The 72,089-nt window shown below is 39.1% G+C and overlaps 1 protein-coding gene and 1 pseudogene across 3 annotated transcripts; one reads left to right on the forward strand and one right to left on the reverse strand.

Annotated features, from left to right (window-relative positions):
* Positions 1 to 544: 544 nt before the first annotated feature.
* Positions 545 to 989, reverse strand: LOC101551672 (39S ribosomal protein L42, mitochondrial-like; annotated as a pseudogene).
* Positions 990 to 28,429: 27,440 nt separating this feature from the next.
* LOC129405505 (uncharacterized) lies at positions 28,430 to 55,668 on the forward strand. 3 transcript variants are annotated; one of them, XR_008630619.1, is made up of 3 exons: positions 28,430 to 28,615; positions 37,993 to 39,340; positions 42,749 to 43,946. XR_008630619.1 is itself a non-coding variant. In XM_055141010.1 (3 exons), exons 2-3 carry the CDS (start codon positions 43,020 to 43,022, stop codon positions 55,556 to 55,558), a joined length of 366 nt encoding a protein of 121 aa, XP_054996985.1. In that variant the 5' UTR covers positions 41,717 to 41,811; positions 42,749 to 43,019; the 3' UTR covers positions 55,559 to 55,668. The 3 variants fall into 3 exon arrangements, 1 of the variants encoding a protein (XP_054996985.1); XM_055141010.1 differs by lacking the exons at positions 28,430 to 28,615; positions 37,993 to 39,340 and adding exons at positions 41,717 to 41,811; positions 55,535 to 55,668 and having other exon boundaries at positions 42,749 to 43,361; XR_008630620.1 differs by lacking the exons at positions 37,993 to 39,340; positions 42,749 to 43,946 and adding an exon at positions 29,482 to 29,878.
* Positions 55,669 to 72,089: the final 16,421 nt, after the last annotated feature.

The raw sequence follows: 72,089 nt of genomic DNA on the forward strand, positions 1-72,089 counted from the left end.
TGATTTGTCCTTTATGCTTTGCCACAGGGAGCTTAGGTTTATTGGGTTACTCCCATCACAGTACTCCCATTCCTCTGTTTTTATTTGTAAACTCTTTCTTTGTGCTCTGCTTCCCCAACCTCTCAACAACCTTTATCTCCTAATTAGATTGTTAATTTGTAAATACTGCTTTTCTCTTCTCCTTAAGTCCTTTGCACAGTTAATTCTGAGCAACATTTTTACTATATATATAACATAATAGTGAATATAAGCTAGTGGTGCAAGTTCATGTTATTAAAATTCCTAGTCATTTGATTCTTCCGGCCCTCTCGGAGAGCCCAGCAAGCTACTGAGAGTATCCCGCCTGCATGGCAGAGCCTGACTAGCTTCCTGTGGTGTGTTCAATACGCCAAAAACAGTAACAACAAGTCTCCCAATGGAGACATTACTGGTGCCTGCTCAAGCAAATGGATGAACAACAGGACGACAGTGCAACTGTGCAGTGCTACATTTTCTCAAATCACAAATGAGACAGAGAATAACATTTCTCTTCGATTCCTCAAATTCATCTGTCTTTGGGAGGATCCAGTTTCTTTCGACGTCTACACTACTTCCATGAGGGTACCAGCAGTGTGTTGTAGTAAAGAACATTTTGCTCAGTTGTACTATCATGGGTCATTGTTCAATATAAATTGAACCAAATTGCAACTTTTATCTTGCAATTTGGTTTTTAGGACTTGACCCTGGGTTTCTTCATTATTATGCACAGGATCTGATTGAGGAATAGATTTTATGTGTTCATAGGGAATGTCCACAGAAGGGTGGTAGCACACTATGGTCCTCCTATCAGATGTCAAAGCAAGCTCAACTTTGTAATTATAGTCATCTGAGAGAGAAGAAAATGTTGATTTATGATGACAAACATAATACAAAGCTCTCTTTTGGCTTGGAAGCAAATGTTTCATGATAGTTCTGCTCGATGGTGCCCATTTTACTCCTGCTAGTGCCATGGTGGGGCTGGAGCAATAGCACAGCGGGTAGGGCATTTGCCTTGCATGTGGCCGACCTGGGTTCTATTCCTTTGCCCCTCTCGGAGAGCCCAGCAAGCTACCAAGAGTATCCCGCCCACATGGCAGAGCCTGGCAAGCTCCCCGTGGCGTATTCGATATGCCAAAAACAGTAGCAACAAGTCTCACAATGGAGACATTACTGGTGCCTGCTCAAGCAAATCGATGAGTAACGGATGACAGTGATACAGTGATGACAGTACTTTTTGTATAAACACAGGAAGACAGTTAATGCTATGCTTTTGTAAGTTGGGAGTTAATTGACTCCAAATGATATTCACTCCTGGACATCTATTCTCTTGACTTAAGCCTCAGTTGCCCTTACTTTCTAGAACTCCAAAAGCAGGGTCCCAATGAGGAATTGGATGGACCCAGGGCAAGCTGTGAGCGACCCTGGAATCAAAATGAACCAGCCCAATTGCCATGATACTTAAATATAAGTTAGGAGTATGGTCATGGACAATTTCCGTCATGAACCAAAAAGTAACATCTAGATTAGGACCCTCCTAGGGTTAGGAAAAATTAATCTGGCCTGAGTACTGTAGTCTGAGATCTATAGTGAGATGTCCCCAGGAGAGCCACCCTACAAAGTTAATGTATCTCTTACTGTGTCCATACAAAATAACTAATATTAAGAAGTAGAATTAAGATGTTAATTAAGTTATTGAACTAAGGAGAGGAGAAACATCTTTAAGTGATATTTTGCCGTTGAGCAGAAGAAGAGCTTTCATATGTTGATTTTGCTACAGGGCATAGTGTGGTGGCTACCCCCAATGCAGGGAGTTGATGAGATATGAGGAGACGCCAGCTGAGAGATGGAGCATGGAGAGATGAGCAGGGAGACAGGGTGAGATGGCAATGCGCTTAGTGACATCGGAACAGGTGCATGGGAAGAATGATCACCAACCAGCCTGGCCCTCATCTCCTCCTTCGTCCGCCCATGGTACTGGCCATCCTAGGTGGGGAAGTGGCTCGAGTCCGCCAAATGCAATAGAGAGAGAGCCGCCGGCTTTCCCTAGCTGACCGGAGATAATATTAAGAAAAATGCAATGATGATTGAAATACATGTTTTAAGTAATATAAATTGCATACACTTCCCAAACAATGTTTGGTGATAATTAATGTAATTTATATTGAAATATGCATATATTATAAAAATGAAATATGTAGGAGTGTCAGACTTTTATTAGATGTAATAGTATTTTTTGGGCTGGAGCAATAGCATAGTGGGTAGGGTATTTGTCTTGCACATGCCACACCTCGGTTCAATTCCTCGGTCCCTCTCAGAGAGCTTGGCAAGCTACAGAGAGTATCCCACCCCCACGGCAGAGCCTGACAAGCTACCCGTGGCATATTCGATATGTCAAAAACAGTAACAACAAGTCTCACAATGGAGATGTTACTGGTGCCTACTCGAGCAAATTGATGAACAATGGGACAACAGTGCTACAGTGCTACATTCTTTTGTTTATAACAATATTTTTTCAAACTTCTTTCACAGAGCTTGGCTCTAACTAGATAAACTACTGTGGTAGTACTTTTAACTTTTATTTGTACTGACTTATAATGGATTTAAAAAATACATTTCAGGGATTTAGCTTCATATCTCTGTAATCCATACAGCCAGTCTCTGCCACCTGGTTAGTGAGTTCAGACCAGTCTCATTTTAGATGATTATTGATGTAGAGCAACACTGACTTCTTAAGAAAAAAAAACTTAGCACTTCTACTTTTTCTATTTTAGTTCTTTTTCTTTGTCTTGTAAAATAGTATATTATTACAGTAATATGGTTGACAATAATCATGTTTATGACTTTGGTGTACAAAGTTATCACAACTCCACCACCCCTGTCTCGTTGCTTCTAGCAATTTCTGTAGTTTTTCCATGGTGATTCTCTGAAGTGACTCACTTTTTGTCCCTTCCGAATGTCTCTGCTCCAAATTTTGATCTGTGGTTGCCTGGGGTATTGTATCACTTTTTAGATCTAATTAAGTCTTCTAAGGCCAAGAGAAAGAGCATGGGGATCATGGCACTTACATCACATGCAGAGGGCCCTGGTTGGATCCTTAGAACTGTATATGGTCTCCTTAGCAGTGCTGAGGAAGGTCCCTCCTTCCAAATAATAATAAAGTTTGTGTGTGTGTGTGTGCATGTTTGTGTGTGTGTAGTGTGTTGGATCTTCTACAATGGACTATATGTTTTCTGTATTCCTTTTCCCTTTAATTATTATCATTTATCTCTTCTTTCAATGTGGAATTGCTTTAACTATTATTTTGTAGAGCAGGCTTGGTGGTGGTAAACCAAAAATGCTTTTATTTGTTTATGATATTTGAATGATAAATATTGCCACCTCAAACTTTTGGCTTTAGCTCTTGTCCTTTAACGTTTTGGTGCCGTCCTACTCCCTGTCTGCCTGTATGGTTTTTTGCTGAGAAATCTGAGGAATTCTAGCTTGATAAAGGTGCCTTAGGATGCGATGTTGTCCCTGTTTCCACCTTGTGGCCTTTAATACTTCTTATGTATAACTGACTCCTGACAGTTTGGAGATTCCCAGGTGTCTGTACTCTTCAGCTTTCTGGACATCTCCCTTAGCAGCTCCTGTGTTTGGTTTGGGAAGTTCTGGCTACTTCTTTCTATGTGGTCTCTGTTCCCATCTTTCTCTTCACCTCTGATATTCTGACAATTCTGTGTACTCTTCAGATAGTCAGATATTTTTTGGAGGTTTTAATTTTTTCCCGCTAAATCTTCCTCCTCTTGCATTTGAGTCATTATTGTATTATCACCTTTACTATCTGATATGATCTCCTGGGAGATTGCTACTTGACATCCTTTCCACATAAATTATGCCTTTTTCCAGGTGTTCCTTCCTATCTACCATCTCTCTGTGGGTTTTTATGAAAAAAAATTTCTTTTTTTTTAAGTTTTTAAAATTTGATTGACTCACTGTGAGATAGTTACAAGCTTTCATATTTGGGTTACAATTACAGAATGATCAAACACCCATCCTTACACCAGTGCATATTCCCCACCACCAATATCCCCAGTATACACCCCCTTTTCCACCCTCCACCCTCCACCTGCCTCCATGGCAGACAATATCCCCCATACTCACTCTCTCTCTACTTTTGGGCATCATGGCTTGCAACACAGACACTGAGAGGTCATCATGTTTGGTCTGTTATCTACTTTCAGCACACATCTGCCATCCCAACTGATTCCTCCATTGACTTTCTGGAAGATGTGATAGATCCATCAGGACATTGGAGGGCAGTCATCTTGGTCTTGTAGTTGGCAAAGGACAGAAGAGCGTTGTGAATACATTTCCCAGCATCTGCCGCATCGGCCAACACTGCTGCTCTTCTCTCTTTGAGGACTTCCTTTATCGAATCTCTGCACTGCTTTACAAACTAGGGCATTAGTTTGAGGTTGCCTGAGCATGCGCCAAACCACATTGATGAATGAGCTCGAGAGTTTTCGAAGACAGGCGTCTGTTTGTGACTTTCTCACTCTCAGCAATCTTCACACAGTCATGGAGGTGCTGAACCATTTGATCGTATTCCTTGTCGATGTTGTCAAGGATGGATCTTCCCACATTGTTGCAATAGTGCCAAAGAGCTCCCAGTTTGTGGTCATTCTGGGAGTTGCCTTCATATACTTAAAGTTTGCAGACCTTTCTCCCCGCTTTGTTAAGTAGAATTTTGCATGAAGGAGACAGTGGTCCGATCCCGTTTTGAATTTTGGAACAACAGCAACATCAGTCAGGAAAATCTTTGATTGAATACGATGTGGTCAATTTCATTGTGGAACTGTCCACTGGGAGACTCCCATGTCCAGTGTTCAGATTTGGCCTTCTGGAACTGTGAGTTACCATGGATGGTCTTGGTAGACATGATGAACTCAGACAGTCTCTCACCCTGATCATTCCATTCTAGGCCATGGGTCCCAATGTGGAGTTATTCGGTGACCTTGGACCTATCTTGGCATTAAAATCCCCAACAGTGATCTTGTAGAAGGTGTGGTCTTCTTTATAGATCTTCTCCAATTCCATGAAGAACCTCTCAATTTCTTCTTCATCGTAGTTGGATGTTGGTGCATAGATGATGAAGATAGAAACTGCAGGCAGTGAGCCACATCTATTCAAGCGTAATCGTCCGATTCGGGTTGTTAGGCTTTTGAATGAATCAATGCTCATGGCCAAGTTCATGTTGACAAGGACACTGACACCACCGACGCCTCTGTTGTTGCATATTCCGAGGAACAATTCTTCTCCAGTGTCGAAAATGGCATGATGTTATTGATGTCTTCTCGTTTTAGTCAGACCAATGATGTTGTAGTTGATCTTCTGTGCTTGCACCATCAGATCCTTGATGGATGCTTCTGATGCCAGAATACGTGCGTTGAAAAAATACAGACAATCATTTTAGTCTTTCTTCATTTTGGCAGTCTAGTTTGTCCCTGGTATTTTTTCAGCCTGTCCTTGCTCATCTTTCTTTACACTGTCATATCGGGGGCTCTTTCATTGTCAGGTGAAGGAGGCCGATTGTTGTTACTGTTGTTGGCATATGGAATATGCCACGGTAGCTTGCTAGGCTCTGCCGTGTGGGCAGGATACTCTCGGTAGCTTGCCGGGCTCTCTGAGAGGTATGGAGGCTTTTAGGGTGGCCTCCAATTGCCCTTAGAGATGTAAACATGGTTCACACCATATTTGAACCCCATCAAATATGGTGCAGGATAATGGGCATTAGGTGTCTTATGGTGTGTCAGTCTGGAGAGTGACCTGGAGCTTGGCGGTGGCTGGGTAGTGGATGTAGTGGGAGTCGGCTGGTGAGGTATTTATCTGGTTTGGGTAGAGTGGGGCATCTGGGTTTGACCCCCTTCCTCAGATGCTGGAGATTGGAGGAGGCAGACAGAGGATCTTGTTTCTGGGTCTCCTTGAACTTAGAGTTCAAGGTCACAAAGTTCTGCTTAACTGGTTTTGTGGGGCTTCACTCATGCGTGAGGTTCGGCCTAAGTATCCGGAGAGTGGCCTGGAGTGTGGCGATGGCTGGGTAGTGGACGTAGCTACCATTCTTTGTTACCTCCTTCAATTCTGGTTTACCCTTTGGATAATTTTATTTGAGAGAATTCCACTTTAAATTTGCATGGATTGGCAGCAGAATTATTCTGCTAACACACCTGTGGTAGCTTCCTATGTTGTTCTGATGATGGGCAGAGGTATACCTCTAGGACTAATCCTGCATTTACAATGCTGTATCACTGAGCGGGAGGAGGATGGTAATGAGGAGACTGAAAACATCAATGACAGTGTTGCAGGTGGTGGGTGAGTAGGGAAGTGATTCCTACTTCCATTCCTGACCTCTCCCTGGTAGTCTCAGTCTCTGCCTCTGGGCCATGCCTTGGTATCAATTAATATTTGACAGAGCTGCGGAGGGACCCAGTGGGGTAAGGCTGCCCCTAAAGTATTACAGCTCATTTAGCTTGTTTAGCTTTCACCGGGAACTTTTCTGCTGGGAACATTATCTTTCACCTCAGATTGAGTGGAAGACTCTACTTTCTAAGTGTTAGCCCTCCCCCTGTTGGGTAGGGCCTCACCATACCATTTGAGGTCTCTTCTCCGCGTGCTTCCTTCCTTCTGTGATCACATACTGCCAGGTGCAGATGCATACCTGGATTGGGCAGACAAGCAATACCAAGGAGGCGAATCTTTTATTATTCGCTGCATTTGCTGATTGTATTTTAGCAGGGGAGATTTGCTTGACAACACCACATCTAGCCTGCTATTTCCTGACACTAAAGTTTCCATTTCTGTCCTTAGGTTTTAGAGTTTTCATCAACCAAAATATGATTTGTGTATTTTCCTTTCCTCAATGTATCACTTGTCATCCCATTGTTCATCGATTTGCTCGAGTGGGCAATGCCAGCGTACGTGTGTTAAAAGTGCAAACAGTCATTTTAGTCCTTCACTTTGGCAGCCTAGTTCAGGACCCTGATATTTTATCACCCTCTCTTTGTTCGTCCTTCTTATTGCTGCCATATTGGGTGCTCTTCAGGGTCAATGGGCTGAGGCCCATTGTTGCCATTGTTGTTACTGTTTTTGGCATATTGAATATGCCACGGGTAACTTGCCAGGCTCTGCCGTGTATGCAGGATACTCTCAGTAGCTTGCTGGGCTTGGTGAAAGGGATGGAGGCTTTTAGGGTGGCCTCTAATCACCATTATAGGTGTTCTGATGGTTCACACTAGATTTGAACCATCAAATATGGTGCGTAATTATGGGAAATGGGTAGGAAGTGTTTAAAATGTGTTGTGCGGCCACTTTGTGGCCACGCAGTCTGGAAAGCAGCCTGGAGCGTGGCGGCAGTTGGGTACTGGAGGTCAGCCAATGAGGAATTTACCTGGTGCTGGCAGGATGGGTCTTATGGGTGTGACCCCTGGGTTGCCAGAGATTGGTGGGCAGAGGTTTGCTGTTCCATTTCCTGTTGAGCCTAGAGTCCAAGGTCACAAAGTTCCTTATTATTACCTGGTTCTGTGGTACTCCACTGATGTGTGAGGCTCGGCCCAAGCATCTGGAAAGCGGCCCAGAGCATGGTGGTATACTCACTGCGTTTAGTATAAATCATTTTAGTATAAACCTTATCAACAAAATCCTAAACTTTGTCTTTTCGTTTTGGACACATACTAGTTTCCTTTTTGAAACCCCGACCCTATTTGTGCAGGACACTGCTTTCTCCCTTGGTTCATTGGCTTCATAAAACATTACTCTACTATTAATGTGATTAGGGCATTTGCCTTACACGCGGCCAACCAGGTTCGATTCCTCTGTCCCTCTCTGAGAGCCTGGCAAACCACCAAGAGTATCCTGCCCGCACAGTAGAGCCTGGCAAGCAACCCATGGCGTAATCAATATGCCAAAACTAGTAACAATAAGTCTCACAATGGAGACATCACTGGTGCCCACTCAAGTAAATCGATGAACAACAGGAGGACAGTGCTAAGACAGTGCTATTCTCCAGTATCTTTGATGGAGTCAGGATTAAAGATACTTGCACCTTCCCTTCAGTGTAACCAAGAATGCTTTCCTGATATCATTGTTACATGCATATAATGTTAAATGCATATGAAATAACATTGTCATCATCATCATCATCCCATTGATCATCAAATTTCTTGAGTGGTCTCAGTAACATCTCCATTCATCCTGGCCTTGAGATTTTAGAAGCCTCTCTTTACTTGTCCTTTCCAATGGTGCTGCATTGGAGGCTCTTTCATGGTCAGGGGAATGAGACCCATCATCGTTACTGGTTTGGACATATGAATATGCCATGGGGAGTTTGTGAGGCTCTCCCATATGTAATATTACATGTAATATAATATTACATGTTACATTATCTTCATTTGAATCCTATACTCTACTTTCAGAGTTGTATTTCAACTGAATTTTTTGAGGACATAACAGAATATGTCCTCATAAATCATTTCAGGTACAATGTATTAAAAACTGGTGGCCAGAAATATGAGTTAAGTGGTAGACCACATGTCTAGAATGTTCAAGGCCCTGGGTTTCAGCATTGACCTATCAAGCTTAATAAGGAATTGCCTTGATGGTCCCCAAAACATCAGTGTCAATCCCATTTTACTTCTAACTGTACAGCTTATATAATTTGGATTTAGGCATCTTTATGAGTAACTGCTTCATTTTTGGTCCTTGGAAGAACATTAAAACTTACATGCAAAAGTAAGTTGAAATATTCATAACATTTATGCATAAAAATGTATTTTAAAGTCTGCATTAAAATGTACTAAGTCCAAAGTTTGATATTAATGCCTTAATCAAAATTTTATTTTTATGGAAGTAATTCTATTTTAAAATAATTATTGTAAACAGAAGAAGGTACAGATCTTATCCTGTACAAAACATTCTCAGTTTCAATCTTTATATTTTTATTCCAACATCTCTCTGCTAAACCTTCTTTGTCCAAGTGACAAATCCACATTCTTAGCTTGTGAAAATTTGTAATGTTTTTTCAAATTACCTTATATCAGTCATTTCTTAGACACAGAATTATAAATTATACTTTTCAACTTGCATTCTCTTCAGAGTCTTTTAATAATCAAATTTCAAGATACAATTAAAAATGATAATTAAATTGTTTTTTTACACACAGACATCTAGGTTGAGATTGCTTTTAACCAAGAGAGAGGGTGGTTTGAAATATACAAGGATTGGTAAACCATTCTGGAAAAAATATCAAGAAAAAATCAAGTATACCTTAATGTGTCACAACAACCATATAACCTCCTCCTTATATTTTCTTCTCTTGTGTAACATAAAACACAGAACATATTTTAATAAATTGTCTTTAAATTTGACTTTCTGATGAATTCAGTAAAAATTTTTATGAAGAAATGTTCCAAATCCTCTGCATTTACTTTCCTACATTAAGCAATAGGTGTGTATGCAAAGAATTTTAAATAAAATATGTATTTTAATATGTTGATGTTTTTATTTATAAGTGCATAAATGTTTTAAGGATACAATATCACCATATAGTATCTACCATCAAAACAACAGTATTTGTCTACCACCTCCTATCTTGATAATTTATGTTATATTTAAATTAATAAAACATTTCATTTTCTCTCTATGGGGAAAAATGAGTACTCCTTTAAGGTACACTATGGATATATTTTTAGAGCATTGGTTGTACTAAGGTACAACTATGAATATGTTTTTAGAGTACTGCTTGTATTATACCAAATATAACGTCCGTAGATTATCGAGGGAATATTTTAAAGTATATTAGAATACAATAATTTTATCATCTATAGCAAATAAGCACATGAGAAGGATCCAAATATAACTTAAGATAAAGACTATATTTGTTCAAGCGTCACATCTTCTATCTGGCCTTGCTCAGCCACTGGTTTACTTTGAACAGCATCCAACTTCGATGCATCCTAAATCCTATCCACTCATTTACTTTCTTTAAAGTCCTCAACAAAATATAAATTACCACACAACACTTTGTTAACTTATTTATTATCTACTTCTGCTAGATTCTTTAAGCTTTAAAGTGTAATTTCCATTATTTATTTTCACCAAAACTATTTTTCCCCTTTGTTTCCTCCATGCTCAGGGATCACCCCACTTGGGGGAGCCATATGGGATGCTGGGGATTGAACCCTGGTCGGCCACAAAGACAACTGCTTTGACCACTGTATTATCTGTCTGGCCCAAGGTTCTCTTCTTAGCCAGACTTCAGTTAAGCATCTCTTAGCACTATTTTGGTCTTGATCTTTTCCCTGCCCTGTGTAGTTGTAACTTGGTTTAGTAAGAACCTCTTCTTTGAAGGTCTTATCATTCTGGTCTTCCACTAAAATTCTCCAGTCAGTTCAATGAAATTCCTCAACCTTTGCTTTCTTCCCTCAGTAACTGTATATCCAACGACCTCCCTACCCAGTTCATTAATTATAATTTCTTAACAGTCTTTGCTGTATTTGGAGTTGGACCTAATCTTTCACCGTTCCAATTCTTTACTTTTTGAAATAGTCTTGAATAAAGTTTGCTTACCCTTTAAATACATGTCATATTTTAAAGAATCTTAGCCATCATTTTTGTACATGCAGGCACCTTTATAGATGCTGAATAATAAAGTAGATGAAAGTTGTATGTAGATTCAAGTATAAATATACATATATAGTATTGTACAACATAAAGACCTGAGCATGGTGTGGGGAGATAGCTCAAAGCGCTCGAGTGTCTTCTTTGTGGGAACCCCGAGTCTGGTCCCTTGCAGCATCTGGTCCTCTGTATATCCTGGGTGTGATTCAAAAACAATGACTTCAGGATCTGGAAACTGAGTTGCGATAAAGTTACTGATTAGTCTTTCAGTTTTTTGTACATTTATGAAAGTCTCCTTTCTCAAATATAAGATATGGTTAATGAAATCAACTGAATTACAGGAGAGTAATGTGAGGATGGGGGGGGGGGTTATAATCATTAATGTTTGACACATTTCACCCTAAGAAAAGCAAAACAGTAAAATGTGAAGTCAATACACAGAAACTTGTATCACTTGTGTTGATCTTCGATTTGCTCGAGTGGGTGCCAGAAACGTCTCCATGTCCCTGTAGTGTGCTAGAGTAGCCAATGATATCTGCTCACTCCAGGAACAGGAAGAGTCTCAAACCATTCATTCAGGGTTTTGACGAAGAACTCTGACCATTTCATTGGTGGGTGGCCATGCTCTCTTTTGACGTCCCGTGGAATCCAGTCGGGAACAGCTCTAATCCAGTGGCCGTCTCTGAATTGCATTACATGTCCAGCCCATCGAATTTTTGATGCCTTGGCAAACGAGACAGTGCCCTTGATAATTGACCGCCGATGGAGGTTGGAACTCTGGATTCTTTCTCTGACTTGAGTGAGACATGGTACTCCTAGCAGAGCTCTTTCAATTCTTCTTTGGAATACCCGAATAGTGTTCTCATCCTGATTGCGTAGGGCCCAGGTCTCTGAGGCTTACGTTAGTGCAGGAAGAATGGTGGAATTGAAATGATGTGCCCGGAGTCGGAGGTTCTTCATCCTTTTAACCACTTCTTCGACACTCTTGAAGGCGTTCCATGCTGCATTCTTTCTCCTGTGCAGTTCTGGCGCCAAGTAGTTCCTCATGTTCAGTTCTTGACCCAGGTACACATAACTGCTGCATTCAGAGATGTTCATTCCGGGGCTGGAGCGATAGCACAGCGGGTAGGGCGTTTGCCTTGCACGCGGCCAACCCGGGTTCGATTCCCAGCATCCCATATGGTCCCCTGAGCACCGCCAGGGAGTGATTCCTGAGTGCAGATCCAGGAGTAACCCCTGTGCACCGCCAGGTGTGACCCAAAAAGCAAAAAAAAAAAAACAAAAAAAAAAACCAAAACAGAGATGTTCATTCCACTGAGTGGCAGGGGGACTAGTTCTTTTTTCATGAACATCGTCTTTTTGAGATTCAGCTGCAGTCTGACCTTTCCACACTCGTGGTCGAAGTCGGCCAGTATTTGTGCCACTTGGCTAATGTTTGGTGTTATGAGAACAATATCATCAGAGGTGGTGTACTTGCAGACTGTCTATCATCACTCCCATTCCTTCCCATTCCATTAGTTGCATGACATTCTCAAGGGTGGCACTGAAGAGTTTCGGTGAAATGGTATCACTTTGCCGCACCCCTCTTTACATTAATGATCACTTCCTTGTAGAATAGTGAGATCCTGGTGGTGAATCCACAATACAGCTCTCGGAAGATTTTGATATACTGAGTTTGAACGCCCTGTTTGACCAAGGCTTCGATGACTGTCTCAGTCTCAACAGAATCAAAGGCCTTCTTTAAGTTGATGAACGTTAGATAGAGCAGCATCTTGAACTCTCGTGAAACTTCAATGAGTTTGGTCACTGTGGATGTGGTCGATCGTGCTGAATCCCCTTTGGAACTGGCTTGCTCACATGGTTGTCCTTCGTCTAGTGTTCTGCCTATTCTATTCAGGATGACATGAGTGAACAACTTGTAGACAACAGACAGCAGGCAGATTGGACGATAGTTGCTGATGTCATGGATGTCTCCCTTCTTGTACAACAGAACGGTCCTGCTGGTTTTCCATTGAGATGGAAACTTGCATTCAGACAGGTAGCAGGTGAAGAGTCGAGTCAGTGTATTGATGAGTACTGGTGGCAGATTCTTCAGGTGTTTGGGTCTGACCTTGTCTGGACTGGGTGCTGTGCGCATCTTTACCAATGAAATGGATGTCGGATTTCGGAAGGGAGGGCGTTGGGAACGACATATCCATCCTGCGGAATTTGGCAAGTGGACATGACTATCAAAGAGATCCAAGTAGAAGTCATGAATAATCCTCTCCATTGACCTTCTGAAAGATGTGATAGATCCATCAGCACGTTGGAGGGCAGTCATCTTGGTCTTGTAGTTGGCAAAGGACAGGAGAGCGTTGTGAATACTTTTTCTGACTTCTGCCCCATCGGCCAACACTACTGCTCTTCTCTCTTTGAGGTCTTCCTTTATCGCTTGTCTGCACAACTTTGTGAGCTCGGATGTTCGCTGGTGGTTGCCTGAGGCTGACGCCAAACCACCTTGATGTATGAGCTCGAGAGTTTCCAAAGGCAGTCATCTGTTTCTGGCTTTCTGACTCAGCATTCTTTTGCGCAGTGATAGAGGTGCTGAACCAGTCGATCATATTCCTTGTGGATGTTGTCAATGACAGCATCTTCCCACGTTGCCACAGTAGTGCCAAAGAGCTCCCAGTCGGTTGTCATTCTGGATACTCCTTCTAATAGATTTATTAGCCGTAGTTTCTGTGTACGGCTAATAAATCTATTAGAAGGAGTATCCATTAGTGCACTGAGATAAAGCTACTAACATGTACTGTACCCAAGAAGATAACCCTCAGATTAACTTGTGAGTGGCCGGGCACACAAGGGTGGGGGGGGCAGCCTACAAGGTGGGGAGAGAAGCCAGGGCTGCTTTTTTTTGTAAAAAATATATTTTTTAATGAATTGCTGTGAGATACAGTTACAGACTTACTGGAGCAGTAGCATAGTGGGTAGGGTGTTTGCCTTGCATGTGGCCAAGCCGGGTTCGATTCCTTCGTCCCTCTTGGAGAGCCCAGCAAGCTACTGAGAGTCTCCCGACTGCACAGCAGAGCCCGGCAAGCTCCCCGTGGCATATTTGATATACTAAAAACAGTAACAACAAGTCTCACAATGAAGAATTACTGGTGCCCACTCAAGCAAATCGATGAGCAATGGGATGACAGTGCTACAGTGCAATGCTACTGAAAATATGTTTGTCAAATTACTTCTCCTTAGATACTTTAAGTAAAACATTTCTTCCTGTTTTACTTAAGGTATACTTTTAGACAATGCTTTAAAGAGCTTATGGAAAAATGCAGTGTAAATATGTATTGCTATTTGACTAACACATGATATATTAAATTTTACTTATAGTTGTGGTAAGGGACTTGAGCAGATGGATGTTATGGTTCCTCATTTATGCATCATATTAATGTTAATATCAGTTTAATTCTGAAGGCAGAGCAAAAGCAAGGGAATTTAATATATATAATTTAATTATTAAATTCTACTAAGGTACTGAATTAGTAATCTTAACTACTTTTAATCTTTGCAGGTTCTAGCATTTGTCTCTCCTAACGTCTACGTATTTTTCTTGGAAAATGTTTCAGTGTTTCAAAAAGTACTCCCCGGAGTAAGAATATAGATCCAAGCACTAAAAAGTGATGATAAAATGTTTATGAATGAAAGCTAACAAAGAGAATAGACATTGCAGTTTTAAAAATTATGGACCATTAGTGAAAGCAGAAATACCCATAGAGTATTCTATGGATCAGAGTCTCTGAAAACACAAAGGACTGATCCACCTTTGAATATCAATAAATAGTTTTGCATGTAAACTCTTATAGATATATAGCAACAGGCTTGATTGATAACAGCTGTCTTTTTTCATTAGTGAATCACAATGAGATATAGTTACAAAGCTTTTATGATTGAGTTTTAGTCATACAGTATTGCAACATCCATCTCTTCACCAGTGTACATTCCCTACCACCAATACCCAATACCCCCATATTTCCCAACCACTCTCTCCTTTCTCTCTCTCTGTCTCTCTCTCTCTTTCTCTCTCTCTTCCTCCCCTCCCATTTGGATATTATGGCTTGCAATATTGCAATACAGGTACTGAGAGGCCATCATGTTTGGTCAACAGCTGTCTTATTCTGAGGTAAAACAAAAGGTCAAACAACAATGAGACATCATTTCATACCACAGAGACTGGCACACACTATAAAGAACAAGAGCAACCAGTGCTCGTGTGGACGTGACGGAAAAGAGACTCTTTCACTATTGGTGGAAATGCCGACTAGTCCAGCCTTTTTTGAAAACAATATGGAAAGTCCTTCAAAAACTAGAAATTGAGCTATCATATGACCCCACAATATCACTTCTAGTAATATATCCAGAGGGTGAAAAAAAAAAGCACAGTAGAAAAGACATCTGTACCTATATGTTCATTGTGGCACTGTTCACAATAGCCAAAATATGGAAACAACCCAAGTGCCCGAGAACAGATGACTAGTTAAAAAAACCTTTGGTACATCTTCACAATGGAATACTATACAGCTGTTAGAAGAGATGAAGTCATGTATTTTGCTTATAAGTGGAGAGACATGGAGAGTATCATGCTAAGTGAAATGAGTTAGAAAGAGAGAGACAGACATAGAAGGACTGCACTCATTTGTGGAGTATAAAGTGACATAAGACTGAGATCCAAGGACAGTAGATATAAGCCAGGAAGATTGTTCCATAGCTGGAAGCCTGCCTCATGAGAGGGAGGTGAAGAGCGGAGAAGGCAGCTGGAATAGAGAAGGGATCACCAAGAAAATGATGGTTGGAGGAATCGTTCGGGATGGGAGATGTTGCTGAAAACAGATAAAGGATCAAGCATGATAAGCCTTCAGTATCTGCATTAAAAACCATAATGCCCAAAAGTAGAGAGAGAGTATGGGGGATGTTGTTTGCCATGCAGGCAGCAGGAGGGTGTGAAAGTGGAAGTATGTGGATATTGGTGGTGGGGAATGTGCACTGGTGGAGGGATGGGTGTTTGATCAGTGTGTGATTGTAACTCAGACATGAAAGCTTGTAACTATATCTCACAGTGATTCAATAAAATTTTTTAAAAATTTAAAAGGTCAAACTTCCTTTTGAGTTGCCTTTTAGTATCAAATTTGCCACAGAAACCATGCAGTCTAAGAGAATACTATTACCAGCAGTGCAGTAGAAATTTTATTCACATTTAAAAGGAGGGTATAGAATGTTTCTGATACATATTAACTTAAGAATAATCATTACTAACTATAATGATCCAAAACACCAATTGTAATAGTATTCTCCTAGACTGCCTCAGACTTCAAAAAAACTGAAACTCTAGCCAAATTAGCAAGGCTCTGTGGGTAATGAACTTCATTTTCCTGCTGGTTCTCTCTTTAGCAATTCAAATACATTTTAAATAATGCTTTTTAGTTTCACATTAATTTTATGGCTTTTGTTTTCATTTGCGGGGACAAACCTGGGCAGTGCTTGGGGCTAACTCCTGACTTTGCACTTAAGAATGACTCCTGGTGGCATTCCATATGGGGTGACAGAGATGGAACTCTGCCCATCTGCATGCAAGGCAAGTGCCCTACCCACTGTATTATCCCTTCAGCTCCTTTCATGCTTTGAAGTTTTAAATTAGTTTTGCAAGTTTCCAAACCTTGCAAAATATATACAAGTCAATATATATCTGGGGCCAGAATGCTAAGTACAGTGGATAGGGCATTTGCCATGCATGTGGTCATTCTGGATTTGATGGCATTCCATCCCTCTGGTGGTCCCCGGAGAACCATCAGGAGTGATTCCTGAGCAAAGACCCGGGAGTAAGTCCTAAGCATTGTAGGGTGTGCACCCCCCGCAACCCAAAGATCAATAAATATCTGGGAGAATGCTTCTACAGCATCAGTTAATCAATAAAGTGCCTGAAAAACATGTTCCAGGAAAGGTTTAACCCAATGTACCTCATTGTCATTGTTTAGGGATGAATTTCAAGACAGGACATTATCACAACTACATCTGTGTTTCTGTGTCTTTTCCCCATGATATAATGTCCAAGCAACAAATTTCTTCTTTGTTAGCACAGCAGGTAGCTACATTCCTTGCATGTGGCTGACCTGGGATTGATTTTTTCTTCCCTCTCGGAGAGCCTGGCAAGCTACTGAGAATATCCTGCCTGCACAGCAGAGCCTGGCAAGCTGCCTGTGGTGTATCCAATATGTCAAAAACAGTAATAACAAGTCTCAAAATGGAGACGTTACTGATGCCCGCTCGAGCAAATCAATGAACAATACGGGACGACAGTGCTACAGTGCATTAAAACTCTCACTGATTTCTTGTGACATCCCTGAATGTTCCCTCCTTTCAGAAAACTTCACTGGACTAAAGAAGAGCTGTATCTGCTGCTTTTCAGTCACTCAGTTGTTGAGGCTCACTGTTTAATTCCCACCTAAAAGACTCAACACTGTTTATAGAGGCAAGAGTTTTTTTAACTTATTTTTAAATTTTTGTCCTAGAACAGGTTCAACAGTGCTCAAGAGAAATACAAAGAGTGGGAAACTTCCCATTGCTTGGTTTTGTTTTTAAAATTTTTAATTTTTTTATTGAATATCTGTGAGGTAGACCTTTACAAATCTGTTGATGATTGGGATTTGATCATACAATGATCCAACACCCATTCCCCCACCAGTGTACATTTCCCACACCAATGTCCCCCGTTTCCCTCCTGCCATCTCCTCACCCCAGTCTGCCTCTATAACTGGCACTTTTTTTCTTTCTCTCGCTCCTTTTCCTTTATGCATTATGGTTTTCAATACAGATACTAAGAAATCACTGTGTTTGTTCAGGGTGTTCATTATTTTTATTGGGAAGGTACAACTGGAGTAGTTCTTTAACTAGGTGGCAGCTTTGGGGTCTGGGTATGACTTGCGAGGCTTCCCTAAGTACAGGGAGGTGGGGGGCAGGTAGCCTTTTCAGACTCCAAGAAAGCCTGGAGGTTTCAATCACAAAACCTGCATATCTGAATTTTTTAACAGGTAGATATTTGGTGAGATTGGTGCTGAGATGGTGGAGTTCAGCGGGGGGCATGGCAGTTGTTTGGGATTGTGGGAGCAAGCTGCTGCCTGGGGCTCTGCTTGGGTGGGCACCAGGCTAATCCGCCCTTCATCACCCCAATTAACCCTGGTCTATTCAGCCTTGCATGGTCCAGAGATTAATTGCAGCTTTAGATCTCTTTTGAGATTTATTTATGGGTTTCTGAAGCAAGTAAAAATATATGAGTTTGCCTGGCTGAACCAGAGGTGGTATGTGGGCGTGGCTCCCACATACCTAACTTCTGGATGTTTAATTTCTCTGGAAACTGGTCCTAAGTTGCTGGGGGGTGCGGCCAGAACCACACCGGCTATTTGGGGGTATCAGGAAGCCTGAAGGCACCGTCAGCCTGCTGATGCACTTGCCCTGTGAGTACAGGTTGACCTGCTGGCCGCACTACACTCCCATTATATGCTCTTTTTTTTTTTTAAATAGTATTAGCTTATAACTTTATGTAACTTTTTAATTTGGAGTAATTATCCTAATGAACAACCAAGTTTGGAAATAAAATGTGTTGCTCACTGGAAGCAGACGTATCAATATATTAAATACTCAAATGTAGTTCAGTGATACCAAATACCTACTGACCTATGAAATTCGGTTATACAGAAAGAGTCCAGTGAAAAGGATATGTGGCAGAGTAAGAAGTCTTTAATATCTTCAAAAAATTAAATGAATATCATGAAAATTTTTGTAGTGCTATAAAACAATGGATAGCTGCTTATCATTTTAAACTTGAAAAATATCAACGATGCTGCAGTCTTTTAAAAAGTATACAACAAAAAAGCTAATTTATAGCCAGAGTCGAGTTTTGCATAGTGATGTAGCCAATACCTGACAAGATTATTAAGCCTCTAATTCAAATTCTGATTTTTCTCTTACCCTGAAATTGTCTTAACAACTTTTTTATGACTGAAGATATTACTTTGAATTAAGTGCAAATATATTAGAAAATATCAAAGTACACATTAAATGGCAATATTTTTTAGTGGATCACATATAAGATGGTGCAGTATTCCATAAGCAGTAAAGTCAGATACGTGCTATGTATATAATGACTTCTTTGATAATCTCTCCATTTCCATTAAATTATTTTCAGACTGAAGTAATTTCACACTTAACATTTATAATAATGTAATTTAATGATTTTCTTAGTTGAAACTATTTTATTAAATTGCTGTTTCATCATCATTTGATAAAGTTTTAACTGCAGACTAAAATGAATTGATAGCATAGAGCAAAGAGAAAATCAATGAAGTATTAAAAAATAGGGAGAATTTTAATCATGGGCAAACACAATTTCATTAAAGGAAGTCATTATAAGGAATCCATTTAATTTTTTTCTGAGCTTTTCAAATAACATTGAAGGTCATATAAAAAATGGAGGCATGTTACATTTTTAAGTATACAGTAATTTCAAATCTTTTCCAAGGGTACTTCTGATACTTTCTCTCTTTTTTTTTTTTTTGCTGATTATTCATGTGCTAGCACTGAAGAAATTTAGAATTTTCCTGCAAAAACTTTGAATTTTCTAAAACTAGAGTTTTGTTTTCACAGATAACTGGGAAACAATGAATTGCATGTATGTAAAGGAAACATTTGGGTTTTGATAACTTTTCATGTGTGATGGTCAAGATATTTACATTTTCATAAAATAGTTTTAGCTGTAAATTATATATAAATACCTTTTTCTCATATATATCTGTAGGTATATATGTGAGCACTTTGTTTTCTTGAAGCACTGTGAGACAGACATTTTTTAACACTCTTTCTGACACGTAATATTCTACTAGACATGAATATATATGTAATATGAATATGTAAGTATGTAAAAGCATATTTTACCACATCCATGTTATAACACAGATATGTATTATTGAAGTGATATCAAAATATTATAGGAAATTCGATTCAAAAGGCTAACAAATATTGGTATATTGTCAATCCAGATAAAATTGGGAAAACAGATAAGCAAAAAATGGAAGAAAATATTTTTATAAATATGTAAACATCATATTTACAAACATGGGACAGCCTAGCAAGCTACCCATGGTGCATTTGTATGCTAAAGCCAGTAACAAGCTTGGATTTTATTCCCCTGACCCCGAAAGAACCTCCAATGCGGCATCGTTGGGAAGGCCGAGTGGAGAGAGGCTTCTAAAATCTCAGGGATAGAACGAATGGAGAGGTTACTCAGCCTGCTCGAGAAATCAACGACCAACAGGATTTTGTGATTCATGACATATTTACAAAAATTATCCATGCAGTTTATGAAAGAGGTAGAGGACTTGACACTCTTGTGGTGAGAATGTAAAATACTACTTACTCATAATTAAATATTTTATGCCCGATGGAACTACAGTTCTGTTGTTGAAAATACAGCCCATAAAAATAATCAGGCTTTATAAACTCAAACGTCTTGTGTTTGTATGGTTGCTCTGTTGAAAAAAAAGACTGGGCCTTATTTCCTGCAATAGCAAATGAGAGGGAATAAAGAAGTGCGACTTCACAACACATAGTAAAAGGAAACTGCTATTGACAGCAAAGTTTAGATATTGTTCAACTGCCACCTCAGTCACCATTGGACCCAGTAGCCAGGGTAACTATCTGGGGCTGTTGCTCTTTCAAAAGAAAATGAAACAATGGAAAATCTTGTCTTCAGCAGGATAGACTTTGGGACAGTTTATAATACTGATGCATCTATGGTACAGTCCCTTGTTTAAGGTTCCATGAGCGGTTCCTGTGTAACTGATACAAGAAAACATTATTAGCTGTACTATAGCTAATTATATATTATATATATTATATATTATTATGTCACTGTCATCCCATTGCTCATTGATTCGTTCAAGCGGGCACCAGTAACGTCTCTCATCGACAGACTTATTGTTACTGCTCTTGGCATATCCAATATGCATGGGTAGCTTGCCAGGCTCTGCCGTGCGGGCTCGATACTTTTGGTAGCTTGATGGGCTCTCCGAGAGGGGCGGAGGAATCGAACTTAGGTAGGCCGTGTGAAAGGTAAAAGCCCAACGGCTGTGCTATTGCTCCAGCCCATATGCTATTATATATATATTATTATATATTATGTATATTAATATTATTTATATTATTATACAGAAATAAACCCAATTCTTTAAAGGCTGTGTTTTAAATTTTACATGCGAAAACTCATAATGGAAACGCAAAGCATTCAATTTTTGTTCCTAGAGGAGTTCTCAGGAATGCCTCATTCTCTTTTCTTATTAAATTTTATACCCTTTACTTTTCTAAATGGGCTGAAGCAATAGTAGGGCATTTGCCTTCCACGCGGCTGACCCGGGTTCAATTCCTCTGCCCCTCTCGGAGAGCCTGACAAGCTATCAAAAGTATCTCATCCACATGACAGAGAGAGCCTGGCAAGCTACCGGTGGCGTATTCTATATGCCAAAAATAGTAACAAGTCTCACAAGAGACATTACTGGTGACCGCTCAAGCAAATCAATGAACAATATGACTACAGTGACAGTGACAGTGACTTTTCTAAATAGATTTCAAGATACTTCAAAAAATAAAATTTGTAATAAATGATTTTGCTAATAGTTTACATATGCAAGAAAATATGCATTTTCCCTGTAAGTATAGCAAACACTATTGAGTGTGAATTTTTTCCTAAACTCTGGATGGTGAGCTTTAAGTTCGTTTTAAAACACCCTTCAAAGTTTAAATATGACGAATCACAAATCCTATTACTGCAATCTTGTAACTTTGATGCAAATACATAAATTTTGAATATTCTGCTTATGATTTATCATTGTACATATTTTATAATTTTTGCCTCATTTTTTTCACACATTGATAGTCAGATGCATAAATGTTTTTTTTCTGAAATTAAAAGCCAAGAGGAAATAAATATGTTTAACAGACAGCAATTCAACATAAATACAAAATACAAAATAGCAGACATAGTATTAATGGAATGCCAATTGTCTATACTCAGCCAGTTTGGTTATATTAACATGGCTGAGCATACACTGCTAAGAAAATTCTCACTTCAGAATTCAAACCACAGTATTCTGAGGATAGTATTCTGGGAATACTATCTGGCGCCCTGAACTCTCCAGGAGTGGCCCACAAAAAAAATCCATAAAAGATGTAGCACTTGAATGAATCACAGAAGAAATCCCTTGCAAACAATAGTTTCTTAAAAGCTTGAATGACAGCGAGTACAAATGCCACATAATCTCACTCATCTGGTCAATCAAGAAAGCAAGAGAACGACGGGATCTAAGGCAGTCCTGAGACATGGAAATAGAATTGAGGTAGGGAGAGAGACACAGACAGGAGAAGTGACGCTAGGTAGGATGGATGGTGGAGAACCTGGAAGTACTATCACATAGGTGTAAACACTGAGTTAACCTTGGTACCTGGCTACAATGAAAGCTTGACTGAGATCTATGATAAAAGATTTTAGTCAGAATAATGAATTACATTTTAGAAGAGAGAGGTTCAAGGGCCAGGGAAAGAGTATGTGTGCTGGAACCTGGTTTGATCCCTAGTACAGCATCCTTAGGGCCCCTTGTATCCAGATCCACTAACCAACACAGGGCAATGGCCTGAGTTCACCTGAGAACCACTTGGGAGTTCTGTCCCACCAAAAGAGGGACATTCTATAATGACATACAGATGCATCTGTCAAACAGACCTGAAATGATAGATAGCTAGTTTTAAAATTATCATTTGGGGTCCTAATAACCTCCCCCTCATCATCAACATCATTATCCCGTTGATCATCGAATTACTCGAGCGGTCTCAGTAATGTCTCCCTTCGTCCAAGCCCTGAGATTTTAGAAGCCTCTCTCTACTCGTCCTTCCAATGATGTCATACTGAAGGCTCTTTCAGGGTCAGGGAAATGACACCCAGCTTGTTACTGGTTCTGGTATATTAATACACCATGGAAACCTTGCGAGGCTCTTCCATGTGGGCAGGAAACTCCCAGTAGTTTGCCAGGTTGTCCCAGAGGAAGAAGAACGCTATAAGATATTGCGTGGCTGCTTTGTGGCCACATGCTTCCAGGAGCTTGCTTTTACGTCTCCGGATGCTGGCTAATAACCTCATCAACTAATATTTCAAACTGTAAATGGAAATATAGGAATCAAATTAAACTAAAATGAATTAAAAGTGTATTATTCAAAACTATATATATATATATACACACACACACAAAATACATATGTAAAACTGCATATGCACAAACAAAGTATATTTGGCAAAACATATAGTAGGCTAAAGCTATTTGTAAGTCAGCAGTATTCGATAAAAAAAAGAAACAACTTATGAGATAGTTTGAATCGAGCTAAGGAAGCACTTAGATGAAATTTCTAGTACATGATCCCAGTGGAAAATAAAATAAGTCAAGTGCAAATTGAGCTCTCTGACCAAGAACCTAGGGAAAGGAAGTAAAATGACAAGGACTGTTGAGCGAACAGAGCAATTAAAAAATCACTTCAGAGCACAGTACAGTGACACAGACATTTCCATAGGAAGAAAATACAGAAAAGGCAACAAAACAAAGTTCTTCAAAAAGCCAGGATGATAGACCTTTCACAACTCGACCACAAATAGATATGACACTATTCTCTAATTTGAGGAGTAAAATAGTGAGAATTACTGCATATTTTGCAGCTATTAAATACATAAAGGATGGCATCAAAAGACACTTTTTATTTTCAATTTGAGACTTCTAATAGTTTGACTTGAAACTGCATTTCTGCCTTTACAAAGCACATCTTTAGTCATAAATCTCCTGAATCAAATTCATCCCCCCTTTGGCATAGAGCTGGCGTTGCCTAGGAGATGGGTGTTAACATGAAAACAAAGAGAACAGGTTCTGCCGAAGGGCAGAGACTCACCACATGTTAGAATGGCTTCCCGACAACGTTTATAATCAAGAAAACAAGTCTTTTACTTTAATAAGAAGTTAATATGTGTTTAAATATTATGGTTCTATTGAAATGTTAAATTGCAGGAAATTTGGATTTTAATGTACAGAGACAAATTGTATGTTGGCATTATTAACCCTAGAACCAGAAAAAAAATAAGTGAATGATTTAAGCTCCAAGAGAAAAGAAACAGATTTAATTTAATTTTTATTTTTTTTTGGTCATATCTGGAGGGGCTGAGGGACAATATGGGGTGCCAGGGTTCAAATGCAAGCCAAGTGCCCTACCCACTCTACCATCTCTCTGGCATGTAGAAAGAGATTTTAAATACACAGTCTACAAATATGCAAAGTATTTTTATAATTTGAGCTATTATCTACTTATGAAAAATATAGACTATTTTAAGTTCACATTATATTTTAATAGAATACTTAAATTTCTTTTGTGAGTGAAGGTGCATGTAGCAGAAAATCCACCTTACATAATAAAGAGAGTAAACTGGCATATTTAACTGAAAAGTACAGTCCTGGTGTCAATGACTTTTACTACTTATGTCCTAACTCTGTCTCCCATTCCACACCTTCCTTTATAGTTTTTGTCTTAGACTGACTGTAGGTTTTGTCTTAAATTGGCAGTAACAAAGTTGAAGCTGTTGCATAAATAGGTGATTAGGTAGAGAAAATGTGGCAAGTCTTGTAGTATTCAGTACCTTATTCATCACTGTATCACTGTATCATTGTCATCCTGTTGCTCATCGATTTGCTTGAGCTGGCACCAGTGATGTCTCCATTGTGAGACTTGTTGTTACTGTTTTGGGCATATTAAACATGTGCCAACCTGGGTTCGATTCCTCCGTCCCTCTTGGAGAGCTCGGCAAGCTACTAAGAGTGTCTTAGTCATAGAAATTTAAGTGATCTGATTGGCCATGAAATAACACAATATTTCAATCTCGTAGAGAATTATTGGCAAAATAAGTATGGATATGGGAAAGAAGTTCACTCGTTAGATGGACAAATGGGTAATATTTTTAAGTAGTGACTTCAACTTTTTGGATAAGTTTTCAGAAATGAAATGTTAGATAATATCAGATTCGCATTCTTAGCAATACGATAACATGAAATCCCTTTTCTTCCATGATTGTCATTACTATCAGCTGTCAGAATTCCTATTTTGTAAATAAAGGTGTTGGACTCCAACTTTAAAGAATAGAGTCTGAAAAAAGTGAAACCCAGAGACCTCCTAAGTGATGCTCAGGCTACAATTCTTGACCAACAAGGCCTTTCGTGATGATGCAGTTCTGTTTGAGCACTGTGGTACCCCAGACTCCCTGGTCCCCCATGCCATGCTATGGGGATGATGCTGGCAATAGAACTGGGGTTGGCCTCAGACAAAGCAATCACCTTAGCCCTCAAACTATCTCTCAAGTCTCTTGTGTTGTGCTCTAAATAAAATGAAAATTTTATGAAATGTAAGCTAAAATGAACTTGATTATGTGACAGCAGTAAGATGTTCATAAATGTCAAGTCAAAATAACAATGTTTTAATACTATGCTAAAATCTAAGATGTCAATCTTTATATTGAAAATCAATATCTGTATCGGGCATATAAAGAATATGAAACATACCCAACTCAGGGGAATTAGAAAATGTCTGGGGAATCAAGTCCTTACCTTGTACCTGGTTATAGGGCACCATACAGTCCCCTGAACAACATGACCCAAAGACAAATAAGTAATTCCAATATTAGACTTCACTATAGAAATATTCTAGTATTGAATGAAATAATGTTGATAAGTTCCTACTAAACCAAATCCATGAGCCCAGGAATTGTCTGGATGCAATATGCAAGTGTTTCCAATGGTTACAGCAGGCATTTATCAAGAAAATAATATTCCTAATAAATTCCGACCATATTCATATGTATGAAGGCAATTTTAAGTTCGTAAACAGAACCCAGAAAAGGGTACTGAAAATAACTGCACCCATCACTACTCTCCCCACGTAACTGATGAGGATTCTCTTCTAAGTAGGCTACTAGCATTAAAAGCAGGAAGCATTTTGAAACTCTTCTTTTTTCTAATAAATTACATTTTTAAGGAACTTAAAGACTTTCAAAAAACGTCTTGGACACAACCTCACCTGTGTATGGAATGAATTCTTCGCATTTTCTGCTCGTGCCCATGACCAAGGTGCTCCACACGAAGTGCCCTAAACCGCACACAGAGGTTAGCAGGTTCAGTGCATCCCTTCTGGATTCATATCATTGCTATTAACACTTTGAACCTTTTTCTTTGGTTTTTGCTCCACAGCTGGCCCAGGGCTTACTCCTGGCTGGGCTCCAGGACCATATGGAATTCCAGGGATTAACCAGCTGCATGCAAGGCAAGTACCCTGCCTACAGTACTATTGCTGTAGGCCCTATCCCCTATTCTAGCATTCTTGTTATATTTTCCTGGAAAATTTAACCTAGCTAGGTAAGAAGTACCCGGTGAATGCTAACATGAATGGGCACTTCAACTAAAAGTTTTATAGACATGACAGTTCAATATATTCTGGAGGTTAAATTCAGCTTTATATACACCCCCCCCCCAAAAAAAAGCAATTCTATTTCCCTTAAAATAAAGCCACCTTATTTCTGTTTTCAAAGAGAAGCAAAAAAAGTATCAAAGAAATGACAAAAAACACTTTGACTTTTCATGGTAACTTATTCCAGAGTGAAAAAAAATCTGACACAATGGATTCAAATAATTGAATATATTGCTTGACAAAAGGGGAAGAGAAATGCAGAAGCAAGATGGCTTCCTGCCACAATGCTACTTTGAATTTCCTAGGAGATTGGTGCAAAGGATTCTGGTGCCAGCAACACACTTTCAGCATATGTCAGAGGAATTGATATGATAGTTATTGTTTCACCTTTTCACAGCATATCACACATGTTCAAGTTCTGAGTTATAAGCAAGTCTTAACATAAATGCGTTTCAGAATTCAGTGAAAGAGTTTGGCCCTGATCGTCTCCTCAGGTGATATATACCCTCTACTATTAAGGTGAGATTTTATGCTGCAACCCAGAATAATAAATACGGAATTCATGAGCATTGTATATAACATGTGTAAAAACAAATATGCTCAGCAGACCTTTCATAGATCCTTAAGATTGAAAGATGATATTAAAAGAAACATATTTTTTCATATTCAGTCTTTAGCCTGCTTTATTAATACTATGTAGTTTTATAGCAATTAAAGGAAGTATTTAAGAACAGGCAAAGTATGCGATTTTATCTATTATCTAGACAAGTAAGAGTTATCTACATTATTTGCATTATCATTCAGATTTTCCTAAGTTGGATGGACAAAATTAATGTGAAGACATACTTTCTGTTTATATATATTTGTATATCTAAAATAATTACTTTATATAACTATGTTCTATTTGATCAAAACTATTTATAATTCATTTTTTGTGACCTTCAACTTACTTCTACCTAAGAATATAAATGGTGAAAAGTGGCCTTTGTGACTCTAAGACTCAGTGTTTATAACCCTTTGTTGGATTATATTTTTATATAATAAAGAGCTCAGTTAATGAAAATGCTCCCATTAACCTTCAAGCGATAATATGCATAAACATATTCATAAACATAATATTAGATCAGTGTTTTAGAATGGCAGGTCATAGTTTTATACATTATAAAATAATGTTAAGCAGAGCTTATTAACATTTCTTCCCAATTGTTTGGCATGACAAGCTTGTCACAACTGCCCTGTCACTTGCTGTTCATGACAAATCTCTGACAATAATTCATAACTGCATGGGTGAAATTATCATTTTGTCTTTAACAGCCCAAATCAACTAGATTTATAAATGAAAACACACCTAAAGGCTATATTTTTTTCAAGCTTTTTGTAAGTCATAAAAATTGTGTTCTATATAGGCTGCATAAATACCTAAAATGAAACCAAGGGACATATCAAGCAAAAATGCACTCTATGCAAAATGTTACAATATTCTAGATTGGTCATGATACAATTACATGTATAGCTTTGTAGTCTACCAATTGCCAGTATCCATTATTAACATTATTTTGGTAAATAAATTTAAAACAAGAATTTAATTGAGGGGGTATGAGTACTTAGGAGTGAGGGATTACCTAGGGCTATATCTCCATACTCTGAGAACCAGGTGTTGTTAGGGAACAAGGGGCCCCTTAACTTTTGTACTATATATCCAGCCCTTCATTCATTTATTATAGGCTTATAATATTATAATTTTTGCATGTGAAATGCCTGCACATAAATGCTGGATTTTTATTGCGGGGGGGACCATACCCAGCTCTGTTCAGGGGACCTCTGGCCTTGCCTTCTGGAATCAGCCTCTCCTGGATAATTTGGTGACCAGAACTGCAGCGGGTGGCATCTGAGAACAGGAGGCCCTCCTCTGCTGTGTCATGGTGGCTTGGGAACACTCACCTAGAACCTAAGAGTATCGGAGTTGGTGACTTCTAATAACTGAAATTCTTTTTTTTTTTATTTTTGGGTCACACCTGGCAATGGCAATGCACAGGGGTTACTCCTGGCTCACACTCAAGAATCACACCTGGCATTGCTGAGAGGACCATATGGGATGCTGGGAATTGAACCCGGGTCGGATACGTGCAAGGCAAATGCCCTACCCGCTGTGCTATTGCTCCAGCCCCTGAAATTCTTTCTCTGTCAGTTCTAGATGTCAAAAACCTAAACCCAGGTCATCGGATGGGAACCCAGGGGCTGCAGCACCACGCTCTGTCTGGATGGGCTGGGAACGAATGAAGCGACTCGGACCCCTTCTGCTTACTGCACAACCAACCCTGATCCTTAAGGCTGCTTCCCTCTGCCCTGACATCTGTGGCTGCCTCACCTTGTCCTCTTCTGTGTGAGTCTCCCTCCGCCATTTTCAAATACATACCTAGTTGCACGTTTCAAGACACTCATCTCAAAAAATCCTTAATTGAACTTAACACTTTACTATACACCTACGGGGACTGGAGCAATAGTACAGGGAGATGGTGTTTTTCTTGCACATGGCTGACCCAGGTTCAATTCCCTGTCACCACATTGTCTCTGGAGCACTGCAAGAAGTTGTCTCTGAGTAGCAAGCCAAGACTAAGACCTAAGTCCCACCTGGTGTATCCCTGTAATAATATGTAATAATAAATATTTTAGGGATTTGATATTTGGGGAGGAATACTTTTAAGCTTCCCACACTGTCTTCATTTTAATATAAGTAACATTGTCTTAAGGGTCCTCTAGAGACGGTGACACATTTGTGTCCCATAACATGGACTCTTGCTCTGAAATCCAATCTAGACATTGAAACTGAGGATAGCAGTGGTTTTGATTTTATGATTCCTGTGTTCCAATAGCAATCTAAAGACACTGGCATTTGGACACCCTTTTCACATATTAGATCCATGCCAAAACCTTTATGGCACTACTACTTGGACAAGTTGAAAGCAGTTGGTAATGGAAGGTGCTTCGTTCTCATAAAAACAGATACAAATGGTGTGGAACGGGGTTTGCATTTTCAGCCCCCAGAGGCTCAAGCATCTCCACTGGTGCACATGACCCAGAAGCATGAAATCCTGCAAAAAAAAAAAAAAGTGTTCCACTTGACAGAAGAGGTATTGGATGGTATCACTAAATAGTTGCTACACTAATCAGCTGTGATTTGTATTCATAAGATGTAATGCTTGTCACTTGTAATCACTTGTCCTCTCATTATTCATCGATTTGCTCCAGTGGGCACCAGTAATGTCTCCATTCGTTTCTGTCGTGTGCTAGTCCCAGTGGCATCTGCTTGCTACAGGAACACGAAGAGCACCAAACCGTTCATTCAGGATCTTAACGAAGAAGTCCGACCATCCTGTAGGTGGGTGACCAGGTGTTCTTTGAATGTTCCGTGGAATCCAGTTAGTAATGGCTCTAGTCCAGCGGTTGTCTCTAAATCACATTACGTGTCCAAGATGTAGTGCTATGAAGTGTTTATTGACGTGGAAGATGACAGCTGTACTCTACCTACCATTATATAACATAATTTTCAAACTGTCAAAAATAGTTCCCTAGTTTATAAATTAGGCATAAGTTCTATCAAATTCCTCATTTATTAAAGGCAGGAGAAAATTCATAACGAGTTGACTCCAGAGCCTGTCCTTTACCCATCAATTCTAAGAAAATTATTATATGCTAAAAATGTAGACCCCAAAAGAACAAGTGTTTTGTGGTGGATGACTCCAATTCATATCCCAAATACAGTAACATATATATTATACATACCTCTCGAAGAGCCAGGCAAGCTACTGAGAGTAGCCTGTCCTTACAGCAGAGCCTGGCAAGCTACCCATGGCGTATTTGATATGCCAAAAACACTAATGATAGGTCTCATTCTCCTGACTCTGAAAGAGCCTCCAATTGCTTGAAAAAATGAGTAAGGAAGAAGCTGCTAAAATCTCACAGCTGGGAGGAATAGAGACATTACTGGTGCCCACTTGAGTAAATCAACAAACAACGGGATGACAGTGATACAGTGCCTCCAATTAAAGGGCATTCTTTGAAAATTCAAGCTGTATCACCACTTAAGGAAAAAACTATAAATGAGAACTGATAACAGAGATGTTTCTGATAATCAGATGTTCCTGATATTATGTTCCTGATATAAAAGTTAATTTTTAAATGACAGAAAAACAATTTTTAAATGACAAGAATGAAACCAATATCAATATGTGCAAAAGAATATGATATTTTAGGAGTTTATTCAAGGTACTCAGACTAAAAATTTACATCTATGAAATTTCATATTAACTAAAGTTTTAGCTTCATTGTAATTTTTGAACCAAATGTATTTAATTCCACAGAGAAAAAATATTTTAAAATTCCAATTCAATAGTTGCATTTCTGATGAAATTGTCAAATAATCACATTTAATCTAATATTCCAAAGTTGCATGCATTTTATTAATTTACATAGTAAAATGTGTGCATGCACCCAAATTCATGTATATTGTATACATACATATATACATATATAATGTGTGTATATATATGTGTGTGTTTGTGTATGTGGTATAAATATACTTTGACAACCATTTTGCTAGTTATATCCTAACGTTTTAGAGCAAACATGAACACTGAAAGTTATAAATGAATCTCATAAATTTTTATAGTGCTTCTAAGAAGTAAAAAGCTTAAAATGCATTATAACCATAAATTACTATATCCATAAATTACTATTGTCTTGTTTCTGTTTTTTATATCATTACTGTATCTTCTCTCTTCTGCCTAGACACAAACAAAAAGAAGAATTCAATTATTCAAAAATATAGATCCCTTTTTACTTGCATTTCCAGGCAAATATTTAAATGACAATGCCATCCAAGTGATCATTTGTTGACTGTAATAACTAGTAGCAAAGCTTAGGGCAAAAAATTGTAGGCAAGTGTATTTTGTTAGAAAAAGACACAAAAATAGATGTTAACATGGAAGAATGGAGTGTGACTTGTTAAGAAATGATAGGGGACCTCAAAAGGGGTCACAGAAAAAGTAAAACTGAAGCTGTGTAACCACCTTGACACTCAGTTACAGAGCAATATGGAAACAATAGGCACAGAGATCTCTGCAATGAAAGGATATATATATAGTATAAATATATATATATAACTGTATCACTGTCGTACTGTTGATGGTCAATTTGCTTGAGCAGGCACCAGTTACGTCTCCATTTGTCCCAGGCCTGAGATTTTAGCAGCCTCTCTTTACTTCCTCTCAGAGAACCTGGCAAGGTACCGAAAGCATCCTGCCTGCACGCAGAGCCTGGCAAGCTCTCCGTGGTGTATTCGATATGCCAAATACAGTAACAATGTTGGGTCATATATATATATAATATATATACATATATGTAACATATATATACACACAGACACACAAGTGTATATGTATATATATGTATATATTATATATATAATGAAAATCTTGTTTTCTGAAAGTGTTAATCAAAGGTTATTGGAAGAATTAAGTGGTTAGTTTTCTCAATGATGGTACAGTTGCATAAAAAAACACAATTACTACCACCCGCACAAACAAATCTCATATCACCTTCCACGGTTGCAGATGTAGTAAAAATGAACCCTAACATTGAAAGGCTACTTGAAGACACTGAGAAAATGGTCGTCTGACTACTGGAGGAAGTAAATGAACAGATTGGGCAGGTGAGCTCCTTAAACTCTAGCTGTGCACTTTTACAGGACAATCTGGAGGAATTCAGTGTATCATGAGAGAAAAAAATAGCCTCCAAGTACTCCTCCAAAGTTTTCTCTTTTCTTGATTATAATTCTATTTATCATCATCTGTTCATCTGAACAAGGATGTTCAGAGCCCAACATATGTCCACTTTACTCTACATAATTTTCCTATTTCTGTTAAGTTAATTGGTATTTTGGCAACACATGTTGCAGCAGAATGCAATGTATATAAAAGCTGAATACCTGTAAATTGATGTTCTCAAAATTCTCTGCTCAATTATCATTTTAAAAGCTTTGTATTACCCCTAGAGATATACGCATACATACCTCAGTTGGAAGTGTGGCAGCTTAAATGGTTGATCATTAAATTCATGTAGGCCGATCGAAGTCTTGGTAAAATATACTTAAGGGCCCAAATGCTAAGTGTGAGATATAAAGCAATATGTCCTTATACTTATGAATAATACGAGTTGGGAAAGATGGAAGCTGTGCCAGAGAATCTGAATAAAGAACAGCTATATCACAATTGATTTAAGGAAGACTCAGGACTTCTTTAGTCCCACCTCCACTGTTTTCTGTATTACTGACAAAACATTGAATAGCAAAGTATATATGTATTTAAAAACATATATGCTCATACAATAAACTACTAAGTTATACATGCACATATACAACATATACCAACAACATTCATATTTTGGTAATTACTGATAAACTACTAAAAGAATAGTTAAATCAACTTTCAAAAATTGTTAAAGATTCTCATGTTTCTTAATTTTTATCTGGTGAATACTCAAAAAATAACTACTTATAAATGATGTGTGGTATGATAGAAATGTTAATTTTTGAGTGCAGTGTGACTGAGTTACTACCTATAAACCTAAACCTATTGCCATTTTTCACTGGTTCAAAAAGTATTACAAATAATCATAATTTATAAGTCATTATCCTAAAATGTCTAATGAAATTGCTCTAGTTAAGAAGTCCTATCATAATAAATGCAGGTTAATCAGTAATAAGGAAATTGCAATCAGGAAGAACATGTATTGAATTCAAATTTCAGCTCCATTATTTTTAGGTAATAATGGATACATCTTATTTAATATATAATCTTATAATTTGCAAATAAAGGCAATACCTAAATCATTTGGGTTAAGAATTGTGAAAAGATTCAGAGCCTCACAGTGAAAAACTCAATAAATGACTAGTACTTGTTTTTAATTGAATTAAACTAGGAAAATATTTTACAAAGGTCATACGAACATAATCAATACTAACTTTTAAAGACATTATAAATGCAAAGGTGCAGCATAGTTCCATACAGGCTACTAATCTTATTAAGTGCAAATGCTTATTTGCATATAGATGGTGCAGCTAAAGGGATCACTCTGGTTGAAGTGAGTCAGAAGGAGAGTGACAAATATAAAATCATCTCTCATACATGGAATATAAAGACGCACAGTCAGGGAGCAACAGATGGTCAAAGCAGCAGAAGTGGAGAGTTAGTTGAATAGAATTGAATTTAAATGTGGCAGGGAGCAGGTAGGGGGCTTCTGGAACTTTCACGGTGGGAAGCGGGAACTCTGTTGGCGTGTGTGGTTTGGGAAGGAAATTTGCATGAATCTCTTATTAGTGTTGTAAATGACAGTACTTCAATAATGGAGAAAAATACTCAACTGACTCAACACAAAGTGAATTTTTGAAAATATAAGTACAAATGCTTGTATGTAAAAGAAACCACACTAAATATACCTTTAGGTAAAAATGATTTTTAATATTGAAACGAGTGTTCATAAATACTGCTTTCTATTTTCATTTCCCGTATATCGACATTGCTATCATGAAAAAGAAGTTTGCTCTCATTATTAGGGGAAACCAAGGCAAGATTTTCACTATATACTTTAATAATGAAAACCTAAACTAGGTCCTACTGCTTTGGGGGAAAAAATAACAAAAATGAGCTAAATCGGTTTAAAAGTAGCTTTGAAAAGAATACTTTGTATATATGAGGTCACAAAGAAATGAGTGAACGTAGAAACTATGTTTAACAAAACTAAAGATTTATAAGCAAAAAAATCATTTCAATAAAACTATTTTCTATTTTGGACTTCAGCAAAATTTTTCGCTTAGGACCTGAGAGACAATACAGAGGTTAAGGTGCTTCACTGCACCTGGAAAACCCAGTTTCCAGTTTTGTTTCCATGTACCCCCCGGATGGATCCCTGAGCATAGCTGAGTGTGGTCCCTACCCACCAAACAAATGGATCACAAAATTATGACCCTGTATGTATGTCATTATATGATAAATCTAATATCCTGAACATATAATTGTATTAAGATGTAATTACAGTGAAATTGAAATTAACATTTTAATGTCCTTGTAAACAAAGAACATACTAAAATTTAGAGTATTGCTATAAAAGACATTTAGGATTAGTTTCAATACTCTGATACACATTAGGGCACACCACACTTTCTCTTGTTTGTTAAATGAACTTAAACATATATGAAAGAGACTGTTCATTGACTAAGTACCATATAAAAATGTAAAATGGTCAATTACTGTCTTCTATGAAGTCCTTTCAACACAGCATTAAATGATGCGTATAAAAATGAAGATCCCTTACATGAATTCAAATCACAATCTAGTGCCTAAAATTCCTGGAAACTGATTCCAACATCTAATGAGATTTGAGTTACTTTCGTGTACATTAGGCTTAATTTCTAGTAACATTAGCAAGCTGACAAGACTTCAATTCCTTGATGAAATTTTAAAATGCAGATTTTAAAGCAAAGTGGTTCTTAATAACCCACATTAATTATAGGCATGCATATAATAATGTATTAATCAAATTAAATAATTTTTAGTTGCAAAAACTACTTCAGACAGCGCAAATTATTTAAGGTTATTTCATCCATATGCCAGAAATTTTAAGCTTTAATATATTTTGTGAATCACATCCTGTTTATACATTTATCAGCTGACATCTGGACTTTATTTTTTTTTATACTTTTTACTGAATCACTGTGAGATAGACCCTTACAAAGCTGTTCATGATGAGACTTCAGTCGTACAGTATTCTGACACCCATCTCTCCACCAGTGACATTTCCCAGCAAGAGTGTCCCCAGGTTCCCTCCCATCACCCCCCACTGCTTATCTGATTCTATAGCAGGCTCTTTGCCTCTCTCTCCTCCCTCTCTCACCCTCCCCTTCTCTCTCCCTCTCTCCCTCCTACCCTCCCCTCCACCCCGCCCTCTCTGTTTCTGTCTCTGTTTCTCTGTATCTGTATCTGCCTTTCTGTCTCTCTGTCTGTCTCTTTCTCTCTCTCTCTCTCATTATCAAGATAGAGAAGAGACCAGTATGACAATAATATCTGGGAATGATTACACTGGACAAGATCTGAGGGCTAGGTACAAGGTAAGTAGGTAAAGGGACATTCTTGACATTTGGACTTTAAAAGAGAAAGTATCGAGCTGGAGAGACAGTACCTATCTTGAGTGCTTCTGGCCCAGCTTTGATTCCCACCACCCTCTAGGCACATGGAGACTGCTCTTTGAATGTGATATATAAGAATTGCAATATTGATAGCAATAGGTGATTAGCAAAAGAGATAACTTTATATCCACTTTATGTTACTTTTAATTTACAAGAAAAATATTTGCCCATCAGAAAGTGTCTCTTTCCTACATTTTTTTCCTTAAATTTTTGAGATTTACTGAGTTACTAACATTGAAATTTTAGTACTCTGTAAAAGCACGGTGGGAGTCATGGTTTCATAAGCAGAACATTAGTTATTTTTGTAAGATTGTGTAATTTCCCACAGGATTTCCACAATAACATTTGTTTTCCTGTATAATAGAACAAATTGCCTGTGTTTGCTTTAGATATAAAGTAATTTTGTGTACAGCAGAATCCCAGTATAAGAAACACATCTGTTTATGGTACATGAATAGTTATGAACTGAGGTGCTCAAATAGTTTTACTACCTAAGCATTGCTTCTGTTACATTTCTTGTATCAAATGGAAGCCTCTATTTTTATATTTTGATAGTTGTATTCAAACCTAAAAATAATTTCAAGTGCTCTGCTTTGGAACAGAAGATAAAATTGCTAAAGTTTGTTGCAGGCAAGACAGTTTCTTGGTCAGCATTTTTAATGTCAGTTGTCCGTTGATGTTAAAGTTAATTTAAAATGTTTATTAACATTTAGGGAACTTATTTTAGTAAGAATCGACTATGGACACACGTCTAAAACAAAATTATAGATGTTCTCACAGAGACTTTAGAACTATTGTCATTTTCCTATCCTCAGTAGCTGAAAAGATTTTGCTAGGAGAATGGAATTTTTAATTTAAAATATTTCATTATTAAGATGGATTAAAAGAAAGTACATTTATGAGATATCTGAATATTACAGCATCTCCTCTAGAACAGAATATTCAGGCTGGAAAATAATTACCCAAATTTAACTTTTTCAAGTGGGTCACTTATCCTACCATATTGAAAAAGATATTCAGAATGATGACCATTTGATATTTAACCTGAATCATAAAACATGAGCCAAATATAACCATAGGTATGTATCCAAAGTATTACTTTTTGGTGAAATATTAATGTTTCCTTAAAAATTCTGTATTATAATTTCCTAAAACTTTACAGAACAACTCACTAAGGTATTTTTGCAAGAACATATATATCACATGAAGATAATATTAAATTGTGACATGATTTTTCATGTAAAAAGCAGTAAGACTTGTCACATGAAAAATTATAGGATAAATTTGCAAGTGAATTGGACAAGGACACAATTACTACTACAGTTTTGTTTTGGTTGTAAGAGTAGTATAGTTTGTTCCTCTGTATCACATGTACTTTTTTATGTGGGATTTCTTTTTTTTTAAATAAGAATTTTATTTTATTGAATCACCATGTGGAAAATCTCAATGCTTTCAGGCTTAAGTCTTAGTCATACAATGCTGAAACAACAATCTCTTCACCAGTGCCCATATCTCACCACCAAAAAAAAAAACCACAGTACCCCTCCCATCCCGCCCACCCCCACGCCCCCCCCCACTGCCTTGTAACTGATAAATTTCACTTTACTTTCTATTTACTTTGGTTACATTCAATATTTCAACACAAACCTCACTACTATTGTTAGGAGTATCCCACAAGAGTCAGACCTGTTGTGAAGAGATATGAGGTTTTGTATTTCTGTACTTTAGCAACTAAGTCCAGGGAGATTTCTTCTGGATATTAGATCATTGCAAGCTTGTAAACCCCATCTGTGGTCATCATAATATGGCGGTCACCACGCCCTTCATCCCCGGCAAGGAAGAGGCGAGAGAGAGAGAGAAATACCTTTCCCCTCCTGGGCGGGCATGGGGTCATGGCTTAGTTCTCAGGCTGGAGACATTCTGCGAGGAGCTGCCCATGTCAAAAGCTGGGTCTGGATTCACGCCCGTGCAACTGCGGAGAGGCCGCACACGCATGCAGCCCCCAGGATCACATCTTGGCGGCAGGAGCTGTATTACATATACTTTTAACTACAGTACATATAACATTTTCACAACCTTGTATACAGTGTCATTATCCCCTATTAATATAGTTCATCACTGTCATCCCGTTGCTCATCGATTTGCTTGAACGGGTGCCAGTAACATCTCCATTGTGAGACTTGTTGTTACTGTTTTTGGCATATGGAATACGCCATGGGTAGCTTGCCAGGCTCTGCCGTGGACGGGCGAGATACTCTTGGTAGCTTGCTGGGCTCTCTGAGAGGGATGGAGGAATCAAACCTGGGTCGGCCATGTACAGGGTAAATGCCCTACCCACTGTGCTATGGCTCCAGCCCTATTGATATGGTTAAAATTTATAAAGAAAATATCATTAAATGATGTAATTGACATTTAATGCAACTGCAAAGTGGAAATTCTTGTACCAAGCAATCATGCATGACATGGGAGAAAATACCCTAAGTCAGAAGCTCCGGAAGTCACTTCTCATTCATCCGCAGGTCCCCTGATGCATCCTTGATCACCGACAGCCTCATCCTGCTCCTGACAGATGCTCTAGATGCTGCTTCATGTGAGAGGGAAGTTCTGGTTCAGCCCATCTTGCTGTCATGCTTCTGGCAACCTACTCAGTAGCTAATGTCTCCAGCTCAGATGAAATTGTCTGGATTAATGGATCCCATGTCAGCTTTCAGAAATGGAGACATGATAAAAATTGTGACCTTGATGCATTAGAGATTGAAGCTGAGGCTACATTTAGCATAAGGGCTGGTTTTTGATATGAAACACACTCCATCTTTGGAGAGTAAACATCTGGGAACACTAATGAGCCTGTTTCACCCAGAGTCTCTCCTTTCTTCTCCTCCAATCTTCAAAAAAGCGAAGGCTAGTCAACTCCATCAGCATCTCTGACACAGCTGATAAAATTGAGGCTAAGACACTGTATAAAACAGGGCCACGATTCATCAGCTTACTATCACACCCTTGGCCAGTAAAGGAGAATGATGGTTTTCAAAAGGTTGCTGTAGCAACCCCTTCAAATGTCTCTGGACCCAACCCCTGGGAAATGTCTCACTGGGACTCAAGTTAAAATCAACATTTATATTGTGGTTCTGCTTTTACTGGTTGCTCTATTACCAGAGACTAAATTTCTGGTAGAAGCAAGCTGCCACAGCTAGATGATGTTGTCCAATGGGCAACTCACAGGAGCTTTGCAAAGTACCAGTGCATGGTGCATCCAAAATGATAACAATATCTACATGACTTGATGGAAATCTTGTCCTGGGTTAAGACTTGGTGCCCGAAGATTCTACACCCTAGACTGCAGAGAGGACTGATCAAGTATCACTCTGTCAGAAGCATCTTCTTGCCCTGTCTCACTTTCTCATTTCTCCAAGTTAGTGTCTGATGTGTCAGCTGACATTGGGTAGAATGACTCTCTAGTTTATATCTGTGTAGTAGGAAAGATGTTAATTAAAGCCACAAAGTTAAGCAAAACAATATATAAAAAAACAAAGTCCACAGATAATAACATTGTTAACAGCAGTATTTTCTTCTCATCGATATATGAATAGCATTACTTGAAAGCCTACTCTAATTTTTAAATCCTAACACCTAGTTAGTAACCCTGACTATTAGAGAGTTCTTTATCAAGCAAAGAGAGCATGGGGTGTCGATTCTCTACAGCCACCATTAATCCTGTATCTTTCAAAGAGAATGCTCCCTGGAACAGACTGAGGATATAGACACCACCACTCGCCAGCAAAGGTATCAGAGAGACACTAAGGAAACTTAAAAGGAACAAATCTTATTTGAGATGCAAATGCTTCCCTTGGAAACATTTTAGGAAGGGTGAGTATTATTTCCTAATTCTGTTTTTCTCATTTCTTGGGAAATATGAGACAGGAGGTGATTTACCCAGAATTAAGGGAAGAATTTTAGCAGTTAGAAAACTACATTTTCATTGTGTAATTTCTGTTACAACCTTACTTTTTTAGGCCAATACACACAGCTCAGGAAATATGGGAATTGCCACAAAACTCAGCACATTTATGCCATGTGACAATTTTGGGCCACAGTGTCTGACAATGCAAATCACTTTCAGGCTTGCTGGCTAATTTTTAGATTTATGCAGGGAATAAATAAAAAATAAAAATGGTGGTATGATGGACGTAAGAAAAAGTTATTTTGCAAATGTAATTATGCTTCTCAAAAATGTTGCTAAGTTTGACCAAAGTCCTAGATGTATATCACCTGATCATATTGATAGATGCTGAAAAATCTTATTGACTATGAGTAAATATTCAAGTATGATAAAATAATAAAGTTGGAACATACCTCACAATATAAAGGCCATATTACCAAACCGTAACTAACATCATAATCAGTAGTAAAAAAAGTAAAGCTTTTCCCTTTAGATATGGAACTTGACCAAAATAAGTACTCTCATCACTACTATTCAGTAGTTCTGATCAGAAAAATTGATCAAGAAAAATGTAAAAGAAATCCAGATTGGACAATAGCAATCTCAATGGGATGAAATGGCATCACTACTAGGTTATCCTTGGGACTGGAGTGATAGCACAGCAGGTAAGGCGTTTGCCTTGCACACGGCCAACTCAGGTTCGATTCCTCTGTCCCTCTGGGAGAGCCCAGCAAGCTACCGAGAGTATCTCGCCCACACGGCAGAGCCTGGCAAGCTACCTGTGGCGTAATCGATATACAAAAAACAGTAATAAAAAGTCTCACAATGGAGACGTTGCTGGTGCCTGCTCGAGCAAATCGATGAACAACGGGATGACAGTACTACTAGGTTATCCTTATTCAAAGTGTTGAATTATGCTGCTTTTTCGCTTGTTTGGGGCCCACAGCCCAGGAGTTCTCAGAGATCTCTCCTAGCAAGGCTCAGGGGACCATATGTGTTCCAGGGATTAAACCCATGTCAGCTACATGCAAGGAAGCACCCTACCTGGAGTCCTATCTCCAAGCCCTATAACTGCTACTTTTTCTAAAACAAGAGAAATCCACCAAACTCTGAATGAGTTTGGTGGATTTTTGAAATATACTGGCTGCCAAAACATGTCAACTCACTAAATGCTGTAAGAAGCTATACACACACATAGATTTTTCCGTGTTTTACTTTCCTAATGAGTTTTTCCATAAAATAGATTCAAAATATCTGATCTGAGTGGAATACATTTGTTTATTCCTGTGTTGTTTTGTTTCGGGGCCACAAAGAGGTTCCCAAGGGCTCTAGGCTTGGGGGTCTGTCCTGGAAGTTCTCAGGGGATCTATAGTACCAGGGATTGAACCAAGGATTCCTACATGCAGAGTAGGTGAACAGCCCATTGAGTAATTCTCTCCAGTTTGGAAAGACATGATTTATCATTGACATTTTGACTGTTCTAGCAATTGTACTGGTTAAAACTTTTCTTAACACTTCTATTTTTCTAAATATGCATTTTAAAACATTAACATGTAAAGACTGGATAGTAGAATTCACATCACACATATTGTTTATCTGCATCATAATAAAAGTACCAAATTCCTTTCACCTAGCTATTACAACATTTTTGGTACATTTAAAAATAAAACTTCTGGCAGTGCCATTTCAGTTCACAATATGCGTGCCCAACAATATATGATGAATGTCTCAATTCTCATCTTAAAAATCTTGTTTGGAGCCAAAAGTTATAGTTATAGATTTTTAACTCTTAAAATATATTAGAAAGTTGGATAAGTTTCCAGAAAGTATTTCTTTTCAAATGGAAAGTGGCTTAAGAGTTTATGGAAGCATGCTTATAACTCAGAGTAGACCACACTTGAGGATGACCCTTATTTTTATTTTACTGGACTGTAGCACTGTCACCCCATTGTTCATCAATTTGCTCAAGCGGGCACCAGTAATGTCTCCACTGTGAGACTTGTTGTTACTGTTTTTGGCCGTTCGAATACACCACGGGTAGCTTGCCAGGTTCTGCCCTGTGGGCGGGATACTCATGGTAGCTTACCGGGCTCTCTGAGAGGGACGGAGAAATCAAATCCGGGTCAGCTGAGTACAAGGCAAATGCCCTACCCACTGTGCTATGGCTCCAGCCCAGTCTTATTTTTTTAGTCCAGTTTTATTTTCCACAACAACAAAAATAATTATAAAGGGAAGGGCAGTCACAGAAATCAACATCTGTGATTTAATCCTTTCTTTACTACTTCCAGAATATTCTATTTGTCCCTGGTTCCCCTTTTATGTCTTTTGCAACTTCAGTTGGAAACATCACTGAGGGCAGCAAGAGCCATACTCACAGCACCGTCTAGCATGAGTATGGGTAAGGATCATATATTGGCACCTTCTGCAAAAGGGTAGGAAGCTTGATAATTTTTCAGTTTAGGCAAGAATCCTACTTTCTTGAGAGTTTTTATTTTTATGAAATGGAATCATTCTAGAAATCCAATAAATATCACTAGAAAATAAATAAAAGAGACATTGTGCCTAATATAGCCAAATGCTGGTGTTTTAAGAAATGTTGAATTTGGGTTTTGATTTTTTTTGCACTAATTGTTGTAAATATCTCTATAGACTAACCATAATTTTGTCACAAAATAGTGAGCTCTGTTACCACAGATTTATAAGAACATTGATAAGGCCACCAATTTTAATAAAATATACCTGAATATGGCTGGAGTGATATCACAGCAGCTTTGCCTTGCATGAAGCTGACCAGGGTTCGATACCTCCATCTCTCTTAGAGAGACCGGAAAGCTACTGAGAGTATCCTGCCTGCACGGCAGAGCCCGGCAAGCTACCCGTATGCCAAAAAAAGTAACAACAAGTCTCACAATGGAGACATTACTGGGGCCCGCTTGAGCAAATCGATGAACAATGGGACAACAGTGCTGCATATCGGAATATATTCTCCTTTATCTGGCCACTATGATGTCTCCCACTCCTCTATCAGAAAAGTAGAATAAAGTAAGACCAAAGTTACTAGTAAGAGAGCTGTTCCTTAGGAAAATTAAAAATATTGTGCTAAGAAACAGCAAATATTTGAATAATACTGTTATCTATATTTTGTTGTTCTCAAGAAAATACATTTCAATCATAAGAAAATAATGATGTCATCAAGTGATTTGTAAAAGCTCAACCCAAAACTTAATGAAATGTTTCTCTAATTAATATATATTTTAGATGACTAAATCAGACTTACTAGTTTCCTATCACAAAGAATGTATCTTTCTTATTTTCCTTTATTTTTGTTTCAACAGCCAACATCCAGAGACTATAAAATCTAGCACCTGGAAGCTTCGCAGTTGTGTGACATTTTATAGCCTAGTTCTCCCTCTCGGAGAACCTGTCAAGCTACTGAGAGTTTCCTGCCCACAGGGGGTAGCCTGGCAAGCACCCTGTGGTGTATTTATATGCCCAAACCAGTAACAATGATGGGTCTCATTCCCCTGACCCTGAAAGAGCCTGCAGTACTGCACCATTGGGAAGGACAAGTAAAGAGAGGCTTCTAAAATCTCAGAGTCAGAACAAATGGAGACATTAATGAGACTGCTTGAGAAAATAGAGGATCAACGAGATGATGATGATGATGATGATGATGATGATGATGATGATGATGATGATGATGATGATGATAACTTTTCACTAGATTTTCTTTTTTTTAAGTTAAGTCAGAGACAGAGAGTCTCTTGCCCCCTGTGCCTGGCTGTCTTCAACGGGGACCCTCAGAGTGGGTGGGTTGAGTTTCCCCTCTCCACCGAGCAGAGTGCTGGCAGCCAAAGACCTCCGGAACCCAGCCACAGCTGTGCTCAAGGCCCCTCTCCATACGTTCGGATGAGCCTCCTGCATGAAGGAACCGGCAGAGGAACCCAGGTGTGTGGGACGTGGGGCTGAGATCTCCAAGCCTGCTTGGATTGGGACTGGGCCTCTTCCACCCAGATGCCCCATTTTCCAGTAGCTAGGCGGTCACACCCAGAAACTGCTGGTGCCGTGTAATCCCATCAACAGCCAACATCCAGAGACTATAAAACCAAGCTCTTGGAAGCGACATCTTGTATCCTAATCCTCCCTCTTGGAGAAACTGACTAGCTACCAAGAGTTTCCTGCCTGCATGGGAGAGCCTTGCAAGCTCCCCGTTGTGTATTTATATGCCAAAACCAGTAACAATGATGGGTCTCATTCCCCTGATCCTGAAAGAGCCTCTAATGTGGCACCATTGAGAAGGATGAGTAAATAGAGGTTTCTAAAATCTCAGGGCTAGGACGAATGGAGATGTTACTGATACCACTTGAGAAAATCAACGATGATGAACAGGATGATGATGATGATGGTGATGAAGAAGAAGAAGAAGAATTAAACCACCTTGAGATAAACCATTAATAAGTTGTCCATGATTGGATTTCAATCATAAAATGTTTCAATATTGTCCCTTCACAAGTGAACATTTTCCACCACCCAGTTTCCTTCCACCCCCAAACCTTAATCTGCCTGCAGGCACTTCTCTTTGTCTCTGTCTCTCTCTCCCCTCTCTTTCTCACTCTCCCCTCTCTCTCCTTTTTTTCTTTTCCCTCTCTCCCTCTGTCTCTCTCTTTCTTTCCTTTTGGGAATTACATTTTGCAATACAGGTGCTGTAAGGTTATCATGTATCTCCATTTATCTACTTTCAGCACTAATCGTTGTCAAGAGTGATCATTTCCAGCTGTCATTGTCTAGTAGTCCCTTCTGTATCCTAACTACTACCCTCTCTTCCACTTGTGACATGTTTCATTAGTGTTCTTTGCAAAATTAGATGTTACTAAAATTTTATTTTTATCTGGTTGATGTTTGTAATATGGAAAATATTAGTAGAAAACAAAAAAATCACTACTAAAAGAAATAGAAGCCACCATGAAATGGAATTCATGGCCCATTCATAGATTTGAAGGAACAAAGAGTTGAAATGACTATCATATACATAAAGCATTATTCTGACCCAATGCAGTCTTCATAAAAATCTCCATGGCATTTATTTTGTTTTTATTTTGGGGCCAAACCCATCTGTGCTCAAGTGGGACTCGAGAGACCATATGCAATTCTGGAGATCAAACCTTCTTTACTGCTATATTATCTCCCTTGAACCATCAAGACAGTTTTTAAGGACATAAATCAAATGATATCAACATTTATATGGAATTATAAAAACTCCAGGAAAGCCAAGACAATGATGGAAGGCCTTTATTTATCCAACTTTATACTCTAAAGCTGTCATAATCAAAACTGTGGTATTAGAATAACCAACTTTTAAATAATTAGAACAGAATTGATATTCAAGAGACAAACCCGCAGGTGTATAATATAATGCAGCTATATAAGATCTTTTGTCTTCAAAAGGAGTATGAAGTAGAAGAAGGAAAAACTTTCAAGAGAAGCTGCTGGGAAAACTGGTTAGGGGCATGCAAAAAAATGAACTTGGATCCCTGTATCACAGCAACAAACTTAAAATATCCCTGGTTCCGAGGACTTGCCTTGCACATGGCTGAACGGGCTTAGATTCCCAGCACAGTTGACTTAAGACATTTTAACACAAACAGTGTAAAATTTACTACTATTCAAAACCAAGATTTTAGGCATATAACTGTTATTTTTTATTTGGAGTTATCAGATCATTGGGTTCTGTTATAGATATGTTCTCTCTTTTTTTAAACCACATTAATATCTAATTTATAGGAGCTGCAGTGATAGCACAGCGGGTAGGCCATTTGCCTTGCTCACGGCCGACCCAGGTTTGATTTCCAGCATCCCATATGGTCCCCTGAGCAGCGCCAGGGGTAATTCCTGAGTGCAGAACCAGGAGTGATCCCTGTGCATCCCTGGGTGTGACCCAAAAAGCAAAAAAAAATTATAGATATATATCTAATTTATAAATTTATCTAATTTAATTTATTTGAAGGTGTGCTTCTGTAGAAAATTGTAGGGAGCCATTTTACCTTACTGATCTTATCCTGTCACTATTTGTTTAATCACTAGCTAACCCCATGCCACACCTAGCAAAGGTTGCCACTCCTAATCTTACTGATCTTATCCTATCAGTATTTGTTTATTACTAGCTAAATCCCGTGCCACACCCTGCATTTCTGTTGGGGGTCCTGGCACCACCTCCTCCCAACAGGGAGGTATAAAATACTGTAACCGCCATAGAATAAATGCCTTTTCTCCCTCCTCCGGGCTCTGCGTCTGTTCCTTCGGCTGCGCCCTACGAAGGGTTCTCCCTGCTGAACAGAACGAGACCTCCACATCGACTTCCACACCTGGCGCCCAACGTGGCTGTCGAATTCACGGAAAAAGTGAGTATTTCTGAGGGTCGCCTTTCTCTTGGCACACACCGTGGTGCGGGAATGGCCTACTTACCCTCTGATTCCTCCATCCCTACCTACTCCTGGGAATCCCCAGTTATTTGCATCCTTTGTGTTATTTGCATCCTTTGTCTCGCTAATTTTATTTGGATCTTAAATGAGATTTTTAAGGCGAGAAAAAGTCAGCCATTTTCAGAGATTCAGCACCGTGTTTCCGAAATTGAGATTTTTTTGAGGAAAAAGTATGAGAGTTCAGAGGCTTCCTCAGTCTTTGGGGATGAGGCACCCCCCATGCAGGGGACTGACTCCTCCTGCGCAGAGGCACCTCTGAGACTTTATCCTGTGACTTCTGATATCCCCGATCCCTCTCCTCCGGAACTTAAATCCTTGCCCCTGGAGGACAAGGCTACCCAGGTAGATGAGGAGGAGAGGTGTCAGCCAGAGGACAAGGCTACCCAGGTAGATGAGGAGGAGAGGTGTCAGCCGTCAGCTCCACCACTCCATTATCTGTCCCATGACACTGCCTTTTTTAATCCCCCATACGCCAGTGAGGCACCCCGCCAGCTTGCCCAGGACACCGCTGCCTTAATAAGGCAGGTGGTTCAGGAACTAGTGAGTGCCCTGCAGCCTTCTACCCTCTCCCAAGAATCTAGTGCAAATTCGGTCTCTCCTCCGCCCTGCCACACTCTAGCTTCAAAACCTATGGCTGCCTTCCCAGTTACCAGGTCCCATTCTCGGGCCCCCAAATACCCCACCTCTGCCACGGCTCCACCTGATGATGATCCCTCAGACAGAGAAGTTGAGGAGGCCGATCAGCCTGAGGAAGGGGCACATTCCCAAGAGGAAAATTCCCCTCAGGACGTAGCTCCGCAGGCACCAATCCGCCAAAGCTACCGTAGATTGAAATTCGAAGACCTGAAAGATTTAAAGGCTGCTGTCTCTTCTTGCGGCCCCACTGCTCCTTTTACGCTTGGCCTTTTGGACTCCTTTTGTGAGGGATGGCTCACGCCGAACGACTGGTTCTCAGTCGCTAAGGCTGTCCTGAGTAGGGGAGACTATCTCTTGTGGAAAGCAGATTATTTAGAACGATGCCAAGAAATGGCGCGCCGCAACGTCGAGGCAGGAGGCTCTTCCTCATCCTGGATCTTTGCTAAATTTCAGGGTCAGGCACCCTTTGATTCTAATGAGGTGCAGGCTCAATTTCCCCCAGGGCTACTTGCCCAAATACATGTGGCTGCCCTCCGGGCCTGGAAGGCACTTCCCTCTAAAGGGTCGGTGGTAACATCCTTAGCCAAGGTTCGTCAGGGAGCTAACGAGCCCTATAGTGATTTCATAGGGCGCCTCACGGAGGCGGCTGAAAAACTCATGGGAAACGAAGAGACGGATAATGAGTTGATCCGCCATTTGGCCTATGAGAATGCTAATCCCATCTGCCAGGCTACACTCCGCCCCTATAAGCGTGGGAAGACCCTCTCAGAATACATTCGGCTATGCTCCGAGGTTGATCCCACCACCCAAAAAATAGGGCATGCTATAGGGGCTGCCTTCAAACAGTTCTCTATTCAACCATCGAGCAGTCAGAACAAGCTGTGCTTTGGCTGTCGGCAGCCTGGACATTTCTTAAGAAACTGTCCCAATAAAAAATCGCGGCCCAGACCTAGAAGTCCTTGCCCTAAGTGCAAACAGGGTTTCCACTGGGCGTCAGAGTGCCGCCAGAAGGCCAGGCCGGGAAACTGGGCACAGGGCCAGCCCCAGGGCCCCCAGTCCGCTCCCTCTCCCGTGTCTGGGGCACCTCAGAATCATGGGCCGTTCAACCCATCGGCGTCCAGCCCCCAATTCGCTCCCTCTCCCATGACCGGGGCACCTCAAAATCATGGGCTGTTCAACCCATCGGCACCCAACCCCTCTGCAGAGTCATCCCATACTCAGCCGGATTGGATCTCTGTGCCACCTCCCGCACAATATTAGTTAAAGAACAGGGACCCCAGATAGTGTATGTCAACGCCTGTGGCCCTTTGCCATCTGGAACTTTTGGCCTAATTATTGGGCGAGGCAATATGCTCCCTCAGGGCGTGCAAGTACTCCCCGGGATTATAGATGCTGATTTTCAAAGGCAGATTGGAGTAGTAGTTGAATCACTCTCCCCATTTTCAGTCTTGGACGCTGGTGCGCGGCTAGCACAGCTAATACTCATTCCAATAACAACAGTACAAAAACCACCCCCAATGTCAGAGACTTTTGCATTTTTTGCCCAACGCATTCTTAATCACAAGGGCTTGATGACTTTAGAGATCAACGGGAAGGAATTTTTAGGTCTGATTGACACTGGTGCGGATGTAACAGTCATTGCTGAAAAAGACTGGCCAAAAAGGTGGCCCCTCACCCCCTCATTGACTCACCTTCAGGGTATAGGTCAATCCCAAAACCCTATGTTAAGCTCATTTACGCTTGATTGGCGCACCAAGGAGGGAAAATCCGGGATGGTACGCCCCTATGTTCTGCCCGGACTCCCACTCAATCTCTGGGGCAGGGATATTCTTTCACAGATGGACCTTATACTAATTGATGCCAAGGGCCTAGACATGCTCCTTTCAGCAGGTTATTCTCCCGGAAAGGTTCTAGGAAAATACCTCCAGGGCACGCCTGCGCCGCTAGCCCTCGACCCAGTGAAAAATGACCGCACAGGCTTAGGTTTATTCTCAGTAACTGCCACTGCTCCTCCTGCACCCCATACGGATAAGATCATATGGAAGTCCAATGAGCCTGTATGGGTGGACCAGTGGCCGCTTCCCACTGAAAAATTACAGGCTGCCAGGTTGTTAGTGCAGGAACAACTCGCGGCGGGACACATAGAACCCACCTCTTCCCCCTGGAACACACCCATTTTTGTTATAAAAAAGAAAAACGGCAGTTGGCGACTGCTACAGGATCTACGAGCAGTAACTAAAACCATGGTCATTTTCGGGGCGCTTCAACCTGGACTGCCGTCCCCAGCAGCCATCCCTTCAGAAATGTATAAGATAGTACTCGATTTAAAAGACTGCTTCTTCTCAATTCCCTTGCATCCTGATGATCGCCCCCGTTTTGCCTTTAGTTTGCCAGCTATTAATTATAAAGAGCCCATGCAACGTTTTCAATGGAAGGTTTTACCCCAGGGAATGGCAAATAGCCCCACACTGTGTCAAAAATTTGTGGCTCAAATTCTTGCTCCCATTAGGGCACAATGGCCCGACATCTATATGATCCATTATATGGATGATATACTGCTTGCTGGATCTGACCCACAGGCCACTATGCTCTGTTGCAATCAGGTGATCCGTGCGTTTACTCAGTCTGGCTTTCAAATTGCCCCCGAAAAAATTCAGATCGCTGACCCTTATACCTTTCTTGGATTTCGTCTTCAGGAGTCCCGTGTACTTTTGCAAAAAACGCAGCTGAAGCTTACTTCATTAAAGACACTACATGATTTTCAACAACTGCTTGGGCATATTACATGGCTCAGTCCCTATCTGAAACTTACCAAAGGAGACCTTATGCCCCTTTATGACCTTTTGCGCGGTGATGCTGACCCTTCTTCCCCTCGGAGTCTGACACCAGCAGCCCGAGAATCCCTAGTTCTCATAGAAAAAGCGATTGAAGGTCACTTTGTTTGCTCTCTAGATTATCAGCGCCCTTTTCACCTCCTTATCTTCGCTACTCCTCATTCTCCCACGGGCTTAATTTGGCAGGAAAACCCTGTTTCTTGGATTCACCTTCCTGCCACACCAAAGAAAGTTCTTGTACCCTACTATCTCTTAGTGGCATCCTTAATTATTGAAGGAAGGAGTTTCTCTCGCAGACACTTTGGTCTTGAACCGGCTTATGTTATTCAACCCTACAATAAGGAACAGATAGATTGGCTTCTTCAAAATACTGATGATTGGCCCATCTCCTGCGCTTCCTTTTCAGGAATTTTAGATAATCATTATCCCCCCAATAAGTTGATACAATTTATGGCTTTACATCAATGGGTTTTTCCTGTTGTCACTAAGACCAGCCCTATCCCTGGGGCTAAAGTGATTTTCACTGATGGATCCTCTAATGGCCAGGCCGCCTATGCCTGTGAGGGTGAGACTGTTTCTTTTTCCACAAAGGAGTCCTCTGCTCAGCTGGTTGAACTCACAGCTGTTCTAATGGTTTTTAAAAATTTTTCCCTTCTTCCTTTCAATTTATACACGGATAGTGCCTATGTGGCCTTCTCTATACCATTACTGGAGACTATTAGTTACATTAAACCCTCCTCCCCCGCAACGTCATTGTTTTTGCAAATCCAACAGTATATTCGCTCCCGGCGAGCTCCATTTTTCATAGGTCATCTTCGTGCCCACACTAACCTCCCTGGGCCACTGGCGGCAGGTAATCACTTGGCAGATTTGGCCACCCGATCTTTCACAGCGCTAACTCTACAAGCAGATCCGCTGCAGGAGGCCACAACTGCACATGCCCTTCACCATCTGAATGCTCAAACTCTCCGCCTTATGTTTAAAATCACGCGTGAGCAGGCACGGCAGATTGTGCGCCAGTGCCCTTCCTGTGTATCCCTTCTACCCGTGCCTCACTTAGGGGTCAATCCCCGAGGACTAGTCCCTAATGCTATCTGGCAAATGGATGTCACTCATATTCCTTCCTTTGGGCAGTTTAAATATGTGCATGTGACTATTGATACCTTTAGTGGGTTTATTTGCGCCTCAGCCCAGACTGGAGAGGCCTCAAAAAATGTCATTGCTCATGTCTTGCACTGCTTTTCTGTACTGGGCAAACCACAGCTAATAAAAACAGACAATGGTCCAGGATACACTGGAAAAAAGTTTGAGCATTTTTGTAAGAAGCTGCAGATTTCCCATCATACAGGGATCCCCTATAACCCTCAAGGGCAGGGGATAGTGGAGCGAGCCCATCTCACTCTTAAAACATATATTCAAAAGCTTCGGACACAAAAGGAACTGTACCCAGCCTCATTTTCCCCTAAGACGTTACTATCTCATGCTTTGTTTGTCATGAACTTTCTTATACTGGACAAAGAAGGTCGCAGCGCAGCGGACCGTTTTTGGCATACTTCCACCAGCCACACTTATGCAAAAGTAAGGTGGAAAGACCCTCTGAGTGGTCTATGGAAGGGCCCTGATCCAGTCCTTATATGGGGCCGAGGATCAGCCTGCATATTTGATGCTGCTGATAGTGTAGCCCGCTGGCTCCCCGAACGACTGATAAGGCAGGTCGACACACCTGCTCTGGCTGAACCGATTTCCACCCAGAGAATAAATGAATCCTCTGAGGACAGTGTCCCTTCTGCCACTGCCCAGGAACTTGCTTCTGCTCAGTCAGCCGCGTCGGGAGTGACCAACTAGTGGTCTCGCTCACAGAACAGTTATTCAGACTTGGCCTGGCTGGAGCAGGAACCAGCGTTACTTCAAGACTGAAGATGATGCCCGTAGGGCAGGATCGGGAGTCTCAGTGTGAATGTGGTGAGTGGGGTGCGCACCCGAGTGAAAGAAGGACCGGTCCGAGCGTGTGCAGGAGTAAGATTTGTGCGTGTGCTCCTAGTGTGTGTGCAATTGTCTCATTATCTTTCTTAGTTCTGCTTACTTTTCAACAACTTTGAGAAGGTTTTGCCAGCTTATATCAACAAAAGTGCTTTCTTGACCCGTTTTTTCAACAAGCAGGAAACTGGCTGCTCAGGCAGAGAAACGGGAGCAATGTTCCCAATCGGCCGACAGGGCTCACTTTGCCCTGGGGACTGCTCTTTCCTTTCTCAGTCTATCAGTTTTTTCCTGCCATTCTTGAAGGGTCAGATTGATCGATCAAGTATATATTTGTGCACATGTGTGATGTTTATTGTCTGACTGTCTGTCTCTGTCTGTGGAACACTCGAGTATTAGAGCTAGTTTAAAGTCAGTAATTCTTAGATCTGGGCAAACAAAATCAAGGGAGGTCAGAGTGATATGGAGCCCAGCAATTTAAAAGATCTAAGTATCTTTGGAGCTTGCTAGATTCAGGTCTAAACAAAGATTTCTAATCAGAATGTGGCGCCTACAAAGAAATTGAAATTTTCAATCCAGATTTCATATTGGGAGAACATTAATAGTTATTAACAGTTGAAATCCTCTTGAATTCTAGTAAGCTAAACTTATCTATTGGACTTACATTCCTCACCCTCCACTTTTACAGGTTGTAGATTGGACCATGCCAGGACCCAGTATCTGGGCTAACAATTCCTTTCTTTTACCCCCTCCATGGGATTCACAGATGCCTCAGCTGCCGAATAAAGAAGAAACACCTTTTAATTTTTTCTCTAGGATACTCACTTGATCCTGTCTGCATTGGAGTGCCTCCCTGTCTCCCTCTTCACTTTCAGACTTGGATTCATACCAAGTCCCAAATTCATACTACCTCTGATCACTCACAAAAAGATTTTTCTTTTCTGGTGATTGTGCATTATCTACCTGTCTCAATTCTTCACTCTCAATCCAAGATTCTCCCCACAGTATAATTTTATTAAGGGCCGGATCGCATATGGTTACCAGTGAACCTGACCAGAGAATGGCAACGCTCCCCCGATAAAGGGCTCCTGGCTGAAGACCTGACACAACTGCTCCGGCATTCCTGACAATTCCTTGGGCCCCTGATCGCAGCTATCCTGGACTCATTGCTGTAATCACCACTGATGCTGTTGCAGGAATAGTTCTTCAAGCCTCGGTCCAGACACACAACTTCGTCTAAACATGACAAAATGACTCTTACCACCTTGGGACAATGCAGGCTACTGTCAACCATGATGTTGAGCAACAATTGGACACTCTACAGCAAGTGCTACTTTGGGTCCAGGTCTGGGTTAATATCTTAGAGTAACAAATGAGATTTTCGAGTGTTTAAGGATCTTTGGCTTGATTTGTAGGACCTCATCTTCCCCCAGTTCTTTACCTTGAGGATGCCGGGCTCCCAAGGATTTATTCTTGTGGATCAGGTTGCCAGGCAAAGCACTGCAAGGGAGGGCTGATACCCTGGCCCGGCTCCCTGCGAGGTATTCCGGTATAGCTCAGAGGTTACTCCAAAACCAAGGATTGATGGGGCCTATGAGGAGCCCCCTGCATAGACCCGATCATCCTTTCCTTCCTCTCCCTGCAAAAATGGAGTCTTTATGTCACAAGGGATACCGGACAATGCCTCCCCTGACCACATTTAATTTAAAACAAAACAGGGGGAGATGTAGGGAGCCATTTTACCTTACTGATCTTATCCTGTCACTATTTGTTTAATCACTAGCTAACCCCATGCCACACCTAGCAAAGGTTGCCACTCCTAATCTTACTGATCTTATCCTATCAGTATTTGTTTATTACTAGCTAAATCCCGTGCCACACCCTGCATTTCTGTTGGGGGTCCTGGCACCACCTCCTCCCAACAGGGAGGTATAAAATACTGTAACCGCCATAGAATAAATGCCTTTTCTCCCTCCTCCGGGCTCTGCGTCTGTTCCTTCGGCTGCGCCCTACGAAGGGTTCTCCCTGCTGAACAGAACGAGACCTCCACATCGACTTCCACAGAAAATAATGTGATTCATGAGCCTTGTTCCTGATGCCTACTGGTTTTCTTGTTCTTCCCATATAAGTAATTTCCATGAAAATTTCCAAAACGAAAATTTTAAGTTATTTTGAGCTATTATGATTACATTTGAGCATCAATGACTGAAAAAAACAAAATTTGTGAGCAAGGCAATGGAGTGGATTTTTGTTTTTCCAAATAAACTGCTGAGAACTGTTCCCAATGTACCTGAGAGGCCATCTTAATTGAATGCCCTGAATGTCACAACACTTTTGATAATGTATTCCCATGACCAAATCCAAAATTACTTAAACAAAATTGCTCAAGGTGTCTTTTGCCTTAAGAATCTCAGATGGTGCATGGAAAACACAGTGGTTTAATATTCCACTTGTGAAAAATTAAATTTGAATTATCTTCTTGTAACATTAAGAGAGATAGTATAGGAGGTAAGACACTAAATGGTTCGGGACAGTCTTGGTTCCAACCCAAGCACTATTCCCCCGAGTATCTCCAGGGGTCAATTCTGAACCCAGAGCCTGGTGTAGCCTATGCCCACCAAATTGTGCTTCCAATATCAGCTTAAACTGTGCTTTCAAAATCAATTTAAAACTTTAAAAGTTTTTATCCAGAAACCAAATTAAAAATGTTAAAGTTTAACATTTAGCTTACTTTGAAAACCATGGTCTCAGAATTTACAAGATGCTTTCAATAAAGACAGGCTATAATTTAGGCTTATAATAGCATTAAATTTAACTTCTGCCTGACCTCTTTTAGAACCCTCAATAGCAAAATCTTTGACATACTCCATGCTTTTAGAAGAGTTCTTTTGCTTTCTCTGGGATTGTAAAAACAATGTATTAGTCATATATAATGGCTCCTAACAGCTAGCCTTGCCTGTTTAACGCTGTCAGTTGTAAAGAGGTTGAAAAAGGGCTCAGTGTGAAAAGCTGTTGAAGAAGAACCTGGTGTGTACTATGAATGCATCTGTATCAACCACTCAGTTGCTTCTTTCTTTTTAATTTTAATGTGACTTACTTGCAACCACATTAGCAGCATTTTTTGAGATACTTATATATCTCAACAGAAGTGGGAAAGCATACAATATTTTGGTTTTATATTCTGTCATCCCTAAGTATACACGAGCTAGTTATAAAACTAATTTAGATGTCACTGAAAAAAATTCACTATCCTTTTAAAAGACTGAGAATATTAGACCAGCAGGTTGTGCTTGATTTAAATTACACATATTCTTAAATAATTATAATAATAAAGCATTTGAATTATTTGTGAATAATTCTAAAATATTTGTTCAGCACAGATATCCAAATAATCTATAACATTCAGCTGGAAATTTGATGAAATTGCTAGAAACAGTCTGAAAGCAGCTTTCAATTCCCTTTTATTAGTGATGCAGAGGGTTTTTATACATGTTTTTGCCATGTGTATGATTTTTGAGAAAGTTTCTGTTTATCTCTTCTCCCCATAATAGCCAAAATTGGGAAATAACCAGTGGCCAAGAACAGATGACTGGGTAAAGAAAATGTGGTGTGTATATATATATATACACATATATGTTTATATATATGCATATATATGTATGTATACATATATATATGTATATATATGGAATACTGTAGGGCTATAAGAAAAGTTGTGATTTGCTGCTACATGAAGAGTATCATGCTGAGTGACATTAGAGAGAGGGAGGGACAGACACATAATGATCCCTCTCATATGCAGAATATAAAAAAACATAGCAAGGGCTGCAGTGATGGTGTAGCATGTAAGGCACTGATCTTGAATGCAGTCGATCTGAGTTTGATACTCAGCACCACAGATTGTTCCCTGAGCCCCTCCAGAGCCAAGAGTAACCCTTGAGCACTAATGGGTGTGGCCCCAAAACAAAAGAGAAAAAGAAACAAGGGAGCAATAAATGTCCAAAGACAGTAGAGAAGAAGAACATGAGAACCGGCCTTCATTGGGAAGCATAACCCTGGGGGTCTGGGGTGGGATGGGGGAAAGGAAGGGGGGTGTGTGGGGGGTGGGAATAGGATAGCAAAGTCACACTTTGACAGTGGTGAATGGAATGGATATGGTCATTCTGGTTTGGTTTTTTTTTTTTTTGCTTTTTAGATCACACCTGAATATGCACAGTGATTACTCCTGGCTCTGCACTCAGGAATCACCCCTGGCAGTGGTCAGGGGACCATATGGGATGCTGGGAATCAGACCTGGGTCCGCCACGTCCAAGGCAATCACCCTACCCGATGTGCTATCGCTCCAGCCCCAGGATATGGTCATTTTTTAGAAGGGGCTTCTAGAAGTTGCATAAGTGTTATGCATGAAACCATATCAGTACTAGTATTGTAAACCACAGCACTGCAGAGAAAAAAATATTAATAAACTTGAAGCAAGGAGGGAGAGTACACAGGGACAGTGGTGGAAGGGAGTGGACTCTGGTGAAGGGACTAGTGTTGGTACCTTGTATTCCTGAAACTCAGTCGTGAACAACTTAGTAACTCACTGTGCCTCAATAAAGCACTGTAGCACCATCATCCTTTGTTCATCGATTTGCTCAAGCGGACACCAGTAACGTCTGCATCGTGAGACTTGTTACTGTTTTGGGCATATTGAATACACCACAGGTAGCTTGCCAGGCTAAGTATACACTATGGAGATTTCTCAAAATATTAAAAACAGATATGCCACATTTGATTAATATGTGACTGAAAACTTGTTACCTATTTTTCTTTAGCTTATGAGCCACACCTGTAATTCTCAGGGCTTGCTCCTGGCTCTGTGTTCAGGAATCACTCCTGGCAGTGTTCAGGGCACCATATGCAGTGCTTGGACCTAACCCAGGCCAGCTGCAGGTGAGGAAAGCACCCATTTACTTTACCCACCCCCAACACTTTTTAAATAAGTAAGCATACTCAAACATAGTGAGAAAATACTCTGTGTAAAATAGACAGATCAAGTATTTGATATGGTAGTTTGAACAAGGATAGCTGCATCCAGGTATATGTATTTTTATTTTTTAAAATCACCATGAGATACAGTTACAAAATTGTTCCTGATTGTGTTTGGTTAATATAATATTCCAACATCTTTCTCTTCAATATTGTACATTTCCTACTACCAATGTCTCCAGTTTCCCTCCTTCCATCCCCAGAGAAGGGACCACTACAACATTTATAAGTGGAAATGATCACTTTGAACAAGAATTCAGTGCTGAAATTAAGTAAATGAATATGCATGATAACCTTACAGTACTTATATTGCAAACTATAATTCCCAGCAGGAGGGAGAGAGGGAAAATAAGAGAGAGAGAGAGAGAGAGAAAGAGAGAGAGAGCCTGCCATAGAGACATGTGTTTATTTAAATAGATTATCAAGAAATCAAGAGCCATAAATGAGCTGATGATTTAGCATTATTGTCATGTAAGAGCAGTCCTCAGATATTCTCTAGAAATACAATTATTTGTCTCTTTTTCCCTTTTCCTCGAGAGTAGCGATCTGATTTGCATTTTTATTTCTTGGTAAGCATGATTTCTGAACATGAGTGTATTTGTCCTATATCAAACCAGCATATGTACTTTGTACGTGTATAACCTTGCATGTGATTACCTTGTGTACCATTTTGTATAACATGCCCTAGCGGGTAATAGGATCAATCAGGACAAGTTACATTTCTGTCTAACTGAAGTCCCCTTGTCTTTTCTAGTTTGGTTAGCTGCCCAGCATCTTGAGCAAACTAAACAACTCTAATTAACTTGAGTGTTACCGTCAGAATCAGTTAAAGCTTTCTAAATACACACTTAAACTGCTAAAACAAGAAGGTGTAATTTAATGCCCTTAATCATCAACAAGCTATAACAAAGAAATGAGATGCTCAGTGAAACAAAAAATCTTCATATACATTCATAGGATTACTTTCATATGGAAGGAACTAAAATGATACATTTATGGTGGTATGATCAAAATTCAAAACAATCTTAGTTTTTGATAAAAAGGCAAATATTTACCATTAAGTAAAATCCTATTTTTGCTCAAAATGTATCTTAATTCTGATAAAGTTAATGCTTAATTTTATGAATACATTTATCTTGCCTAATAATACATATTTAATTATTGTTTAACTTTTAATATGATAACATATTTTAAATTTAGTGATTGTTGTATTTGCATCTACTTTTTGATTCTCTTTTCCATAATCTTTACATATTCATGAATTTTTTCAGAGAAAATTCCTTGAGGAAATAGAACATTGCTATTCACTTCAATTTTTCCGTAATATAAGTAAGATAAAGACTATGAGCAAGTGAACACATAGTAATAGCTCCACCAATCACCAGGAAATTGATTATAATATCAATGCTGTTAATATCAAAAAGAAACTAATATTGAAAAGGGAGTAATTCAATGAAATAAAATCAACAACTCTTGGAAATAATGGCAAAGACAGCTCTGCTATAAGCAATAAAACTACACTTTCTTCATAGTCAAGAGGAGCAGTCAAGAGAACCACATTATTATATCCAAAAAATATTGAACTGATCCACAATAAAAAAGGAAAACTTTCTTAGACCAGAGATTTCTACTGCAAGTGATAAGTCTTGAATAGCTCTTGAAATACTAACATTTAATGTTTCTGATGGAGCAAATGCAAAAGCCTAACAATTACAAGTTGATAATATTGTAGCCATCTCATAGTTACTATTTTCCATTTTAAAATACTAATTAAAGAGATTACACTTATTCTATTCTTTCTTCCTCATCCCTCTATGAGAGCTCAGCAAGCTACCAAGAGGATCCCAAGTGCACGGCAGAGCCTGGCAAGCTACCCATGGTGTATTCAATATGCCAAAAATACTAACAACAAGTCTCACAATAAAGATGTTACTGGTGCCTGACCAAGCAAATTGATGAACAACAGGACGACAGTGCTACAGTGCTATTTTTTCTATATTATACATGAGTTGGTTTCTCATCTTCTGCATTACCTGGCATTTGTATTAATCATATATTGAATGCTCAAATAAAAGCAAGTATGTTAATAAGTGTTTTAGTTTTCTGACTCAAGATCCTTATGCAAAAGTCACATTTATATGACAATATTACATTATACCTATGTAGGACAATGAATGGACCTTGATATTTCTACAGGGTTATTTCAATGACATACTTAGTGTAAAAAGTAAAGTGTGAATCATTCTGTCTGATCTATTGTGCTGTATCTAAGGAAAAAGACAGACAATACAGAAACATATTGGCTTACTGTCTCATAAAAGAAGGAAAAAAGTAAATAGAATGTTGCTTTATAAAAGAAAGCAGTAAGAATACTGATTAAGGCAAGGAAAAAGAACCTACATCAGACAACTATACAACCTATATATTCTTTAACAAATTAAAAAACTAAATTTTAAATGCAAAGTTTGAACAAATTATTTTAGCATAAACACATTTCAAGTGATTTTAAGTAAAATCACCATAGGCTGTAAATCTCAATGGAATGTAGATGAAAATAGCAAAAATATACATATATGCAATACTGAAAAGTACACGAGGGCATCTATTATTTTGTTTGGGACCACATCAATGGTGGTGGGGGGCAACTTCAGCTTGCTACAAAAAGATAAAACTCTTGCACACAAAACATATACTTCAGTTTTTGAGTTTTTTATTTAGGGAAAGAACAGTTGTTGCTTTTTTAAAATTTTTTATTAGTGAATCACCATGAGGTACAGTTACAGACTTACAAACTTTTGTGCTTGTGTTTCAGTCATACAGTGGTCGAGTGCCCATCCTCAACCAGTACCCATTTTCCACCACCAATGGTCCCAGCATCCCTCCCACCACCCCCACCCCATCCACTGCCTCTGCAAAAGGCAGGGCATTCCCTTTTGCTCTCTCTCTCCTTTTATTTGGGTGTTGTGGTTTGCAGTGGAGGTATTAAATAGCCATCATGTTTGGTCTATAGTCTACTTTCAGCCCGCATCTCCCATCCTGAATGGGCCCTCTTAGGACCCTTTACTTGGGGTGCCTTCTCTATCTAAGCTGCCTTTTACCCCAGCATGCAAGGCCAGCTTCTAAGCTGTGTAGTAATCCTCCTGGGACTTATCTCTACTGTTCTTGGGTGTTAGTCTCCCTTTCTTTTATTTTATATTCCACAAATGAGTGCAATCTTTCTATGTCTATCCTTCTCTTAGCAAAAGAACAGTTTTAAAGGAAGTTAATGCCAACAGAAATAAGTAATGTTTATAAATAAAAAACGGTATCATTGCTGTCTAGTAGTATCAAGAGCATCATTGTTTTGATGTGATTCTGCATATATGTGATTGTATTTCCTATATAGATGGATAGCATGTATCTATATAGGAAATACAATCAATAATCAAAATACATTCTACAAGACAGATATGCAGACCAATGTTGCTGACTGCTGTGTCTAAATGTATAATGCAGTGTAGCACACAATACTTTGATATATCTGAGCAAACTTGTGAATAAAAAAAGATCAACTTTTGCATTACTGATATTTTTCCTGTTATTTTAGACAATCAACATTCAGTTCTGTTTGAGTGTCAGACTGTGGTTGGTCAGATGGACATCTACAGAATAATCTCAGTTATATATGAAATTGAAATAAAAAGTAGGAAGAGAATAACAAATGGTCAAAAGCAACAGAACTTGAAGATTGAAGAACTTCAAACCTGAAGAACTGATTTTAACCACAGTGACGTGGAGATGGGGCATCTGGGGCAAGGGAGTCCCTATGACCATGGTGAACTGAAGAGGACATCAGTGGAAGGTGTTACATGGGAACTCTATGAGAGCATGATAGTATCATGAGCAAAACTGTAAACCATGGGGCCTCAGATAAAAATTAAAAATAATAAATTTAAAAATCTTTATAAAGAATTTCTTGCAATATATATCCGTCAACCTGAAGTTAAAAATCAAAATAATCCAATTTCTAAAACCCACTCAGGGTTTAAGAAAAATCAGAATAAAAACCAAGCTATTGGGCTGGAGCGATAGCACAGCGGGTAGGGCGTTTGCCTTGCACGAGTTCGACCCGGGTTCAATTCCCAGCATCCCATATGGTCCCCTGAGCACCGCCAGGAGTAATTCCTGAGCGCAGAGCCAGGAGTAACCCCTGTGCATTGCCAGGTGTGACCCAAAAAGGAAAAAAAAAAACAAGCTATTATTTTACTTTCACTATGTAAATAAGTTTTAGACACAGCAGCTTAATGTAATATACTTAAACCTCTATTAAGCTAGAGAATTTTTAGTAAAATTAATGCCGTATTAAAGCTTTCATACTAATCATCATATTCACTAATTTTGGTTGATCAGAAACATATTTTATATTTGGCTTAGCATCTGTGAATAAACTGTTCCATGTCTTTTGAAATTATGATTCCATCTTATACAGAGAGAAATCCTCTGATGTTGTATTATCTAAACATTCCGGGGGGGTGTGGTTTATGCATGTGTGTGTGCATGTGCATTGTTTGGAGGGAGTTTTTGCTTTCTTTTTTAAGGGTATTCTGTTCAAAAAAACAAAGTGTTCTTCACAAAACCCATCCCTCAGCCAGAACTGCTGGTGTTGCCTGTTAATTTCTCTAGTCAGGCTTATCGCTATTTCAACCAAGAAATCTACTTATAGTCCCATCCTGATTCACAATTTTGTTGAATGGTCTATTTTAAGAATTTGTTACTTATAGGCCAGTGTGCTAGTACAGTGGTTTGGGTGTTTGTCTTGCATGCAGCCGACCCAGGTTCGACCCCAGCATCCCATATGGGGATCCCCAAGCACAGTCAAGAGTAATTCCTGAGTGCAGATCCAGGAGTAACCCCTAAGCTTTGCTAAGAATGACCCAAAATACCAAAAGAAAGACTTTCTTATTACTACAGAATCTTAATTTTTGCTGCTTCATCACCTAAACTACGTAGTTCAAACAGTGCAGGGAAAATGAGTTTTAAGATACATAAAAGCACATCTGAGGCAGTGATTTCATTATTTTCCTGAACTTTGATCTGTTTACCATACTCAATCTGAGAAGCATTAAGATCCTAAGAACTCAACAGCAGAAATGAAGGGAATTATTCAGGAGATTATTGAAAAAAGGATTAGTGGTCAAATTAGGTGAAACTGTGTCTCTGTCACTTGCTGATTATTTTGCATTTGCAATGCCTGGGTGACAAAGATAACCCACACATCTGCATGCTGAGCCTCAGGAACACACAGGGTCCTGCTCCTGAGCCCGGAGCAAAGGGAACATTCATGAAGTAACAGTGTGAGGTTTCCTGGGTCCTTCTCACCTGCACACAATATCGCATCAAAAATCAGGACAAATAACTGTGCTTTAATTTTGCCACCCTTCCACGTGCGTGCATTTGATTTTTTTACATAACGTGATTAATCAGGTCGCTTTCTCTTGCCCTCTTCTTTATTCTGTCATTCCTATGTGCATGTGCATAGGCTGCTGAAGTTTCATAACAACACCTTGAGTGGCTGCTTGCTGTCCATTTGGGGATGATTGAAATTACCGACTTCCTTGAAAGCTAGTGGAATTTTCTTATGCAAGAACCCCAGAAAGAGAATGTTTTTAATTCAGACAGTATTCTAGCTCTTTGAGCTGTGGTATGAATTCAAAACCCTCAGTGAGTGAAACATTTAAAATGGTGAGAAGCTTATTTTAAAGTGTTCTATGCTGAATTTAGCTAATCAGAATTCTTTGACATGAAAGAAGCATTTCCAAGATGACAGAATTCTGTTTGGGGACTTGATTAACCAGGAAAAAGTTTCAAGAATGGTTTGTCCAGAATATTTTAATGAGTCTATTCAAGAAGAATTTATTTTTTATATCATATAAAGACTGGACTCCGCGCCAGTCTGTTTCACTTGCGGTGCCCCAGAGGGGGGCGGGTGAGAATCCTCCCCACCCCAAGGGAACCCAGCCCTGGCAGCTGACCTCCACTACCCAACTGCCGCCACACTCCAGGCTGCTTTCTGGATCGCCCAGTCGTGTGACACATTATAAGACACTTCCTACCTATTTTCCATAATCACCATACCATATTTGATGGAGTTCAGACAGTAGGCAACAAATCACAGAATAATATATATGTATGTATGTATGTATGTATGTATGTATACATATATATATAGCATGCACATTTCTAACTACCACTTGATTTTAATTTTTACCCAGGCTCCATTTTTTTTTACTTGCACTAGGGCTAATGTTCTTTTGAAATAGTCATGAGATTACATACAAAATCACAGAGAGCCCCATTCTTATAGAAAATTAATAAATACTTGATGGATCAAGGTAAGTCACTCTGGCCACCCCCATCTCATTGACAGTTACTGAGGAGGACACGAGTGAGATTTCTATTCTGTGTCCTCTGTAGGTCACCTTCCCGAGCCCAAAGTCTTCATGTGTGGATTCCAAGTAAAGTATATGTCTTTACTTGGGCTAAGTCTTCTGTGGGCTATTTTGTGTGTATCTAGAAAGAGCCGATTTAAAGTTGGTTTCTGCCTTGGCAGCACCCATCTTCTCTAGTGCTCTTTTCTTTCTGGCTCCCTTTTTAGCTTTTAGCTCTTCGCGTTGTGCCGTTCACCAGAAGAATACTGTCTCCTGTGACTCTTCTAGCTGTCCTTCACTGCTTCTGGTTGCCTGGTAGGGCTGGGAAGGACTGGTGGGAGGCTGGCAGCTGATGGGACTCTAGTGTTAGACAATACCTGAGTTTGGGATCAGGACTGCATCCTTCATCAGGATTCCCATCCTTACTGATCTAATGATGGGTCCAGCATCACAAGATGGCAAGAAAGGGGCTTCCCTTTATTTTTATTTCCCCACCTCCAGATCATTCCTAAAATGACACTGAGGTTACATTTTTGAGAATATTAACCAGAACTTTGGTTTTGAAAAACCATAAAGAAAGAACGTCTGAGTAAGATAATAGTTTCCAATCATCTCTTCCAGGCAGCAAGGTCATGATTGGTGAGATACTTTTGTTTGTTTGTTTGGGAGCCATACTGAGTGATGCTCAGGGGTTACTCCTGGTCTGCACTCAGAAATCTCTCCTGGTGTTGCTCAGGGCACCATATGAGATGCAGGGAGTCAACCAGATTAGCAGCGTGCAAAGCAAGCACTCTCACCACTGCACTATTGCTCCTGCTCCATGATCTAATACTTCTATATACTCTTTTTACTATGCAGAATAATAAGTTAAAGTGTTTAGATGATTATATATATATGGGCATATTATACACAATGAAATAAATCTCAGGTTAAGAAGTTTTAATCAAAACATGCCTTCTTTTTATTTGGATTGAAGCCAAGTTCTATTTCCCTCTAGTGAACAAATACATATTTATTATTACTGTGTCTGATTTTTGCCAAGACTTTTCTTGCAGTTACTGCAAGAATTCTGATTTTCAAAATAAAGCTCATTTTTCCCTTAGATCATAGAAGTGAAATGTACTATTCTGATCTGGATCCTTGGCAAAGTAATACAGTGGAAACATAAGGTCAATGACTATGATATTTGTATTGGTGTTCATTCATCTATGATAACACAGTAATTTTTGAGCTGCTTGGCTAGAGTACTCCCCAAAATTTATATTCTGTCCTATGCCTAAGACAGAATGGTCAATTTCAACATATGCTTGTGAGAAACAAACAGCATGATATATGTATTTCCCAGAACAATGCGCTGTCTCTATTTAGTCATGCCAATAAACAGCATCTTTTTTTAGTTCATTCAAGTTTTATTCTTGATTTATTCCTCACTTTTTATGCAAAGAAAAATCTTATTCAGTGCTTGTTTTTATTTTCTTGACATGTGTCTAAATAAGTAACACTAGCAATTACTCTCTGAAACAATACCAAATGCTAAGAACAGATGCATCAACTTCAATGTTTGTCTAAATATTATGTCCTGTGGCCAAAAACTCTGTGGTATGTTATAATGACTGTGCTGCAAGCACCCACTGCTTACTCTAAATAGAAATTCATCATGGTTGAATGCAAAATTTCTCTCACAAAAAAAATTTGCACTTAATAATTATTCTCAAATATATTTGTTAATATGCTTATCATGCAATGGGAATGTCTGTGATTACTATAACTAGATTGCACAGTTGTTTTATTTACATTCTTTTCTATGTTGATATTTCAGTAGAAATTTCCTGAAAAACTAAGCATATGTATGTTGTGCAATATTTCAGAGTAGAGATAGTGATTGAATAGATAAAGCTGCATGGAATTCCCACCTCTCTCCTTCAGATTCTTTCAAGTAGGCTCAATTCAAGCTTTCAACAAATGTTCACTAGAGATATATGTTTGTAAGTATTTTAAAATGTTACTAGTGATATTAATATTCCAAAAATAGTAACAATTCTCACAATGGAGACATTACTGGTACCCGCTCCAGCTAATGGATGAATTATGGGACTACAGTGCTACGGAGCTACTAGTGATATACTTTTAAATTTTGTTCTTAGTTTTTCCCCCTCAATAATTATCAATTACATAGTTAAATAAATATCCTGAAAGAATATTTCAGGATTCTGAAATATTATCCATTATTATCATTAGTATGTTTATTTTGATTTAACTTATAAGATTTTTTCTTATATAAGGCAAGCAAAAATTTCTTTGACAATCAATCATGAGTTAAACAAATGTAATCATGTCAAAGTACTTTATTATGATGTTCAACCCCTGGATTTAGGATCTTAGGGGAAAACCTGGCTTACACATATTAAAGATGTTTTAAGACATCAAATAAGTTAAAATGTGTGATATATTGAAAATCTAATTATTATTTGTGATTTAGTATATAATATTTGGTATATGTTGCTTTGTTTTTCTTAAACTCTTTTCCTGCTCTTTTCCATTGTGTGGGTATTAGGTGAATGATGTGTCATACAGAGAAGTTCTAAGAACTTTTTATTTTCCTTTATACACCAAATAATTGGTAAGACTTATCCCTTCTCAGAACACTCAGATCACTATTTTATAAGTGTTAACATATAATTTTGTCCCAAATACCTGAGAAAAATCCCTCAAGATTTCTTCTTTTCAAAAGAATCTTGCTTTATTCTTTTGAAAGCAGGTGACCCTCAGAACTGTGTGAATATTTCATATCAGTTTTAATGGAAATTTAAACACAATTCCAAATGGCAGGTATTAATTTTGGTTAGAACATCATTTCAATATGCTTTATATTATCTGACATTTCTATTATGATTAAAGGCCAAAGCTGTATGAATCTTCTTTATTGACTTACTATGTTTGAGGACAAACAATTCTGCGCCCTCAATAATTAAGTCAAACTCAAAGATTCTTAAGTGTGGCCATATGGTTCTACGTTGGCACTCAGGATACTCCAAGGTGAAGTTCAAGAACCATTGGCAGTGCAAGAAAATAAGGGTCAGACAAGGCCCATGGTTGGACAGAAATAGAGAAATAGTCATTTAACTGACTTGGTCTAAATGGATATAAACTGCCAATTAAACAGTAAATTCATGGTGTCAACACTGAAATCTACATCACTGTCACTGTCACTGTCATCCCTTTGCTCATCAATTTGCTCTAGTGGGCACCAGTAACATATCCATTGTGAGACTTGTTGTTACTGTTTTTGGCATATCAAATATACCACAGGTAGCTTGCCAGGCTCTACCATGCGGCAAGATACCCTCAGTAGCATGCCAGTCTCTCCAAGAGGGAGTAGAAGAATCAAACCCGGGTCAGCCTTGTGTAAGGCAAATGCCCTACCCACTGGTCTATCACTCCAGCCCTAAATTTTCTATTCCATCTATCATAGTCTCTTTTATATTTTTTTGTTGGGATAAGCTATATTCAACTTCAATGCCTTATTATTTTTAGTTCCATTGTATTAAATGATCAATACATATCATTACTTTAGTTTATTTCTGGCCAAAATTTTTGTCACAGGCAAGATAAATGTTCAAATAACGAAATGTTTAAAACATATTAAAGGAAAACATACTGAATCAAAATATTAAGTAAATTAATTTTTTACCTTCAATCACATATTACATATTTTAAAATTAAAACACAGCTAAGATAAGGTGTAATTAAATAGTTGGAAATGATCACTCTGGATAGGAACTGAGTGCTGAAAGTAGGTAAAGGAATACACAACATGATAACTTTCAGTACCTCTATTGCAAACTAGAATCAACCAAAGATTGAGGGTGACCGGGAGTGGGACAGAGACAGAGACAGACCCAGAGAGAAAGAGAGAGAGAGATGTAGACTGGGTGAGTGGGGTGGGGTAGGGACATGTACTGGCAGTGGTAAATGTACACTGGTGAAGGGATGGCGGATACTGGACTGAATGTTTCACTGTAGGAGTGAAACCCAATCAGGAGCAACTTTGTAACTGAATTTCATAGTGGTTCCATTGTCATTATCACTGTCAGTGTCATCCCATTGCTCATCGATTTGCTTGAGTGGGCACCAGTAATGTCTCCATTGTGAAACTTGTTACTGTTTTTGGCATATAGGATACGCCATGGGGAGCTTGCCTGGCTCTGCCGTGTGGGTGAGATACTCTTGGTAGCTTGCTGGGTTCTCCAAGAGGGGTGGAGAAATCGAACCTGGGTCAGCAGCGTGCAAGGCAAATGCCCTACCCACTATGCTATTGCTCCAACCCCAAAAAACAAAACAAAACAAAAAAACCCAAAACTATAAATCATCCTCGTCGTCTAGGTGCCCCACTTGTTGGAGATATGAGAAATATAAATATAATCATAAAAGTAATTAAAGTAAATGCTAATAAACTAAATACTCCATGGAAAAGTAGACTAGATTGAAAAATAAGACCCAATTATATGTTGCCAAAAAGAGACACATTTCAGTGTTTGAGACGTGTGGCTCGGTGATAAAGTGTCTGTCGAGCAATCTTCAGGCTGCGAGTTCAACCTCTGATTCTCCTAATATCACCCTTCATGCCACAACAAGAGCGCAAGTACTATGATCACATGTGTGTGTGAATTCTAGTACACTGCAACAAAAGATACAATACTGCATTCAAGTGTATGACCTTCATTTATCACCATAACAAAAATGGGAAGGAAAAGGAGGGGGGAGAAAAGAGATATATTTCATATATAAGATAAACTAGTTAAAAGCAAATGAATTGGGAAAGTTATACCATGAAAATAATGAACATAAGAAGGCTGGAGAAGTTATTCTAATATTATTAGGGAAAAAAAAGAGACGTCAAGGAAAAGCATGACCAGAGATGAGAGAGGGAAATTCCTAGGTGTACCCTGCTGAATGCAAATTTACATTATTAAATGGCTAAAGGAGAGAAATCTTATCCACCTGTGCTTTAAGAAGACAATTTTTGCAAAAGCTCATCCACCGTTTATTTATTTATTTATTTATCTTGGCTAGGGGGCACCCAGCGATGCTTAGAGACTACTCCTAGTCCTGTGCTCAGGAATTACTCCTGGGGGTGCTCAGGGAAACATAGCACCCCCAGGAGTGCTATGTGTTGATGTCAGTAATCAGACCTCGGTTGTCCGCAAGACAAGTGCCTTACCGGCTGCTGTGCTACTACTCTGGCCCCCTCACACAGTATATCCTTATTACTCTATCTTTTTAAAAAATGTGCGGTCCCACACATGTTTTTAAGAACCTCCAAACAAGCTTTGAGTAACTGAGTAATTAGAAATTGAGTAACTCTAACAAGCAAGTAACTAGCGGTTGAAATATGAAAAAGACATACCTTAACCTCTCACTCAGGTTGCATCTGGGATAATTTCATGAATGAGCAAGAGTGAGAGCTTTCATTAGAGTTGTGCTCCACAGAGACATGCTGCAGGGGGTCTTTCCAATTCCCTTTAACTAAGCAAAAGATAATGAAACCTCAGGGACTGCAGAAACATGGGAGTTGTTATGTTTTTAAGTGTTTTACTCTTATGAAACATTGAATTTTTCCAACCTATACAAAGTATTTTCTATGTATTTAAAATCTCATGACACATATTTTTACAAAGGGAAACACATTGTTCCACAATTTTTTTGTGACTCGCCTAAAAATATGGATTTTTAAAAAGATGCAGAAACACACAGTTTAGTCATCATGGAGGAAGAATAAAAGTTTGATTGATTTACCTAACAAGAATCTGAAATCTGTCTTGCACATTGCATTTGAGTTTCCTTTGTCAAAATTGTCTTTAATAATGAACAGTGGAAGAGATTAGGTGGTGGTTGAAAACAAGAGTTAGTTTGGGATGAATGTGATGTGGTTTTCAAATATCTAACTATAAAAATATTTTTTAGTAGTGATTTAGTATAATTTATAGGATGTGAATTTATTCTGATTCTAAATATCAATAGACTTACATGTTTTAACATGCATATGTACCTGAACAGTTTGAGGTAATTTATAGTTGAATTTTAAAAAGTTAATGCATACAATAGCAAAAAGTGCCATTATCAAATTCTTCTTATGCAGTCTAAGCAGAGGATAAACACAGAGGATAATCTGAGTTTAGAAACAATTCTCTTTGAAAAAAAAACAAAACTGGAGAATCTTGGGCTCATTAATGGCCTGGAATCTTGGGATTAATTTAGTCTACAGTCATACTGAAATTTAGGATTCAAAACATTCTTTAAGGTATTTTTTGTTACATTGTACTTTAGATGCTATACTTTCAGTATTTTGAATATGATGCAATTATCACTATTGATGCATTACTGGGCATGACAATAGTGCTAAAGGAAGGAGGTAGAGAAAAGGTCACTGGAGCTTTGAAATTCAGGATCTTGGGAGTCCAGGGTGGGGAGTTTTTATATTTTATTGCATGTGATATGCATATTTAATTTTGATTAACATTATCAAATATTTCTTAAAAGTTGTGGTTTCTCAACTACATCATTAGAGACAGAAAGAGAGAACAGCTGGCTTTTAATAATCAGCTTTCCTTGAAAATTAATTTGATGGTGACGCCTTAGGCTAATCACAATTTCTCTCTAGATAAGTATGTTTTTGAGGACAGGAATTTTGGAATATTGCTTTTTGCTTTTGAGATATCCAATATGATTGTTTGAGAATATCTCAATGAAACTCAACAAATGAGCATCCTAAATTTTCACAATACTTCTAGCAGCATTTTTTAAAATTCTTTAGGTGTCAAAGCTAGATTCTTTTTGTAAAACATAAGCAGAGAATGTCTTTGAATTGGTGCCGGTTTATGAATAATTAACATTTGTCACACATTGCTGGCAGGTGTTCTCTTGAAACACAATTAATCTTAAAGAATTTCTCTTCATCTGCCATTAGCATATGGTCCACAGTTGTAACCAAAGCAGAGTGCTCCAAATGTGAAAAGTTTATGGTAGCTGTTCCTAAAATGCTTGAATTTGCAAGAATTTGAAATTATTTCAACTGAACGTTGTTGAATGAATACAAATTAAGAAATCTAATTCTTGCAAAAAAGTGTGTGCAAGTTTGGAATTATACAGTATGCTCCATTTTTATCTTATTTTGATCATTTAACAGTGTGGCATCATTAGTCATTGGTCTCCCCAGCACCACCAGGAATGATCCAGGAGTAAGCCCTGAGCACTGATGGGTGAGGCCCCCACGCCCCCACCCTTCACCTTGACCCTGTCCCCTACAAAAACAAATTGCCTTATGTCATCCAACAACTAGCTAAATTTCGGAAGTTTTGGTTTTTGGGTCACGACTAGCAATGCTCAGGGGGCACCGTTGGCTCTGTACTCAGGAATTACTTCTGGCGGTGCTTAGAGAACCATATGGGATGCTGAATATCAAACCTAGGTCAGCCACTCTCAAGGCAAGCACCTAACCTGCTGTATTATCTCTCTAGTACCCAGCAATTTAATTTTAAGTTACAAACTAATAGGATTTTTAAGAAAAATAGGTTAGTATGTTCAACAACTGTTGACCATATTTGTGTGTGTGTGTTTTGTTTGTGTACACTAGATTGCACACAAGCACCAGGATAAGGATGAAGCAACAATCTATTAAAGCATTACTTCCAAGGAGATTAAGCATAATATTAGATTATACCGTTCTTCATCTATGAACTTGGCATAAGACTATTTGGGACTTTAAAAAAAAATCAGGAGGCTCTCTCCTCACTTTTTTCTTTAACTCCCCAGCAACACATGGTGGTTGTTGGAATTTAGTGAATGTGCTTCAAGATGTGCTTCAGAAACAATCTAGAAGCCTCCTTATTTTTTTCTTTTTGCTTTTTGGGTCACATCTGGCGAAGCTCATGGGTTACTCCTGGCTCTGCACTCAGGAATTACTCCTGTCAGTGCTCAAGGGACCATATGGGATGCTGGGAAAAGAACCCAGGTCGGCCGCATGCAAGGCAAACGCCCTACCCGCTGTGCTATTGATCCAGCCCCTAGAAGGCTCATTTTAATCTGAAAAATGACATCTTTCTAGTGAAGGCAGATAATTTCTTAAGGAATTTAAAGAACTCAAGATGATAAAGGTTGACTTTCTAATAGATTCAGTGATAGTAAAGCTTAGTGGATGGCAGACTAGGATAAAACCCAAGTAGGGGATATTCAATATTTTAAAAAATGTTTTGGGTCTTGGTTCTGGTGGATTTTTGTGTCCTGGAAATGAAGGCTGAGGCATAGTCACAGAGAGATGTAATGGTCCAGAGAAACTTTATCACAGAACTCTGAGAAAAACCACCTTGCTGATGCCAAGATGGGATAGAACTTAAGGTCAAATCGCTTGGCAAGCCTTAGCTCTCTTTTCTCAGACCCAACTCTTCATTCTACTATCAGATTATCAAACTCTTTCAACCATTATTCTCACCCTGTATAGGGTAGGTGACAATAAAACATCGCTTTATTTTCTCTTTTCATCTTCTCTCTTCCATCATTTACTCTGAACTTTGAAGTCAGTTAGCCTAGTTTAATTGAAGTCCTTTCAAATAAGTTAACCAAATTACTTTGAAATACAGAGTAGCAAATAATAAACAGTAAGTTTTCAGTATTAAAGGCTAAAAGAGAAACTAGGTACAAATAGAAATATTTTTCTCAGTTAAATAGGACTTACAAATGAATCTTCTTTGAATATTCAAAATTTTAAAAAAGCAATACTCAGCAAGTAAAACCTAAGAACAATTGTGATTTTTGGCAAAGTAATGTAAGTAGCATCTTGCCACATAATATTTGTTAATGACTATTCACCTAATAAAATTCGAGTTTTGAGTATATTAAATTCACATGCATTAGGGAGCGATGGCAGAGGGAGGATGAAGAAGAGAAATCATTACTTGACTTCATAATCTAGCTGAAGAACAAAATTTCAGTAATTTCACTTACCAAGGGAGAATCTTGTGTAGTGGAAAATTTTTTTCATAATGTTTTTATTTTGTTATTTATATTGGCATTTAGGCCACACCTGGTGGGGGTCAGGGTTTATTCCTGGTGGAGTTTGTGGGACTATATGTGATACCCAGGGATCAAACATGGGTTGGCTGTGTACAAGACAAGTTCTCTGCTATAAGTATTGTTGCTTGGGCTCCTCACCCAAAAAATTTAATGGCAAACCAGGCAGATGGGGCAGGTGTTAAGGTCCAAGTCATGCACCAGTCAAACCCAATTTAGTCGAACCACATCCTCAGATCTTTACAT

This window comes from Sorex araneus, chromosome 6 (assembly GCF_027595985.1).
Source record: "Sorex araneus isolate mSorAra2 chromosome 6, mSorAra2.pri, whole genome shotgun sequence".
NCBI lineage: Eukaryota > Metazoa > Chordata > Mammalia > Eulipotyphla > Soricidae > Sorex > Sorex araneus.

Excerpts from the sequence above, each read along its gene's own strand:
- LOC129405505 (XM_055141010.1), top strand. The coding sequence starts at position 43,020 with ATGGAGACATTAATGAGACTGCTTGAGAAAATAGAGGATCAACGAGAT. Across the intron at positions 43,362-55,534 it reads GAACCGGCAGAGGAACCCAG|ATCACACCTGAATATGCACA; the intron begins GTGTGTGGGACG and ends TTTGCTTTTTAG.